At 38.3% G+C, this 72,089-nt stretch overlaps 1 protein-coding gene across 1 annotated transcript; it reads left to right on the forward strand.

Moving 5' to 3' along the window:
- Window positions 1-10,976: 10,976 nt before the first annotated feature.
- On the forward strand, window positions 10,977-40,722 carry CD28 (CD28 molecule). The gene is made up of 4 exons (XM_039224351.1): window positions 10,977-11,133; window positions 32,418-32,774; window positions 33,022-33,146; window positions 39,856-40,722. Exons 1-4 carry the CDS (start codon window positions 10,977-10,979, stop codon window positions 39,982-39,984), a joined length of 768 nt encoding a protein of 255 aa, XP_039080282.1. The 3' UTR covers window positions 39,985-40,722.
- Window positions 40,723-72,089: the final 31,367 nt, after the last annotated feature.

The following is a 72,089-nucleotide window of genomic DNA, read 5'->3' on the forward strand; positions in this document are numbered from 1 at the left end:
CTGAGGCAAGACTTACTCATCAACCCCATGTTTGTGCAGAAACGCATACATATTTTTATTTGGCTTGTGGATCAATTCAGAGGTTGAGTTTCTGAGAAATAAAAAGAGAAGGATTGATCAAGGGAGACTAGAGAGAGAGAGGAGGGAACATGCCCACGATCTTGGGTACAAAGACTGCATTTCTCTAAACATTTCCTAAGTAGACAGCTGGAAAAAAGCAGACATGATCTTGCAACTCTGACCTCTGGGAACAAGCCCATTCAGTCAGCCTGAGCCTTCCCCATTTCCTCGGGCTGTAGATGTGGTGTCCTCAGAGGCGACACTGCAAGAGTGCACGATGCAAACTGTTAGCCAGTCTGCCACCTCCCCCTGCTTAGCCACCCAACAGGTGCTATTTTTAGGAGGTCTAATTTCTCGGCAGGGACATAACACCAATAGCAAGCCCTGAGAAGTCAGCTTGGTTTCCCAAAAGTCTGAGGTGGCACCGAGAGATAATAAATCCTTTTATGTCCCTCTGCTGAAACTAAAATATTTCTACTTCTAAAAAAAAAAAAAATATTTCTACTTCTGCATCCTGAGGAAAGGGAGACAAAAGGGAAAAGGAGATGTTTGTTCACTTTTTCAGAGATTTCAGAATCGAGTTTAAAGCTTACTAGGCCATTCATTTGCTCCCATCCTCCACTCTTCACCACACAAACTGAATGACGGTTTCTGAACATGCCTCTCCCGTTGATTTGTGGTCTAGTGGAACCTCTTTCTCAAGGGATAGTTTAATGAGATGATGGTTTAATGGCAAGGAGCAAGGAATCAGAGAACTCAGCTCTCCAAGATCAGTCTCAGAGTGGCAACAGTGTGGCAGTGTGGTTCAGTTCTTTTCTGCTACTTAGTAGTCTTCTCATCTGTAAAATGAACCAATAACCACGGCTCCTCCCCAGGGCTTCTATGGGATAATGTGTGTGAATTGAAAGATGCCTGGTCAATGTTCATTAATCTGGAACTTCTTTAACTTCTGTTGTCCTAGTCAAATGTGACAATCTCAAAGAAGTGTCCTCCTTTTTAATTAATGTTAGGTATTAGATTATGACTTAGGCCTACTTCCTATCACCTCTTTCCTTTACCACGTATGAATTATCCCATCTTACATCTTCAGTCTTTCTTTCTGCAGTATCTTCCTTGCTTGAGCATGAAAACATGCCTACTTCTCTGTATCTTCCATCTTAAACTGACCTTCCTCCTGACCTAACAGCTCCCTTTGGCTCCTGCTGCCTCCTGTCCCCATAATTGGGACCTGTCTGCCTGCAGAGAGCAGTGTTCTGGTCTGGCCCCAGTAGTAGCTTAGTGGTAAAGACTCTGCTCCTATACATGGGGCCTGTGGTTTTCTAGCAATGCCCCAAGTGCTGGGTAAGACTGCCTAATTCTGAGGGACCTGTTGTGGCTGCCTGTCTTAGCCATATTTTCTGCTAGTACCCTCTTAGTGATATTTGCATCTCTGCCAGCCTGACCCCTTTGTCTTTTTCAGTCTTACTTGATTTAGAACTGGATTAGCAAGTAGAAGGGAATAATTTGTTAGCCTCCTCCAACCCCAATGATGGAAAAACGCCAAGATTTAAGGGACAGGTGGGGGAAGAGTAGCCTGCAATCTGATCTGTGTTCACGGCTTTACTATAATCCCAGTCAGGAAGCCACAGAGAGCCGTTTCTATCCTCCCCCTGGCCCTTCCCATGCTCCTACTGAAATCCTGGTCACCACCATGATTCAGGCGGTGGATATCAATCAACTGGGACTTATGTAAGAAATTAAGCTTATCCGAAAGTCTGGATCTAGCATACTGATACTCCTAAATCTGCGTCAGCAGCCCAGACCTGCACGCTGACCTATACTGTTCTCAGGGCAAAGAGCAAAATTCTTACTGTGACATGACAGCTGAGTGCCTGTCACCTCCCTTGCCTTCCCACAGTGTTCTCTCTGCGCCAGCCACCCTGAGCTTCTTGTGGTTCCTTAACTAAGCCATGAGCTTTTAGAGTTTTGCCTGGAAGGAAGTTTCCAATTTTCCCTATTGCTGATTGGGCCAATTTTGCTTATACTTCAAACTGTAGTATCCCTGCCCAGACAAGTTTCTCTAAGCAAGTTAGGGGCTTCTTCCTCAGTGTTTCTTCCAGGCTTGAGTCTCCCCTGGACCCTCAGCATGTAGAACAAGGCCTTCTCAATTGCGGGCCCCAAACATGGGTTTATTGGGTGAACTAGTGCCTTTTCAAGGTCCGTATAGATTTCCTAGTGCGGTTTGTTCTGTTTTGAAGCCCAATAAATAATTCCCATTTCTCTACAAAAGTCCTACTTGGCATAGCAAAGCTAGACAAACTTCACACAATGAACAGCAGCTTGAGAAATCAGAATAGTTTAGGTTCTTGACATGGATGAGATTTCCCTGTGTTTCCAATATTGATTCTGGCCCATGAATGAAGAGAATGATGAGCTGGCTTTTAGTCACTTCAAATCTGAACAGCCTAATATATCTACATCTACATCTATATCTACATCTGTATATCTATATTTATATTCTATATCTATACATATATTCTGTATCTATCTATATTTAATCACCTATCTTATAACAGAAAGTAAGCAAGTTTGGTCTGAATTTTCCTCAAGATCATGTATAAAAGACATACACACTGAAGTGTTAATGGATGTTTCTTTTTTTAAAAAATTTATTTATTTATTTTGAGAGAGAGAGAGAGAAAGCCTGAATTGGGGAGAGGCAGAGAGGAAGAATCCCAAGCAAGTTCTGCACTGCCAGTGCAGAGCCTGATGTGGGCTTGAACTCCTGAACTGTGAGATCATGACCCGAATTGAAGTCAGACGCTTAACCTACTGAGCCACCCAGGTGCCCTGGATGGATTCCTAAATACTAGATTTGTCTGGACTTTGCCTCAGACCATAGCCTTGCTCTCAGTAATTCTATATATTACTCAGTGCTACCAAGAGAAGTGTAGTCACTATCTATCACCATATAACATTCTTGCTCCTTTACTGTTGGGCTTCTTGGACCATCTCAGTTATAGTTTTTTCCCGTTTCTTTTTTTTCTTCCATCATTTCTAGGAGAAAACATAAAATCTTCATTTTTATCATCAGTCCATACGGAAGGCTAGTAAATGTGTGTGTGTGTGTGTGTGTGTGTGTGTGTGTGTAAGATGTGGGCGTGTAGTGACTTAGAAGGGAAAATCTTGCTTTTTCTAAAACTTAAAGGAAAAAATAGAACTTAAAAACTTGGAGTTCTTTTAGCTTAGTTCTATATCTGGCACAGAGGAAATACTTAACAAAGTTTTGATAATTGTTCTTTTAATTTTTAATATTATTATTGGTATAATAGGATCCAGTACTTGAAAGCAGGTTGTTTTTACACCAAAGCACGTGTAGGGAATAAACTCTCCTAGCCTACATTCTCCATAGGAAGTAGAGATTGTATATAGTCTCTGGAGTTGATCCAAGCTACTTTTGGGACAAACAGGATCATGTATTTGGAACAGAGGTCAACAGCTGTTACTCCTCTGTGGCATTCCGGAGATGTGGACAGATGTATTCAGATTGACCTTCCCCGTGCAGTGAGTGTGGGAACCAGTGGGAAGGAGTGGGGGAAGGGAGATACCGCAGCAGGGAGGGTGGGAAGGTTCCCTTGGGGCCCAGTAATATGAGAGACCACTGAAATAGTGATGAAGTGAATAGTTCTATTTCCTGGAGGTTCTGTGCTAAAAACATGTTAGGGGATGAAGGCCCTTAAATTTTTTCTAAAATGAGGAAAACCAGGCATGACAGTTTTCCCAAGGCCAGGACAAGATTGCACTTCCTGGAGAGGTCAGAGGTTTCCTCCTTACCATTCTACTGATTGCACAGTAGGGAATACAAGAGGGTCAAATCAGGTTTAATACAAGATGTGGAGTAAAATACATTCCTTACCTTGCTCTCCCAACCCCAGTCATATTTAATTAACATTCCTGTTACCAGAAAATATCCAAATATCCCAGTGGCTTCAAAAAATTAAAAATTCAGCCTGACTCAGGGTCCTTGGTACCTTTGTGTAGTGCCAGAAATAAGGCAGGCAGCTGGTCTTCTATAAGACTGAAAGAATGTGGCTCCATTTAGCCATTATATTTGATAAGGAAACTTAACTGTCTTAAATGTGTACTTTGATTTATGGCAATAATAACAATTATATTTTGAATTTATCTGGTGATTTCTTGGCCATTTTTCCTAGTCTCAGTATAAACAATTTATTTGAAGTCTGTTTTCTCAAAACACCCTATGTAGCTATGTAATTTTAAGAAATTAAAAGGCATCTGGATTTTAAAAAAATAGATTTTCTGAATAATAAGATTTGAGAACAGCACAGTAGACTTCCCTCATAATAATACCTTTGGGTCCTAAAACTTATACATTACATGGTCATAGTGGGTTAGCCAGAATCTGATGGGTAGTAGTCTTTCCCAATCTTTCATGATGGTGATCGATATTTCCTGTACTTGCCACCTTCTTCTGCTTTTGTCTCCAGATTACCAAGTGAATGAACCTGTTTTCATGAAAACTGCTTTTTCTAAAGCTGAGATTAGCAGTGCCTATACTCACCATGTATCTTTGCTGATGGACACAGATTCCTGGGCTCACCAGGATGCATTCCTTTACTGATGATGTCAAAAATATACACATACTGTTTCTTCCTCTTGACTAGGTCAGCAGAAAAGTAACGAGAACCACATACTCCTGACTGCAGAAAGACTGCAAGTCACAGAGAATTCTCACTAGATCTTTTTTTTTTGTTTGTTTGTTTTTTAGGTACTACATGCAATGTTATATTAGTTTCAGGTGTACAACATACTGATTCAACAATTTTATGTATTACCGAGTGCTACCAGGATAAGTACAGTCACCATCTGTCACCATATAACATCATCATAGTACTATTGACTATATTCTTTATGCTGTGCCTTTCATCTCCGTGACTTATTTATTTTATAACTGGAAGTTTGTACATCTTAGTCTCCTTTATCTGTTCATTCATCGCCACTCACCTCCCCTTGGACAATTACCAGTTTGTTCTTCCTGTTTAAGAGTCTATTTTTTTGTTTGTTTCTTTGCTTCTTTATGAAGTTGGTGCTAAAGGTCAGATGAGCCTATAAAAAGATACACTTCTCTCTAAAAATCTTGCTCCTAAACACTGCACTATCAATTACATATTCAAGCTGTTGTTGACCAGAATTATGTTTGCTTCTACCATGATGTATGAATCTAGACCAAATGGAACTCAAATCCCTGGTTTACTCCTTACTGTGTGATTGTGAGTAAATTACTTAAATTCTCTAAATTTCTGCTTCCTTATCTATAAAATGGAGATATTAATAGTACCCACCTACTAGGGTTGTTGTGGAGATTAAATGAGATAATGTATGTGTAATGCTTAGGTGCTAGCAGGAAGCCTCCAGGAAATGTGAGCTCCAGCTTTTTTTTTTTCTTTAAATGTTTACTTATTTTCGAGACAGACAGACAGAGTGCAAACTGGGGAGAGGCAGAGAGAGAGAGAGGGAGACACAGAATCTGAAGCAGGCTCCAGGCTCTGAGCTGTCAGCACAGAGCCTGATGGGGGGGAGGGGAGCGGAAGGGGGGACTTGAGCTCATGGACCATCAGACCATGACCTGAACCAAAGTCAGATGCTCAACTGACTGAGCCACCCAGGCACCCCTGTTAGCTCCAGCTTTTACCACTTGGAGTGGTAGACCTGCCTCTCTAGGTGTGCAAAAGGTTTTTAGGTAATTGTTTTCAGCTACTTTTCTAGCATATTTTTCATGTGATCCTTGATAAAACCTCCTAGGTTGTTCTTGCAAAAAGATCTTTTTGCAATAACTCTACTCAGTGGGATTAGTCAACAAATATGGCAGTTTTTTTTTTTAATTTTCCTTTTTTTAGGCATAATTTTTTTCAAGCTTTGGTCCTGCTGGCTTGTGCTCATATGCATTAACTTTCTTAATATCATTGTTGTCTATTTTTTAAAATAAGTTTTTTATATCAACAGCTGAGGTGATACTACACAGATCAGAGAGAAAAATCTCAGGCTACATTATTTCCCTACAATCACCATGTGAGCATTTGAACTTCTGTAAGTCAGAGCTTTGGGGAGAATTAGAAACTAAAATGAAAGGCAAGTTTCTTGCTGGAATTTAGATCAAAGAAGATATTATCCTGGTAGCTTGCTCTATATGAGTTAGAGATAGTCACAGGGCTTCTCATCATTTGACTGGGTTGACAACTATAATTCTTTATACTTTTCAGTAATACTTTGTAGTTTATGGTATATGTTATTATTAAAGCATTATGCATCAAGGAGGGATACTATGCTAATTTCTTTTTTAAAATATTATTATTTTTTAATGTTTTTATTTTGAGAGAGACACAGAGAGAGAGAGAGATAGAGAGAGAGAGAGAGAGAGAGAGAGAGAGAATGCACAGGGAAGGGGCAGAGAGAAAGGGAGGCAAAGGATCTGAAGCTCTGGCTCTGCACTGAGAGCATAGAGCCTGTTGTAGGGCTCGGGCTCATGAACTGTGAGATCATGATCTAAGCCCAAGTTGTGAACTGAGCTGAAGTCAGACACTTAACTTACTGAGCCACCCAAGTGCCCCTACTATGCTAATTTCCAAAACAGAGTTCTGGTAGCACTCATGCTGTGAATAGAGATTCATAAAATGTGATTTCTATCCTGATGGTGAGAAGAGCTACACACTATGTGAGATATAAACAACTTATTGAGTTAGGTATTTTCATCTCCATTTTACACATGAGGAATTCAGGCTGTGAATTTCTAGGATCATGCAGCTACAAAGTAGTCCAACTGAGATTTGATCCCTAAACTCACAGGATTTCAAATCTTGTGTTTTTAGCCACTGGAATTCAAGATGTGTGATTTTCTCCCCATACCCACCATTTCTCTAACACTAGCTGGATGTCCTACAATTCAATTCAGTTCTGACACTGTTTAGTTAGTGTCAGATCCTACAAATTAAGGACTCAGTCCCAGGAGACTGCTTTCACTTCAGATGTCAGTTCCAAGTCTCAAGTTGTCCATTTGTACTCCTGTCTGGCTTACTATAAACTGGGTTTCTACGACTCCTTACTTAGGGTCAATAATTTGCTAGAACAGCTCACAGAACTCAGGAAAACACTTAATTACCAGTTTATTATGTAATAAAGGATATGACAGAGTTTGCAAATGAATAGCCAGATTAAGAGTATATATATATATAGGGCAAGGCCTGCATTCTAAGTGCTGGAGCTTCTGTCCCTGTGGATTTGGGGTGCACCACCCTCCTCGATTGTGATATGTTTACCAGTTCAGAAGCTCCCTGAATCCTAAATTTCAGGGTTATTTACAAAGGCTTCAACATGTAGGCATAACCAATCATTAACTCAATCTCTGTTCTTCCCTGCCCAGAGGATAGGGAAGAAAATCCTAAGCTTCTGATCATAGCTTGACCTTTCTGGTGAACAGCCCTCATCCTAAAGCTCTCCAGGAACCCACCAAAAGTTGCCTCCTTAGACGTAAGATGCTCCTATCACCTAGGAAATTCCAAAGGATTTAGGAGCTGGGTGTCAGAAACTAGGGTCAAGGACCTAAATATTAAAACAGAAGATGCTCCTAGCAACTTCGCTGATTAGGAAATTCCAAGAGTTTTAGGAGCTATTGCCAGGAGCCAAGGACAAAGACCAAAATATTTATTATATCACAATCTTACAGGCTCTGAGATTCTTTTCTTCCCCTCAGGCTCTTACCCCTAGTCTTAGTTCCTATTATGTTTCAAATGGCCTATAGAATTTGGTCACTTGTGTTATTTTTTTTCTAACAAGCCACGTAGTCAGGACTTTAGTATACTTGTTGATTGAGTAAGGTCATTTGTTTCATCACAATGCATATGTCCTTGCATTTCAAGAGCATGCATGGATTTAAGGAATCTGGAGTTTCTCCAGAAAGGTACATGTGCTGTTTTACAAAACACAGTTGGATTTATATCTCCTCAGTGCCATCTTGGGCCACTAGCTCCTTTCCTTTCCATACTCCCGTCACACAGACTCTGATAAGACATCTTGTTAAATATGCCTTGCAACAGAAGGGTAATACACATTCCCTATTCTTTTGTGCTGAAGGAATTTACAATACTGGAGAGGGTTGAAACCAGGGAGTCAGTAAAGCGCTATGGTTAAGGAATAGCAGTTCAAATTTGAAAGATTTAGGTTCGAATCCTGGCTGCACTGCTTCCTGACACTTCCTAACTCTCTCTCAGGATCAGTCTTGTCATCTGTGTAATGGGGATAATAATATCCTCTTCCGTACAGTTTGTGTGAGTATTGAATGAGTTCAGGCATGTAAAGTGCTTGGTACATTAGCACTTGCTATTATTATAGGAAATGCAATAGTGTCTCAGTACTGTACTCATGTACTGAAATTGGGTCCCTTATTTGACCTTTATCATTTCTACTTCTTAGTATATGTAAATGCTATTGAATTTCAAGAGGAAATGTGAAAGAATTCTAATTAAATGATTTACTTTTTTAGTGGGATATATGTAAAAAAAAAAAAGTCAAAGTTTGTGTTTCTTTTTATTCTGAGGAATGAAAACCAAATAAGTTTGGTCAAGTAAAAAAACCAAGTACATTTAATTATTATTTAGCAAGTTATGTTATCTATCTTCTCTGGGCTTTAGTCTCCTCTGCAAAATAAAGGCATTAGACCAGATAATTGCACTATTTCTTTCCACCTAATTTAATTCTATTAAGCACTACTGTAGATATAATATTAACTAGATGGTATACCATCATCCTTAGTATACTTGAAGAGAGTTATTGACTCACATCTTAGCCCCTGCTACAATCATTGGAAAGTTTGCGTGGTCTTTGTTTCTATTCTACATATTTTTAACCCCAGTAATGAGTTTCAGAGCCTCAAATTCTAGATCTGGGTAGTCCGGTGGCTCCAGAATAGATATTACCTTTTAGAGAAGGGCACCTTGCCTTCTATAAGCTGCTCCTGGAAAAGCATCAGGCCCTAGGTAAGATATAGAGGGTCAGATCCAGGAATACTGGGTCAAATTCTGGACATAAAGTCATGTCTAGAAAATCTAGGGACATGACTTTATCATTTTTAGTTCAGAAGTGTAAGTGAACCATTGGCAAGAACAAATTGCTCCAAAGTGCAGAGAAATATATCAGCACAAAAGGGTCACCAAGGTCTGTTTATGAAAAAATTGAAATGAGGACAAAGAGGGTCTGTCTGGAGACAAAATACTTTTGATCTGTCATTTACCAGATAAGAAGAAAGAGACATGAAAACTTCTTCCACTTGTAGCTAGATCATCAAAGATGTTCACAGTAGCCTTTTAAAATAGCAAAAAATTGGTAAGAACATTAAGGAATTTCTTTGAACATTTATTTTTGAGAGACGGAGAGAGACAGAGTGTGTGCAGGGGAGGGGTAAGAGAGAGAGACACAGAATCTGAAGCAGGCTCCAGGCTCTGAGCTGTCAGCACAGAGCCTGATGCAGGGCTTGAACCCAAGAACCATGAAATCATGACCTGAGCCAAAGTTGGATGCTTAACTGACTGAGCCACCTGGGTGCCTGAAATATTAAGGGATTTTTAAATAATTTATGATATAAATATAGGATGGGATATTATATATCAATTAAAAATGATGTTTATAAAGAATGCTTAAATGCCATGGGAAAATGTTTAAGGTATAACATAATAGTATACATCTGTTGAAAAATGTAAATAAAATATAATACTAAATATGTATTAAAATAATATATTCTCTTAAATATATAAAAGAAAAACCTGTGAAAAGCAATGGACCAGAATATTAACAGTGTTTATATCAGAGTGGTAAGATTATGGATGAGTTTTGTTTCAATAATTATTTTTAACAATTATACAAGGTAAAATGTATGTTTTAATAAATTTTATATATGAACTATATCCTAGTTTAACAGTCAGAATAAAAAACAGGACAGGTGATCTTCAAAAAAATAACACTCCAAATTAGGGTAGTCATATAAAGCTTAGATTATCAGGAAAGTAGAAGAAAAATTACTAGACAGGTCTTAAGAAAGCCAGTGAGTACAAGATCTCAGCCCAGACGGCCAAGTTAGGAGAGCAGTGCTGGCTCCACTAGTGGGCTGACCCTACATGCAGACAGCCTGGCCAGCAGAAGAGGGCTGTGGAGGCATGGTGGCTGGCCTCGGGCACCCTGCTAGGGAGCCTGTGTTCATGCCTTTCTTAACCTTGAATGATTCCTTGAGGAACCTAGGGAGATACAAAGGGGCTTCTGGTTATACTACTGTCCCCTAAGGATATGTGAAACATTTTGACTCTCCCTTTGCTCAGGGAAGCCCCTCCACATATTCACTGAGCTGGCACTTGCATGTGGGTGTGTTCCTCAAAGTTCCTGGAATTGAGTTGAGGGAGGCTTGGTATAAACTAAGCCATGTGTGCTGAACGTTCCATAGAGCTACATACGTATAACATAAAAGTTCAGTTCCTAATATTTATAACTCCTCCCAACACTGATAGGGATGTTTCTCAAATCCTATAATTCTTGTTGTTGTCTTTTGGACACAATCTCTACTCATGCTATAATAATCTTTCCACTGCAGTTGGCTCTCTTCCTCTTTTGAGAATACTTTGTCTGCCCTTAAATTCTTGTTGGGTTTCAAGCACCTATTCCACAGCTCTGATACCTGTGTACAGAAAATAATTCTCATCAGCCCATCATAGAGTAACTGACATTCTTTTTCAATGACAAGAAAAGCTTGTCTTTAAAAGAAGAGGAAAAGTCTAAAGTCATCAAAACAATGTAATATCCTGTGTGAAATGTTGCAGTCATGATGCCTTGTGGTTTGAGTCCCTTGATCATGTGCCCTGAGTTGGTGGTGGCTGTGGATGACGGAGACACTCAGACTCTGGCAGGTGCATCTTCAGCTGCCCTCACACTTTGGGCTTCTCAGGGAGGAGGGGCTGGAGCCCTGGCCCACTGTTAGCACAATGATCCTCAGGCTGCTTCTGGCTCTCAGCTTCTTCCCCTCAATTCAAGTAACAGGTAAAGAGTTTTCTCATTTGTTTCCTCTTCTCAGTTTTTCTTTTGAAGCTTTTGACTGGCTTGGCTCATCCTAAATTTCAGACAACTTGTGAAATGTGGACATTTGCTCTAACACGGCAACCTGTTATTTAGGAACTCATTGATTCTCAGTCTACAGTATGATATTTTAAGAAATATTCTTTGGGATTAAGTAAGATTTACTTAGTTGTAGTTAACAGTGTTCCAGGAAGCTATAAAAATTATGCTTTAAAAAAGTTAAGACAATTGCTCTAAGCGAGTTTGTTCTGAAAGCTCTGGATTTAGACTGCTAGGGTTCATATCACACATCCATTTCTTACTAGCTGAGCTTAGTATGTAAACTTTCTGAGGCTCAGTTTTCATATCTATAAAATGGGAATGCTAATAACCTCATCTCAAGGTCATTGTGGGATAAAATGAAATAATCTGTCTGAAAAGCTTAGCACTGTCAGTGCTTGGCTTGCAAGATGAATGTTAGTCGTAGTTCCTATGTCTACTAGAATTAAGTGTGCCAGAATGAATTCTGGAGTCATCACAGAAGGTGACACAATTTAAATACTAACAAAAAATTAGTTTCTTTTACAATTAGTTGAAATCCGTTATCTTAGATTAAGATCTTTAAATTCCCAAAGATGTTGATGAGGATGATACACTTAGTGCTATTATAATGCAACTCCTTTTCAGATGAAGAGATCAAAGCGTAGGGATGTTAATTTGTCTGAGGATATACAGATATGAGTTTTTGGAGTCAGGGTCTGAACCACCTTAATATGACTTCAGCTCTTGACGATTACACTATTCTGCCTAATGTGATGTGGTTTATGATTTCATAGCTCCAGATATATCCAGGGTTAAATCATCTTTGGAAAAATCACAATTCCAAACAGAAAGAGATTGTTGCTTTGGTGGGCTGGAGATAGGCATTTGTTCAACTTGTTCCTAAAACTTGAAAAATGTCCCACTTGGCTCAGGATTTGTACTGATTAGTGAGCACATCTAAATAGTATAATTATTTTTCCTTTAAGATATGTTGAATGGCCAGTATCTTTAATTTTCTTTCTCATTTATTTTGGTGGTACAGAGACCGCATTATTTGCTATTGTTTTAACATCATGTGCATATGCTCCAAAGGGTATAATTTCCCAACCTGCACAAGTGAAATAGTTACATAGACACCCATCTATTTCATTGCCTTTTGTGCTGGTGAGCACATTTACAAACTGTGTGTATTCGTAAAATGTGCCAATACAATGAAAGACATAAGCCGGTAATGAGCTAGGTTATGCCCCAGTATCTGGTGCCGAGCATTTAAAGCTACCAAATATATTTTAAAAGAATTTTAAAAATGTATTTTAAAAATGGTCTTTAAACTCTATTTTTAAGGGATCTTTAAAATTTCTCAATTTATTACACAGTAAAGGATAGACAGAAAGAAAAGACAAACCGCATTCTCAGAGAAACTATTTAAGAATTTGTATACAAAATACTTTCCTGATGTGCTTTGTGGACAACCATCTGTCATCAACTCATTGAATCTCTTTTGAAGATATTTTTTATAAGACACAAAGTTTTATATTTTTCCTTTAGAACATTTATTGAAAGAGGAGTAGCTAAAAATGCCATTAAGGATACACACATATGGGACCTCTGTTTTCTACTTTGAGATACATCTGAATTTCAAATGCCAACTCACCCCCATAATAATTTTTAAGATTTGATACTGAGTGGCAATCTAATGAAGCAGGGGTAGAGATGCTTTGAAATGCTTCTTTTTGTAAGAAAACTTATGAGAAAAAAACTACAACATAAAAAAATGCAAGACTCATTCTAATCGTTGGTGCAAAACTTACCATATACTTTTTGTCTTTCTGTATTTTCCCTCCATAAAGAAATTATAGATAAGGTGATTCTCTGGTCACACTGGAATTGTCCTCCCTAGGATTGAGAGAGACTACTGGTATGTCTGTGTTGAGGGGTGTGTGTGTGTATGTGTGTGTGTGTGTGTGTGTGTGTGTATGAAAAACAGCTTCCTTTTCCGCTAATTAAAAAATTTGAACTCACTGGCTCAGAGCATAGCCTAACATGCTTATTCTATGAAGATTAAACCTAACCTGATTCTTCATGATTTAATGATACTGTAGAAAGATCTTTAGAGCTAATTTTAAAAAGTATAATTTAGGAAGCATGAGGAAACCTCAACGTAGACAAATCCTTTAGTAAAGCTACATGTTTTCTACCAGATTTGAGTAAGTGTGCAGTTGAGATCTACAAATTGAGAGGATTTTGTTGGACTTTCAAATAGGAGTCCAGCTTAGAACTGCAGTTCCTTGAAAGGGATCCACATCTTTTTTTTTTTTTTTACACAAATAGTTTATTGTCAAATTAGTTTCCACATAACACCCAGTGCTCTTCCCCACAAGTGCCCTCCTCCATGCCCATCCCCACTCCCCCCCCCACATCCATCAGTCCTCAGTTTTTGTCAGCATTCAAGAGTCTCTCATGGTTTGCCTCTCTCCCTTTCCCCCACCATTTCCGCCCTTCTTCTCGCCCTTGTTCCTCCGTCAAGTTCCTCCTAATCCTCCTATACGTGCAAACATATGATATTTGTCCTTCTCGCCTGACTTATTTCGCTCAGCATAACACCCTCAAGGTCCATCCATGTTGCTACACATGGCCAGATTTCATTGTTTCTCATTGCCATGTAGTATTCCATGGTATAGATAAACCACATCTTCTTGATCCATTCATCTGTTGATGGACACTTAGGCTCTTTCCATGTTTTAGCTATTGTGGAGAGTGCTGCTATGAACATTGGGGTACATGTGCTCCTATGCCTCAGCATTTCTGTATGAAAGGGATCCACATCTTGACAGAGGTAGGAAGAGTGTGCATATCTAGATGGCATTGTTCATAGACTTTTCAGCCAATATTGGTTATCTTTCAGCAAGGCTAATCATCCAATATGAAGATAAAAATCAAGACACCATTTATTTTTATGTGTGAGGATTTCTTTTCATTTCTCACCGAACCTCAGCAAATAAACTCTCCAAATGTCCGGTTTGAACATGATGGATTTCTCTAATGCTTTTGCGTTTCCCTTGGCACTTCTTTTTCTGAGAGAGGCATAGAGGCATGAAGCAAGGTAATTAAAGACCTCATTTTTAGTTCAGAAAATGACCCCTCTGAGGTCGTTGTCCACAAAAAGAAGTAGGTCCTGTTGACCTCTCACAGGAATATGTTGCTGTGAGGCTGGGCTTAGGAAAGATAAGATCGAGAGATGAGCATCGAAATTGCAATATAATCAGCAGACTGCTGTATCTACATGACATCCACCGTGCTGTAGCCTGTTTTACTGACTGTTAAAGAATTGACTGGGTGTTTTGTCATCTCATGTAAATTTGATGGGCATTTCAAATATACAGACATTGCTTAAGAATTTGTTTTACTTTACTCCCACGTGTACAATAGGATTGTTATTTTTTAAAATTATTTTTTAAAGGCAACCATGCAGACAGGACTTTTATAGCAAGAATCATAAAATCAATATCAATATATCAATACCAAGGAATAGAATGAGTCATTTTCACAGACTGACTAGAAAAGAAATGAACCTGTGATGGTAACTCTGAAGCTCTCACATTAAAACCTTTTTTATGGGTGGGAGGTGGGGATCTTGCTATCTCTTCTTTAGACATAGACTGTTTTCCCTTTTAATGTCTTCATTTTATTTTTCTGAGCGGAGGAATGCCACATGGTTACCATTCAGCTTTTAAAACATGAGGATATGTTCCTCCCACTAGTTCCTGTATGCAGTGTGCTGACAATTACAAAATGAAAAAATTCATGCCACCAATATCCTAGAAGAAAATTTTATTTGTGACTTATCATCTCTAAAACAATAGCCCTTTATTAACTAGTATAGGCATTGATAAGGAAACACGATTGCAAACTTTCTTGTCTGCAAATCAGAAGGCAGGCAATCTTTCAAAGCACAGTTATTTTACAGCAGGTCACTGAAAAGGATAAAATCTTTCATTTTTGCCTTTCATCTTGGTTAAATTTTTGCTTGCCTTTTTCTTCAAGAATTTTGTTACTTATGGAACTTAATAGACACTGGTACTTCTCTCCTCAGTAGATGGTTTAACTGAACTTCTGGAAAAAATAACATCTGGGTGGTTTTGTGACCGACTGAAGGGGTCTCTGGTTTTTGAAGCTGTGTTAGGGAATCTATATCTCTTTTATGGTAACTTCTTGACCCTTTTGGTCTTAACACGGTGTTGTCATCAAAAAAAAGGTACCCAGAGCTTTCAATCTGAGAATCATTGTGTAAGAATGGGTCCCTGAAGCTGGAGAGAAGGCATCCCAGGCCCCAGGAAGAAGTGATTGCAAAATAGGTGTCAAACTTCTTGCTTGCTACTCTCATTTTCATGATTCTGAACATTAGAAGAGAGGAACACTGGATGGGGTCAAGGACTACTTGGTCACTTATTATAGGACATGAAAAAGAGAGTTTAGACTTCTTCGGCCTTAGTATTTCAATACTCATGTCATAGGCATCTTGATTTAGTCTGTGTGTTACCATGCAGGTTATGTGTTTATGTTTTCATTACTGGATGAAAACCTGCACTGTGGTGGAGGTTACTTACTTACTTAACTTTGAGCTGCAACATTATCGGTGTACTGCCATTACCGTCATCTTGTGCATTTGTCATCATCTTCATTATCTGTGGGACTTCGGCTGGCAAGGTAACTGGGTTAATGGTTCCTGATGGTGTCATAAATGTCACCCACTCATACTCCACTCTGACCTCTGATCTAATCAGTACTTCTGCAGTATCGAAGTCAACTTTGTGGCTCACAATTCATCACGTAATGTATTGATTATAGCAGGAACTCCTGTTCATCACCCACTCATTCACACAAGAATCTGAATTTTTGACATGTCTTGCATTTTAACAATGACATAGATTCTCTTGTTAGGAACTGAGGTGGGTGGGTTTTTTTTTTTTTTTTTTTTTTTTTACTTGCTGAGAAGGTAGAGGTTGTATTCTTTACTACTTAAGAACACTTAACAGATGCTGAAGTGTCAGAACATCACTGTGGCTATATCTGCAGCTTTCATGTGTCGTGACGACTTTCTTTAATATTGAACACTACTAATAAAGAGGGTACATAATTTAAGACCAGCTTTAGGAATGCTGGGTCCAGGAGGGTTGCATTTTTGATCCACAGATTCTGTCTCATAGAAACTGGGAGAGAATGGCCACATATGAGAAGAATGTTTCCTTTCACCTTGGAGCTCCTGGGAGCACTAAAAACAGGCTATTACTAAGTTCCTGTTCTGTAAAGTGCCTGCTTCTTCTTGTGCTTTAGCGAGACAGGTCTTCATTCACGTACTCATTTGATAGGTATTTACTAGCATCTTATGTGTGCTATTCTAGATTCTGTGACTGATATAAAAATCCAGTTTGAGTTTCAATGAAGTACAAATGAGAATTGTGAAATCTTTCTAGAAATTTTTTCCTTCAATTTAGCATCATTGAGGATGATTCTCTGTTCACAGTAATTTATTTTATATAAGCAGAAGCATCCATAGAAGTGGTGATTCAACCACAGATGTTTAGAGATGGGTGAGAACTCAGACATCTCTCAAGCTATAGAAAAGCAAGTTGTGTTGATGGTTCCTAGAAGACACTAGTAGAAAGGTGACTTTGCAATGTGTTTTGGCATTTTTGGATGATCTTAGGCTGGATCCGTCTTACTTATCCAGTCTATCTTCTTTTATTCCCTAATATAGGATCCTCAAACCCAATATTGTAGCTTTCTTCATAGTCACACCCACCTGAACTCTGTGTTTATGCCCTTTCTGATGCTGCAACCCTCCTAGAAATTTCTCCCCCTTTCCACCCATCCAAGTCCTACTCATTTTTTACTTTAGGAATATAATGCAAAGTTCACCTCCTTTGAGGAGTCTCTTCTTGGACATTCATCCTGTGTTATGGACTTGTAAGAGGAGTCTCAATGGGAACGTAACTCAATCTAACAAATATTTAGTAAACCTCTGTTATATTTTAATCTCTGTTGGAGTCTGAAGTAATATACAAGAGGAAAAGCATTATAAGCACTTACTTAGCACACAAGAACTGCTTGTGTAAAATCAACCAAGTTCTCTCTGCTTTCACAGACATTATGATCCAGTTGAGAAGACTATACATGACAGATAACTAACTTGGGGCTACTTCCTCATGCTGTTTCATGCCTCAATGACTTTGCATACATTATTCTTGTAATATGAAATGTCCCCTACACTTCTCACTTGAAGAAATCTTCTCTGAGACCCTAAATGGCAAAGTGAGGGACTTCTTTCCTTCTCAGGTTTCCTAAAATTGTTATTATGCATTGATACATCTCTATCTGTTTTTTCTTCTTCCTTAGACTGTGAGCTCTTTGCAGGCAGAATCATGTCTTATTCATCCAGATAACTTCACAACACAGTATAAGTTGTAACTTATTTCAGCACAGTGCTGGAAGCATTATAAGTGTTCAACAAATACGTGAAGAAGGAAATGAATGAGTCACTACTAAAATGGAGAAACATAACATAAATATTCTAGTAAGATTAATGCATTTATAGAGAGGTGGAAATTGAAGTGGACACTAAAAAATAAATAGGATTTGAATGAATGATGTTAATAATAATTGCTAGCAAATACTTATTTAGCACTTAAAATGTGCCAGACACTGCTCTACCTGGCTTTTCTTGTGTTAAATTACTTATTCTTTCCTGAAATCCTTTGAAACAGTTATTACGATTATCTTATCTATAAGAAGGGGAAATGGAAACCGAAGCATGGAGCAAATAGAGCAACTTGCCTGTGCTCACACAGTTAGTGAGTAAATCTAGACACTCTTGCTCCAGGGTTCATATTCTTACCAATTTCATGTTACTTCAGGAGGGAGAAGCAATACAAATAAATAAATTAAGCCAGGAATACTGTTCTGTGTTCTTGGAACAGATGGCCAGTCTGAAGGTGTGGAAGCTTGGAAAATTAGGGTAGAATCAGATCAAACCAAGGACTGAATTCTGAAAGCACAAGTTCAGGCTTCATTTTCAAGGCATTGTGAAGCAGCTGGAAAGTTTTTGGAAGCAAGATGGTCTAGAATGCATAGAGATTAATGGCAAGTAGATGATGTTATAACACTCTGCACTTTGGCAGGAGAAGGGGTAATAGATTAGAATTTGGGTAGCAAAGGTAGGAACAGAAAGAAGTGATTATTTTGAGAAATGCCTGAAAAGTAAAAATTCCAGAATTTAATGCCTCCCTCTTGAGGGAGGGATCAAGAGTGATGCCAAGGTTTTTGACTTAACAGGGGAATGGTGGTATCACTACCTGAGATCAAGATGTTGCTATGCAACTGAGTTTTGGAGCCAAATAGTGTTTAGTTTTAGACAAGCTGAGTTTGAGGTAAGGGCTTGATATGGCAGAAAAATATCCAGTACAAACCTGAAGCTATGGGAGCTGGGTAAGAAGAAGATATCTAAGAATCCTCATCTTTGAAGTAAAGCTGATGTCATAGGCCAGTAAAAAGGAGAGAGTATAACTACAGAAAAGCAGAGTTGAATGGGGAGAATAGCCCTGGTTGGGAGTCAGCTGACGAAGATGATGAGCTAGGGAAGGAGACATAGAATGTGTAAGAGGAGCATAAGGCTCGATAGAATACCACTAAAGCCAAAGAAGGAAAGAATTTCAAAAAGAGATAGTGCTTAATAACATTAATTATATAAGGGGAGAAGTGAATAGTGGCTTGGGAAAGAATTGGTTTTGGCTCAAAGGAGGCCAGTTGGAAATTTGGAGCTTAGAATGGTGGGGGAGGAAGGTAACACTTCAAAAGGCCAAGAAAAAGTGGAGGGAACAAAGTAGAGAGAATGGAAAGAGGAAATTGCTAGATTAAACTAGAGATAATTGGGAGCTTATATCACCTATAATGTCTTTTTCACACATGGTAGGTATGTAATAAATGTTTGCTGACTTAATGACTTCATTACATTTGACATGTGGAAGGAGCCAAATGCTGTTCTTGAGGGAGGGAGTGAATAAGTGAGTGTACAGTGTTGAAGGGGTGGAAGGGAAAAAGACTATTAGGAAATAAAAGAGGAAGAGGGAGAAAAATACAAGAGAATGGAAGCAGTTTTCTCTAGGAGATAGGGAGGGAGATTTGGGGCCTAGAGGATGGGAATATTAGAGAGAGGAGGATAAATGTCTAAGAAGAATGGAGGAGAAGAGATTCATAGGGGCAGAGATATGTATGTTAGGAGAACGCTAGGGCAGATGAGTGATTCCATGCTGGCATACCTGACATTAAAAAACTTAAGTGTGTGTGTGTGTGTGTGTGTGTGTATAAAATTCTTTAAGAACAGATATTAACAGATATTAGTGTTAAAACTGTATCAACCAGAACTACTATATAATACATACCTAATTTTGAAGGCTTAGTCCATTTGTATTTTAAATTTGCTTGAGCCTTCAAAAATGAATAACATGACTAGACTCGACCTCAGCTCATGGCTGAGATAAGAGGGTAGGTCACAAGGTTCAGATCAACCTTGCCCAATGGGCAGGGCTCCAACTTCTAGTCAGGGAATTTAATCTCAATATTTCCATGTGTTTTGCAGAACAAGGATGTAGCTGCTTGCTCTTGGCTTTGGGGAGGACATATCTGTTATTCTATTCCCCACCCCCACTTTTTTTCCAAACTTAAAAGCTAAAGCCATTGATTCTCAAGGTAGGTGATGTGATTAGGGGCTTTAGTCTGTTGAACTGTGACGAAACTTTTCTAGACCCTTGTTTCCTTGTGTGATACGTGAAGGGGTTGGATTTGAAGACATCTTACATCTATTTCTGGTTTTAAAATGCTTCTTACATGGAATGGGAAATGTTGGCTTTTATCTGTTCTAATGAGGCAACTCAGCCACCCGCCCCTTTGTGGATGTTCTTATGATTTGAGAGAGAAAATACAAAGAATTGCAGAGCAGACATCCCTGAAGTTTCTTGGAGAGACTGCAAACCAGGACATTAGGTACAAAGATGCTTAAAAATTATGGCAGGACTTAGTCTTTGCCCCCTCTCTTCCATCTTCTTATGTAATGTTAAGGTTTAACATAGTAATTGTTTTTTTGGGGTGCCTGGGTGTCTTAGTTGGTTAAGTGTCCAACTTCGGCTCAGGTCATGATCTCACAGTTCATGGCTTCGAACCCTGCATTGAGCTTTGTGCTGGAAGCCTATTCAGAGCCTGCAGCCTGCTGCAGATTCTGTGTCTCCTTCTCTCTCTGCCCCTCCCTGATCGTGCTTTATCTCACTCTATCTCTCAAAAATAAATAAATGTAAAAAAAAAAAAAAAAACCACAGTAATTGTTTTCAAACTTCCAGGTCATGACAGTTGCCTAGAAGTTTGTGTATGCGCCAAGGTGGCCGTGAGGAGGCCCTTTGGAGATGTAAAGTTGAATTATCATCATACTGTTTATGTAGAAAGCTATAAAGTCCTGGTTACCTACCATTTGGACTAAAGGCAACCATTTAGGGTAATAAAATTGGATATTTGGGAGTGGTTTGGTGGCTTTTGTACATATTAAGGTGCCCTTCCTAGTTGGCCTCTTAGATTTTCCTTCTAGCATTAGGATTGAGAGGACAATTGAGGACTTTTGAATTGTAGGGGTGGGTCACATCACACCCATTTATGTCACTTTGTGCTTAGGAAATTTTAGTTCTGGAGTGCTCACACTCTGCGTTGCTGGGCAGTGTCCGAATGGTAGGGACGGATGATAGTTCAGGCAATAGCTTTCAGCAGCCTTACTCTTAATTGTCATCCTCATACAGATGACATCATGATGTACATATTTATCTCTGACTTTCTTAAACTCTGGTCTGGCATATCTAATTCCTGGACCTTTTCTTCAGGATGCCTTACTCACCTCTCAAACCCAGTGTATTCAAATCTGAACCCAACAGGTTTTTTTCCAAACAAATTTCCTCTCTTCACTTACCAAATTTTGTTAACAATGCCTCTGCTTTCACCCTCACCCTGCCCACAAACTCTGTCATTTCTGATTCTTGTTCACCATCAGTGAGCAGAACCAATCACCAGCTCCTAGTCTGTCCGTTCCATCCCAGCCCCCTCCACAGCTCTGGCCTTATGAGCTCACATTAAAGCTATTGCAATAGACTTCTGATTGGTCTCTGCCTCTGTTCCAGCCTCCTCCAGCTAGTGCGCTCTGCACTGCTGTGCTAACTTTCTCCAAGGGACACTTACCACAGCATTCTCAACTCACCTGTTTCAACACCTCCTATTGCCTTTCTAGTACAATCCAGGTGTCTTTTCTTGGCATTAAAACCTCTCTATGATTGGTATCAGCCACCTTTATCTATTTCCCCTTTATGTAAAGGGAATGCTCTGCTGGTCAACAATAAACCTTTATCCTAAAAGTCATTCCCTTGATCTTAGTCTGTCTAAATTTGCCCCAGACTTCATTGCCCAACTAAAGGTCAGTCTGTCTGGAAAAAAAAAAAAAAAAAAAAAAAAAGCCTCCAGAATCATCTGGTCTGGAAATACGGCCTCTTTCATGCGATTGTCCATGATAGTGCTCCTTTGCCATATGTGGCTTGGGAGTGTAGCTAATTGTGCATTTGCCTTAGAATTTCAACTGGAAGAAAGAGGCTGAGTCTTTTACATCTCCCAAGAACCTAGTGCATTTTGTTCTGTTACTTATTTGCTGAATAAATGCATGACTTTGTCATGGCAGAAGGCAGAATACTAAAGAACAATTTTCTGACATGTTGAAATTTCTTTTCAGAAAGTACTCATTGATCATTTTGATAATTTTTCTCTCTTCAGAATTAATGACGAGGTGCTCAGATGGGACTTTTTGCTACTGAACTATTTGGCCTCTGAGTTACTTTCTGACTGCATGGAGCATAATAGTTTTTTAAAAGGAAAGAACAAATGTCCTCTACACTGGAGTGTCTGGCCTGTATCCAGGAGGGTGAGACGTGGAGCTTAGATTGGTGCTGGTTAACAGCAGCTTGTTGCATAAATTTATTAATTAGCTTTCTATTTCTATTTTTATTATGACCTGGAATCATTTCTACTTGTCTGAACTAAGGAATATTGATTTTGTATACAAGTCATTCTTTCGATGCAAATAAACATGCTTGACAGAACTGATAGTTGTACATACACATTTTGGGCAGGGCTGGTCCCATGGCCTGTTTCTCTAAACAAAGTCATTGCATCTGTCATGGTGGCCTCCTCTATGTGACTCTCTTTCCTTCTGGTTCTGGTAGGCTTACCCTGCCCATACTCTTTTAGACCTAAGGGTGGTCATAATTCTGCTGCCATGAGCCACAGTTTCTAGCACTTGCCTTGTGGTTCCACACTTTTGACAACAGTCCTTTTATAAATAAGCCTTCCTCCTATTGCCCAATTTTGATTGTGCCATTTGTTTTCCACAGGGACCTTGAGACTATATATGTATATATACATACATACATATATATGGCTTCAAAAATTTAACATGCTTTTTCAAAGCCCTTTTTTTTTGGAGGAGCTTTCCTTAAATCTTTATTCCTTCTGAAAATGGGAAGAGTTTCAAGACAACCGTCATTAGTAAACCAGATGAACAACTACAAAGTTATTTTGAAAATGTAATGTGTGCTATTACTTTTTTTTTCCATTTTAACATGAATTTCAGAGAGTCTGGAGCCATTGAAGGTGTGCTAGTAATTCCTAGCTTTGTTTTTAAATCAAAGAAGATGGCAAAAGTCTGATGAGTGTTTTGTACTCCTCTTGCTCACATTTGTATGAGGCTGAGCCACCAGCTAGAGTTACCAGAGCCACAGACAGAGAAAAGAGCCACTTTCCTCCCAGAAAGCACAGTTTGTCTTACAGGTTCCTGAGCAAACATGGGATTGGCCTATAAACAAGCCTGCCCCTAATGAAGCCTAAAATGGAGCAAGTGGTCAGACAGCCACGTGTTAAAGGGTATCCTAGGCCTGAACAGGAAATATACTCAGAGGAAAGTTACAGTAACTCCACCAGCTCTGTGGTCAGGAGGGAGGTACCGCGCCCCAAGGAAACCCGCGTCACCTTCACACTGTGTTCGCAAACACCACCAGGCAAGACAGTTGAAAATAGAAAGCTTTCATTTTCTTGGGTTCTTGCCTGACATGTTAAATTCTGTTCAGTCAGAATTTTAAAAAAGGAAACGACGTGATTAGGATCTTATGATCTGATTTTTAAGCTGCAAAAGAAACTCTGATTGTGATATACAGAGATAGAACCCAATAAAGTTCTTGAGAGGTTCTGAAAGAAAATCCAATTGCCTGAGAAAGAATGAAATCTGGCCATGTGTAGCAACATGGACGGAACTCGAGGGTGTTATGCTGAGTGAAATAAGTCAGGCAGAGAAGGACAGATACCATATGTATTCACTCATATGTGGAACAGGAGAAACTTAACAGAGGACCATGGAGGAGGAGAAGGGGAAAAAATAGTTAAGGAGAGGGAGGGAGGCAAACCATGAGAGACTCTTAAATACTGAGAACAAACTGAGGGTTGGCTGATGGGGGTGGGGGAGAGGGGAAAAAGGGGCATGGAGGAGGGCACTTGTTGGGATGAGCACTGGGTGTTATATGGAAACCAACTTGACAATAAAGTATAAAAGAAAAAGTGAAGGTCTTAAAAAAAAAAGAAAAAAATCCCTTTGCTAATTAAAGATGTACTATATTTCTATTTACTGCTTCCTTAATGTCTCAATGCGAATTCCAGTCTTGAGTGCTGTCTACTCCACTCTCTGGTTCACTAGCCCTAGGTGCCATTCTGTTTCTTTGTGGCTCTATAAGAAAAGGAAAGATGGCATATCATAAATTAAACATGATACATATATGTAATTCACAAACATCTTGACATTAAGAGTTTGCCCAGTGAGGTTTGGACTGAAAAGTGACTATGTACTGACTAATGTTCAAGTTAAAAGTGTTTTGTACACACTTGGGAAAGCCAAAATAGAAAAGCTGAAAAAGTGTTGTTGGTTTTGGATCTGAAATAATTTATAAGACGCATTTTATGTGAGCATATTGTCCATAGGCCTTATCTGGGACCCATATATGACTTTCAGGAAGTCTCTGAAATCGTAAGCAAAGTGTTTTGTGCATGTGCATTGCAGGCAAAGAAAGTTTGAAAACACACTTATTCTAGGGGTGCCTGGGTGGCTCAGTCAGTTAAGTGCCTGTCTTCAGCTCAGGTCATGATTTCATGGTCTGTGAGTTCAGTCTGTGGGTTCTAGCACGACAAAGGTCTCTGTGCTGACAGCTGAGTCTGAAGCCTGCTTTGGATTCTGTGTCTCCCTCTATCTCTGCCCCTCCCCCACTCACGTTTTGTCTCTCTCTGTCTCTGAAAAATGAAAAACCTTTAAAAAAAAAAAACAAACACACTTTTTCTAAATATGACCATGAAATCAAGTGAATCTCCTGAATGCCCAAAGTTGGTTTTCTATTCATTCATGATTTAAAGCACTATTTCTAGAAACATAAATCAATAAATTATCTTAGCTCCTCCACTATTTGTGTGACCTGGTTTAAAAAGTCATTTACTTTTTTCACTTTCAATTGTCTCTTCTATAAAATAAGAGATTGGTTTAGATCAATCACCTCCAATATTCCTTCCAGCGGAGCACTTTTTGCATGATGGTACTCCAGCAAAATGGTGGAGAAATTTGCATTTAACTTGGTTTTGTCCTGATCTCACTCCATTTACTCCCCTATTCAATCATGTTTTGCTCCCTAACTCTCACTTCTAGTACCATCCAACTATCCAGTCCTACTTGGAGAAGATGTAGGATCAGTCACCGAAATTGTGTTGAAATTTTGATGCAACCCAACAGAGAGAAAAGAACAGTACCTTAGAAGTCATGAAGCATGAGCCACATCCTTAAGGCCACTTGCCCTAAAACTTGGGCAACTTATTTGATATCTTTAACTTCAGTTTTCCTGTCTATAAAATGGGCACAAAAATGACTGGTCTATTTGTTCAGAGGTTTATATGGAGTTCATATAAGATAAAATAGGAAAAAGCATTTTGTAGTCCTATGACTGTAGGCCACAGTTACTAATTTAAGTCAATATGTTTCCTACATTGCATTTCAAAATTCATCTTCTTTTGAAATCCAAGCATTAACTGAGCTGGTGAGAAGGGTCCTTCCAGGGACAAGATTCCTTCTCTGGTGTTTGGAACCACACCTTAGGGATGGTTATCCACTCCACCTTTGCAGAGAGTTGATGGCTATTAAAATAATAATTGACCCATTTACAACAGGCAAAAAAGGAAAGTCTTTGTTTGTTTGTTTTTGTAACCAGCTCTCATGGAAGCACACGTAACTACCAATTTTCCAAAAGTCAACTGTATCACAAGAGTCATAGATTATCTGTGGGAAATCTTTTAGTTCTCGCTGCCTTGCTTATAAGGAGCAGATAAGTACCTTTTTGCGTCCAATCTTATTCTTCATGTTGCCTGTTGTTAAGGAAGAGTTGTGAGGGAGAGAGGTTTGAGGTTACAGCTTCCTGTCCCCACACCTTTAGCTGATTTAGCTGCTAGGAAAGGCTTTGAAAGCAAAGCACTAAATTCATCATCAAAACAACTTGTCAATTCAGTTAGAGAAATGTCAGTCAAGCGAATCTTTTGAAACCAGAAGCAAATACAATTGTTGGATCGACAGTGTTTCTCTTTTAATGTAGTAGGTTTGACCTAGGTGGACCTTGCCTAACTACTCACAAGAAGGAAACCAAATATCCACAGGGAAAGGCTAGGTCTGTTAAACCAAATTAACCCGAGAAGGATGCTTTTCAATCCTAGCATGAACTAAAACGCACAAAGGAATCAAATAAATGTTAGTGGGGAAGCTAAATATTTCTCTAGTTTTTTTTTTGTGTGTGTGTGAGTCTAGGTGTGTTTTTAAATTTTACAATGTGTTCTTAAATTATTTGAAGTGCTGTGGATTCCCTGAAACTCAGAGAACCAAAATACATATCAAAGTCAAATATCATTTGTTGTTTCCATTATTGTTTGCTATGACTTATCCATGTTATTACCCTACTCCACTAGAGTAAGGGGTGTGCATTTTTACAATGCTCCATTTTAAGAAAAAATAAGAGGAATCAGAATTACTGTGTCTACTCTAAATTATAATGATCACATATATTCAATGTCACTTAGAGAAATTGGTTATCTTTTTCTACCACCAAAAGTGAATTTTTTTCATTTAGTGTCTTTTCAAAGCAGATGTAGATTTTGAGGTCCTATGACTTCTCCGAATGATTGACATGAATCAAGATGGGACCAAGGGCTATCAAGATATAAATGATGAAAACAAGAAATTCTATCAGCCAATCCTTAACTTGGGTTGAACCCTAAGCTAGGAAACCATAGCCACACGCTGGCACATATTTGGCAAACTACTTGATGCATAGCACTTGATTTTAAAATTATGTGTTGACATGGAAGACAGAGAAAAGTAAACATTGACAAATACATTAAATGTCTCTTTTTCATCAAATGGCCATGTAATCAATATTTTTCCAGCTCTTTCCCAACACAATATTAGTACAAGGAGTCTCACACAAAAGAATTTTTCCTTCCCTCTTGCAGTTGTTGAATGTGCTATCAACCAAGAGAATACTGAACATGAAACAACCAGCTGAGACACTGGGATCCTGGATTGCTCTTCCCTGAGTAATTTCTCAATTTGTAGTGCTGAGGTAGAGTAACTTCAGGAGAATTCCCATCAACAGTCTTAAACATGCTGAGTTTTGATTTTGGAGGCCCCATGATAAACAGAAGGAAAACACTATCACTATATTATGCTTTGTGAAGGAAAATCAGCTTCAGGAGAGAATGACTACCACTTGTCCCTTGTGAAAATAGAAAAACACTGAACAGAGTTCTAGGCAGTCAACTGTTCCCTGAAACCTTGGAGGTAACTCACATTTTCTTTGCAGTGATCTCTTAGGCTGAAAGAATGTCTTTTCATAGACCAGATGTCTAAACTTTACCTCAGTTTCTGAGCATAATGAGTGAAGAAGAAATACACACAAAGGAAAAACAGTATTACTTACTGGTTGGTCTGTATGGCCTGAGGACAATCATTTTTAACTCCTCCTTCTCCCTCACTCACCACATCTAAGCCAATGCTGAGTTCTGCCAATTGTAACCTGTAAATATTTCTTGAGTTCATCCACTTCTTTGTAATTGTAGTTCAGGCCCTTATTACCTCTTGCCTAGACTACTATGATTGTATCATAACTGGTCTCCATGTTTTCTTACCTGTGCTCTTCAAATTTACCTTCCATCTTTTTATATAATGAAATCACCTTTCTGCTTAAAATGCTTCAGTAGGTCTTCATCAACTGCAAGAGACAGCCCAACCTATGAACCCTGCTTGTTTTGCCAATCTTGTCTCTTATAAGTCATGGTCCAGCAAAATTGAGGCAGCTGTAATTCCCTACATCTGTCATACTCTTTCTCATCTCCTTATCTCCTCTGCCTAGACTCTTCTTTTTCTCTCTTTGTCTTATATTCCCTGCAGTCCACTACCTCATGTCCCATGCCCCACCACACACTCTCCTACTCCACCCCACCCCCTGACACAAAAGGCTCATCTTAGCTAGGATTTTACTGAATAAACTTGTTGAATAAATGTATGCATACATCAACACTCAGGTCAGCAATCACTTTCAGAAATCCCGAGCTGGTTCTCCAGTTATGCCCAGAAACACTGTGCAGATCACTGTGCCACTATTTTAAAAGTAGCCATTTGTTTATGATTCTTTCTTTCCCACTAGACTATAATTTGTCCAAGGATAGAAACTGAGCCCTGTTCATCTTTGGGAAATAAATTTTTCTCTTCTGTGTGCATCTTGGGAAGGCGTCGTATTCTGAGTTCTATAAGACATATTAAGCAAACTACTGGAGTATAGATGCTAGAGCTTCTCTTGCTCCTCCCCTCTCCCTTCCTCTCCTACCTCACTGTGGGTGCTGAAAGAAGGAAGCCAAAGTGGGTAAATTTTCAGAGTTTCTCTACAGATTTTCTTGCCTTACCTGCTTATGCTCCCTTTCATTACCTCGGCAAAGAGGTCCTGTTGTCATCTTTTCTTTATATCAGCTCTTGAAGGCAAAGCAGGAAGAGTTTGACTATCTCTTCAAACAGAATCCAAATAATTAGTAGGAGAAACAATCCCTGGAGGGCTCAGTAAGCAGAAATACCAATACCTATCCTGTACTCCTTGAAAATAAGGGGAGATGCTGGCATTTCTTGCTGGGTTTGGTTCTTCTCATCAGAAATGGCTCAATGATTCTAGGTAAACAAAGAATAAAATCGAGCAAAATAAAACAGAAACAAAAAACACGTTGCATTACTCTATCATGGCAGGTTGAACTTTCTGATTCCTTACATGTGCTTTTCAGTGCTTTTAGGGAGTGTTTGAATGAATACTAAATGAAGCTAAAGTTGTTGAGACACAAATTTTGAATAAGGATTTAATGAGATTGTAATCAGACCTAGCTGCTGATAACAATGATACAGTCGGATTACCATCTTTCACTTACTATTTAATGAGATCCTATTATTAAAGAACTCTGAAGATCCTATTGTAAAGAACTCTGAAGATACAAAGAAGCATAAAAGTTTGTCCTTGCTCAAAGAAGACACGGAAACTAGACATCTAGAGGAAATACGCACAAAGCAAAAGCTTGAAGTGTATGAAACAAGAGGTGCTCAAAATGTAGAACCTGACCAAATGATACAGATAGTAATCGTTCTGAGACCTGAGAAGGGAGATATTCTAGGCCATGAAATTAGTTAACAAAGTATGAAGAGAGTAATGCTCATACGGTATATTGCTGAGATGTTGACTTAAATAGTCTGGCTAATTGGGAGGCTTGGGTTTGAGGAAATGAGGTTGGAAAAGCCTGTGGAGGCCTATGAATTGAGGATAAGAAGGAATTTTCAACTCTAAGATTCTATAACTAGACTGCAAATTAGAATCTCCTGAGAAACTAAAAATACTGATGTCTGGGTCCTTTGCACTGAGATTCTGATTGAACTGCCAGGGAATCAAGGGCTTTTAAAATTTTAGGTGATTCTAATATGCTGTCGGCTTGAGAAATCTGTTACATGATAGTGATTTTCAACCCTAACTAAATATTAGAATCAAAGGGGGAAATTTTTATGACAATACTAAAGATGACCCCACGGAATGGGAAAAATATTTGCAAATCATATATTTGATAAGGAACTTGCATCAAAAATGTGTAAAGAACTCTGAAGATTCAACAATAAAAAGGCAACCTAGTTAAGTAGGCAAATGATCTGAATAAACATATCTGTAAATAGGACATGCAAATGTAAATAAGCACATAAAAATGCTCATCATCATTAGTCATTTAAGGAATGCATATCAAACCACAATAAGATACTATTTCATATCTACTAGAATATGGCTATAACTATAATAAAAAAAGATGAACAATAACAAATGTGAGCAAGAATGTGGAGAAATCAGAACCCTCATACACTGCTGGTAGAGATGTAAAATACTGCAGTTGCTTTGGAAAATAGTTTGTCAGTTCCTCAAAAAGTTAAGCAGAGTTAAACCAGGTGACCTAGCATTTCCACTCCTGGTATACACCCAAGAGAACTGAAAACATGTCAACGTCAACACAAAAATGTGCACACAGACATTCATAGCGGCATTGTTCATAATAACAAAGAAGTGAAAGCAAATGATGAATAAAAAAACAAAATGTGGTATGTCCATTCAACAGGATATTATTTGTCCATGAAAAGACATAAAGTTCTGATACATTTTACAGCATAGATGAATCTTGAAAACATTATACTTATGAAAGAAGCCAGACAAAAAAGGCCAAAAAAGCCATATATGGTATGATCCCATTTATAAGAAATGCTCACAATAAGCACATCCACAGAGACAGAAAAGTTTAGTGGTTGCCAAAGGCTAAAGGGAGGAGAAATGGGGAGTGGTTACTAATGAACATGAGATTTCTTTTTGGGGGTAAGAAAAATACAATATTCTGGAATCAGATAGTGGCAATCCATTCACAATTTGTAAATATAATTAAAAAAAACCCCACTACCAGAGGGAAAGGGGGGGGTGGGCAAAATGGGTGAAAGGGAGTGGGAGATAGGCTTCCACCTGTGGAATGAGTAAGTCATGGGAATAAATGGTACAGCACAGGGAATACAGCCAATGATATAATATGGTTGGGTGGTGACAGATACAGCTACACTTGCAGTGAGCATAGCATAACCTATAAACTTGTTGAAATCACTATGTTGTACAACTGAAACTTATGTAACATTGTGTGTCAACTGTAAACAAAGAAAACAAAATGAAACACAACCACTGAATTGTGTACTTTATGAGGGTGAACTTTAAAAAATAAAAAGGAGTGGATTTATGGTACATGAATTGTATCTCAAGAAGTTGTTTTAAAAAATGAAAAGAGATGATACCCTTTCCTGTCCAGCATAGACTAATTCAATCAGAATTTCTGGAAGTTGGACCTGAACATAGGTATTTTTTTTTTTTAAGTTCTTGGTGTACAACCAGTGTTGAGAACTATGTAGGTGATGGAAAGCTATTAGTGAATGAGTTCTATGCATCTTCCTTTTTCCCAAAGCAAAAACAAAACACCTGAGCACTTGAATTCAAATCCAGGCTAAATTGTAGGTTTTATTTTGGTAGATTTTTATTCTATTTGCCTCTTAAGTATGGATGTGTGGGATGTTGCTTCAAATAACCTTTAAATTTTTTTAAAGTGTTTATTTATTTTTGAGAGAGAGAGAGAGACAGAGACAGAGAGAGACAGAGACAGAGACAGAGAGAGAGAGAGAGAGCATGAATGGGAGAGGGGCAGAGAGAGAGGGAGACACAGAATCCAAAGCACGCTTCAGGCTCTGGGATATCAGCGCAGAACCTGACATAGACCTTGAACTCATGGACCATGAGATCATGTCCTGAGCCAAAGTCAGACGCTGAACCGACTGATCCACTCAAGTGGATCAACCTTTTTGTTTTTTGTTTTTTTAAAGAAAATGGAAATAGGTAGACAATTATTAGCATACCCCAAAATAATGGCAAAAAAATTTTTTTTGGTTTGTATTACATTTTGAACCAGAGAAACAAGTAATTCATTGCTTTAGAAAAATTCATTGTTTTAGAGTAATGGAGAATTTAGAGAAATTTGCAAAGTTGATTCTTAATGCTTAAGTGGTTTATTTCTCGGGTGATTGTAGTTTACACAGGTTTTTTAGTCCTAGCTTTGCTCATCATCTGTTTAGTGATTTAGACAAATCATCTACAATTTTTAGGTCTCAAACAGTCATTAAAAAAGGAAAAGAAATATATTGTTGTGTGCCAGGCAATGGGGATATAGTGGGAAAAAAGATGGAATAGATAGCTCTTTTCTACATGTAGGTTGTAACACTTAGCTTCAGATTCTTTGCTTTAAAAGTGAAAAGATTGAACTAGATGGCCTCTAGATCCTTTGATCATTTACTGGAATAGCATAAAGGTAGAAAAATGGCATAGAGGGGGAAATCTTGTATACCTCTTCTATCTTCTGTGATTTAAGGGAACAAATATGTGAAGTATTAAGAAGCCTTGAGAAGGCTTCTCTCAGAATTTGCTATGGAAGGTAAATTAAACTCTTTGGGTTATGTTTTCTCTTACTCTTCATCCTACTCTTGGAATGGCCAATAAAGTCAAATGGTTAAAAAACATTTTAATTACTTCACAAAAGCCTACATTACAACTTAGAAACAAGTCTATTTATGTATCTATGTCAGGTGTTAAAAGCCATTTCTAAGTATCCCACTCAAACATGATTAACATCTTTGGAATCTTAGTAAAGATTCAAAAATTCCAAATGCATCGCTGTGGTGCTCAATGCCAACAGAAGGCCACATTCTGCCCTCCAAGTGAAAACATGCTCCGTTGTCCCATTCTAAGAAGGATGGAAATAATATAAAAATGTAAACTTTTAAACTCAGTGTATTGTCTTCCACTTGTGTCTTTATCTGCCAAGAGAAAGCCTTGTCTGGAGATCTGTTTATTTTGTTAATAATATATCTTGATTTTAGGGAAAAAGAAAGTCCTCATTCCCTTGTTCTAAGCAAATGATTTTTTCTCCTTCAGAAAACAAGATTTTGGTGAAGCAGTTGCCCAGGCTTGTGGTGTACAACAATGAGGTCAACCTTAGCTGCAAGTATACTCACAACCTCTTCTCAAAGGAGTTCCGGGCATCTCTTTATAAAGGAGTAGATAGTGCTGTGGAAGTGTGTGTTGTGAATGGAAATTACTCCCATCAACCTCAGTTCTACTCAAGTACAGGATTCGACTGTGATGGGAAATTGGGCAATGAAACAGTGACATTCTACCTCCGGAATTTGTTTGTTAACCAAACGGATATTTACTTCTGCAAAATTGAGGTCATGTATCCACCTCCTTACATAGACAATGAGAAGAGCAATGGGACCATTATCCATGTGAAAGGTAACGTGCAACTCTACCAGTCCACCACTCTGCAGTAATGGGTTTCAACAGCAGTCTTGAAAACTAGGTCATGATCAGGGGGTGGGGGTGGGTTGGATAAATTCCAAAGAGGAAGACTACACATTCTAAGCTAACAATACTTTGCATATTTTGGTCCATCTCCCATTCTTCCATAATGTTCAGAAGGAAGGAAATGTACTCAGGTACCATTCCCATGTCATTTAACCCACTCAATTCTATTTTTCAGAGAAACATCTTTGTCCAGCTCAGCTGTCTCCTGAATCTTCTAAGCCATTTTGGGCACTGCTGGTGGTTGGTGGAGTCCTAGGTTTCTATAGCTTGCTAGTAACAGTGGCTCTTGGTGCTTGCTGGGTAAGAGAAGCAACACTGCTTTTGTGTAACTTTTCCACTACATGTGTAATCTGAACATGCTCAAGAACTGTGCCTGTGTGGTTTATTTTCTGTTTTACATGTGATTGTTATTATTACTGCTATTATTTCCCTGCTAGGTTTGAGTAGGTTCTCTTTTAGCCTGTTCAACTGTATCAGAGATGAAAATCTAATGTGAATTCTAGTTTTCAGAAGGCCCTAATTAGGTGGCCAGGCAGAATAAAAAGCTAAATGGATGTATTGCAGGGCGGGGGTTGGAGGTCTTAGGGCCAGATACTTTTCTTCTCCCCATTTTGCAATATCATTATGACATGTAAAATAGCTTTAATATATACACACATATATAAATTTAAACAACTTGGGAATCTAAGCAATGAAACCAATGAACAATTTTGGTTCAGGGTCAAAAATTGTGAGAAATTTGGCTACTGAAATTATGCATTCAAACCTAGCAAAGAAACTAGGTCTGTTTATCTGAGTCATATTTTTATCTCCTCTGAAGCAGTTGAATATTGTGAGGCCAAGTATGGTTGCTGTCATTATGAAACTATAATGGGAGTTAGACTTTTCTGAGCTCTCAGCACTGAATTAGGGTTTACCAACTGTGCAAATGTTCATGAACAAACTTGGCATATTTTCTTTACCTTTTTCAAAGCCGGAGTTTTGAAAACATCTTGATGACCATGTCTACTGTTAAGTTGGGACTTCCTTACCAGGTGTCTTTCCCCTTCCTCAGAAACTCCCTGTTCTCATGTACACAGTGTGGGACAGAGTATCTCCTGCTTTGATACCATGTCATCTTTGAGTTTTTTTCTATAAGTTAGATGCATGTGTGAGTCATTTTTTCAATAAGAAATGTTACTCCTCAAGGACAAAGGACTATTTCTCTTGATATTCACCATGCATCTGGTATTAAGCATATTTAATGCTTAATGGGTGCTTGTCAATTTGATGAATTGATAACCCCCATAAAAGTCTTTAAGGCATACTCCATACATTTAACTAATCCACACAGGGGTCAATGGAAACTATGACAGGTGAAACCATCCTATTCACTCTAGCATTTCTATAGTAGTGATACTACTATCACTAGCATTGTTATAGTGCTGGGTGTGGTGGTGGTGGGTGAAAGTGAGGAGGGCAGCCCTGGGCTCACAGTCATGCCAGAGATAAATACAGCCTGAGATCCTTTTAAACTCTGTTGGCCTATTACCAAAGTTTGCCTCTCCATCATGCCCATTCCCCACATGCATTTTTGAAGATTCTATGGGAACGTGGACATTTGTTAAGCTGTCCATTGCATAATCTATACCTTCTGCAGGGTAGGAAACAAAGTAGCTGCTTTTTCCTGGAAATCCTTTATACTAGATCTCAGCTTGATGTTTACCTGTCTTGCCTTCTCTAAGTTGCCCAACCCTGAGAGCTTTTATGTAGAGAAATATTGCCTAAAGTCTTCCTCTGATGTCAGTTGAGTCCCTCATCTTTCTGGATCTTGGTGTCTTCATATAAGGTACTTTCCCACTTTGAACCTCTGTGGTGTTTGCCAATGGTTTATAATGTAGAATCTTAGTCCTTATTTTTGTCCCTTGGGAATTTCAACTTCTTAATCTAAAATATAGGTGCAGTGGCTTTTTGGGTACATCTCCAAGACAGGTGTTCCCTTGTAATATGCTCACCTGGGTCAATGTAATTTACTGGCTTCACAGGAAGTAGTTTTGAGAATTACTTTTTCAGTGGCCAGAAGGGTGCTGCTCATCATTTAAAACATTGTAAATATGCTTAGAATATCAGTTACTATAATCAGACACTAATTTCAGCCTCAGTGACTGGAATTGCCCAGAGGAACAAAACCTGCTTCTCTTTTTCAGTGAACTTAAAGAGTTTACTTTCAAACTGGAAACATCATGGGCTTTTCTTTGGTAGCACTACTTGCTTAGTCTTGGTAAAACTTATTTTGGTTTTATTCTATTTCTTAGGCTCGCTGTGAATTAGGAAGAGCCAATGTTTGGCATAATATTATCTTCTGTGGTCTCTTGTCAGTTAGGTTGTCCAATAAGAACTCTTTATTTGCATCTCAACATAGGTATCTGTACTCTCTGACTAAAAGGGTGTGAAGTATATATATTTGTAGAATAGCACAGCGTTTTTACCCCTGGTTCATCTTTCTTGCTGCTGTTACAATCTAAGCAACTACCACCTTGCTAAGCTAGACAGCCAGGCTATTAGGGATCCCTAGAGTTTAGCCTTTTCCTGGGTCCTATTCTGGGTTCCTATTTTTGGCTGATCTACATTGTGCCTTGGTGTAGCTGCTGTTTTCTGGAACTTCCTGAGTGCTTGTGATGTGCTACCGTAGGCAGTTGTAGGATGAGTGGGTTTCTGGGAGCAGCTGCACATTCTATCTCTGTTCTTGACCTGTTGCTGACATTTAAATAAATAAAGAGCTACACTCTGCCAGGCTGCTGCAGAACAGCACCTGTTACTGTCACTCAACCCTCCATTCACTCAGCTGAGTGGTAAACCTATTATTTTTCTTAGTCTAAAGGAGACCTTTTTAAAAACATGGTCTTCTCCACTATCAATCACAATGTAAGGAATGTAAGATAGTGTGTGGATAGGTAGTATCTGCCTTTAAATTCGGCGTGTTCTTGAAGACTGTGTCTTTAAGTGAATTGTCTTCTGTCTTGCTGTTGCTTTCAGGAAATAAGGAGGTAAGGGTGGGAGTGGAGGAAGGACAAGGGAAGATAAGTTGTGAAATCACACATCTTTAGCAGACAGAGTGAAATGGGTGAAGGGGCAGAAAAGATGACCCAGTCACATAGACACATAAGGCAAATACTCTCCACACTATAGGCATATCCTAGAGGCAGCTGGACACTGTGGGTTCTACATGGTGTTCCCAGCAATGCATGTGTCATTTCCATACCACTTTTATATTTATGGCTAAGTGGACTAAATTTACTATCTAATAACAGCATGAGAGTAAGCATGGGAGCTGATTGAGCAGAACTTTTATAGTCTTTGTGCAACCTGGAGAGCCTCAGACTCAAGACATCTTCATTATAGGGGCCTCTCTACCAGTTATAGTTGTGTCTGGAGGCAAAGCCTGACATTTGGGAGTCTGGCAAGGGAAGTCCTCAGAGCAGTAGTAAGTACTAAAATTCTTGCCAGGGTATCATTAGCAGCCTTCCACATTTATTTGGGGGCAGATGTTTATTTGCCCTTACTCCTGATGTGCCACAACCCTGTGCCAAGAGAACTCTAGTCTTTCATTTATAGAAAGGATGTAGAGCAAAATGTTTGAAGAGCAACTTTCCTCACCCACTTGGTTTCCATGGCTACGTCTCTTGAATGAATCTCCCAATTATGTCTGTTTAATGCTATCCTCTTCTTAGTTTCATCTGGAAAATCCATCCATCATTCAAATCCCCAAAGGCCAAAGCTGAATTTGTAATCTTCTCGTACAAATCTACTTCTTCTACTGTCTTATATTATATCTATGGATGGAGCAGCATCCTTCCAGGCTCCCAGGCTCAAATCATCAGTTATCTTTGGGTATGAGCAAAAAGGAAGGGTCAAGCAATCCAATAATATTCATTCTAAATTTGGTCACATATTTTGTACCCATTGCTTCATTTTCATTCCATTCCTTGTCATGATCAGGATTTATCAGTCTTGGCATTATTGAAATTTGGGGCTGGATAATTCTTTGTTGTCGGGAGCTGCCCTGTGCATCAGAGGGTATTTAGCAGCATTTCTGGCCTCTACCCACTAGATGCCATAGCATTCTTCCCAGTGTGACAATCTAAAATATCTTGAGACATTGAGAAATGTCTCCTGGAACAGGGGACAAGGGAGCTGGTGGTGTCAAGAATGAGGCTTAGGTGGTCTGGTTTGGGCAACTGTATATATGGTAGTGTCACTCGCTGAAATCAGAAACACTGAGAGAGGACCGGACTTTGGGGGAGGCTCTTGAGTTTCCTTTTGGACATGTGGAGTTTTAAGTGCCTTTGAAATCTAGTTCAGAGATATAAATTTGGGTGAATAGGTGGTAGCTGAAGCTGAGAATGGGGATGAGATTGCTTAGAGATAGAGGGGAAGGAGTGAGTAGAAAAGTCTATGAGGAACTCTAACATTGAGTGGCTACTTAGAGAAGGACGAACTTGCAAGGGACGCAGGCAAAGAGTAGCCAGATAGGTAGGAGGAAAACCAGGATGGTACCATCTCACAGAAGGCAAAATGGAAGAGTGTTTCAAAAAGGAGCGAATAATCATTAGTGTAGAATGTGGCTGAGAATTCAGATGATGAGAACTGAAAACATGTTAGCTGTATTTGGTAATATGGGGTCAGCATTTTTCCAGCCTTTCTTTAACACTTGGTCATGCCCATTTGACAAGGAAAGTATGAATGGCTCAGGGAGGAGTGCATGGAAATAAGGCCAGGGCAGAGATCACTTGCTTACTTATTTATTCAAGTGTTCATTCCATTCACATGCAACATATCTACTTATGCATCAGGCCTAGGTGCCAAGAAATAGACATTTTTTTTTCATAATAGAGAATTCTGAATTCAGAAATCTGGGTAGCTTTCTATTTCTAGAATTTTTATGGGACTTTTATCAAATATGTAAATTTTACCATCACTGTGGTTCAGAAAAGATGCTCCTAACCCCCAGTCAAAACTTTGCTAAGATTTATGACAAGTATACTCTTTTTTTTTTTTTACAAATAGTTTATTGTCAAATTAGTTTCCACATAACACTCAGTGCTCATCCCCAAAGTGCCCTCCTCCATGCCCATCGCCCCCTCCCCCCCACATCCATCAGTCCTCAGTTTTTGTCAGCATTCAAGAGTCTCTCATGGTTTGCCTCTCTCCATTTCCCCCACCATTTCCCCCCTTCTTCTCCCCCTTGTTCCTCCGTCAATTTCCTCCTAAGCCTCCTATACGTGCAAACATATGATATTTTTCCTTCTCTGCCTGACTTATTTCGCTCAGCATAACACCCTCAAGGTCCATCCATGTTGCTACACATGGCCAGATTTCATTGTTTCTCATTGCCATGTAGTATTCCATGGTATAGATAAACCACATCTTCTTGATCCATTTGTCCACTGATGGACACTTAGGCTCTTTCCATGTTTTAGCTATTGTGGAGAGTGCTGCTATGAACACTGGGGTACATGTGCTCCTATGCATCAGCATGTCTGTATCCCTTGGGTAAATTCCTAGCAGTGCTATTGCTGGGTCCTAGGGGAGTTCTATTGTTAGTTTCCTGAGGAACCTCCACACTGTTTTCCAGAGGGGCTGTACCAGTTTACATTCCCACCAACAGTGTAGGAGGGTGCCCGTTTCCCCACATCCTCGCCAGCATCTAGAGTTCTCTGATTTGCTCATTTTAGCCACTCTGACCGGTGTGAGGTGGTATCTCAGTGTGGTTTTGATTTGTATTTCCCTGATGAGGAGGGACGCTGAGCATCGTTTCATGGGTCTGTTGGCCATCTGGATGTCCTCTTTGGAGAAGTGTCTGTTCATGTCTTCTGCCCATTTCTTCACTGGATTGTTTGTTTTTCGGGCGTGGAGTTTGGTGAGTTCCTTATAGATTCTGGATATTAACCCTTTATCTGATATGTCATTTGCAACTATCTTTTCCCATTCCATTGGTTGCCTATTAATTTTCTGGGTTGTTTCCTTGGCTATGCAGAAGCTTTTAATCTTGATGAGGTCCCAACAGTTTATTTTTGCTCTCGATTCCCTTGCTTTTGGGGATGTGTCAAGTAAGAAGTTGCTGCGGTGGAGGTCAAGGAGGTTGTTTCCTGCTTTCTCCTCTAGGGTGTTGATAGTTTCCTGTCTCACGTTCAGGTCCTTTATCCATTTTGAGTTGATTTTTGTGCATGGTGTGAGAAAATGATCTAGTTTCATTCTTCTGCATGTTGCTGTCCAGTTCTCCCAACACCATCTGTTAAAAAGGCTGTCTTTTTTCCATTGGATATTCTTTCCTGCTTTATGACAAGTATACTCTTGCTCTGGGTTTAGGATTGCCCCTACTTTCTTCCCTTACCCCTGGTAGAAATTCATTCAGAAGGAGCTAAGTCTGAGGAACAGAGCTGAAGGACAGTATTGTCTTTACAGAAATGTAAAGACATAAGAGAACAGGGCATAAGAGAACAGGAATATAACTAGTTGTCTAGAACTATAACTCTCTACTAATTTGTACTCCACTGGTATGAATTTATAATTATTTCAGACTCTAGAGGGGGTGAAAGTCCTCTTGGATTAATTATGGAAAAACAGCTTGTTAAGCAAATGACTAAATGTAAGAAGATTGCAGTGGAGATGTTTAACCTTTTCGCAGGAGGAAGGGCCTTAAGGAGTATTTACATGTCAATAATATGTTAATTAGAAATGCTTTTGGAATTCAAATCAAATGACTGTATTGAGAGTAACATGGGTACATTTATCTAAAATACTGTTTGATTCAGATTTTGCAAGCTAATTTAGAAGAGTCCAAAGTAATTAGGTTTGGTTAGTCACTATCCAGGTCCAAGGTGCTCAATGAAGTCAGGTGAAATCAGATGTATTCAGCTTCGTTTGACAGTCTATGTTGGAATAGTTATCTCCAAGTCTTAGAACTCCTCCCATTACATTGCTCTCTCTTCCCTGGCCCCCTTCACAGTGATGCTTCTCTTTTCTGCAGATGAAGAGTAAGAGGAATAGGATCCTTCAGAGTGACTACATGAACATGACCCCCCGGAGGCCGGGGCCCACCCGAAAGCACTACCAACCCTACGCTCCAGCCCGCCACTTTGCAGCATACCGTTCCTGACATGGACGCCTATCCAGATGCAAGCCGGCTGGCAGCTCTTCGCCTGCTCAACACAACTGCTCTGGATAGGAAAAAACTGCCTCGTCTTCAGCCGGCCACCAGCTCCTATTAGGGGCTCCTATTAGGCCAACGATGCCAATTTTTCTTGAATGACTAGACCAAATAACATTATTTTGAGACTCTGAAATGAAGAATATTATTGTGGCAGGCTCTATCTTGTAGTGTCATGACCCAGATTTCAACTTACCATGTATTTATTGACTTGATTAAGAGGTTACGTAGAAAACAAAAAGCCAGTGGATTCTGTTAGCCTTGAAATCTGTTTTGCATTTCACTCCCTTTTCATGTCACTCATCTGAACACTGTGGTCAAGTGGAGTGTGATATGGAAGGACTTTTTAGATGGAGAAGAAAGGTTACAAAACCATTCTTTTTGGTTAAAGGGGGGTTTAGGGTGGGGGTAGGTTGGGGTGGGGGAGGAGGAGGGAGACTTACATATTTTTAAGTCTCTCATTCATGAAATGAGCCACTAGTTCCTATTTAATACTTTTGGTTTAGAAATACATAGACTTTTTTTTTTTTTGGTGAATTCTGGTCATATTTAGTCATTTGGACCAGTGGAATTCCTTCAAAGCAATTTGAAGCAAACGGTCTTGCTCTTCTTACTCCCTGTGATGGGAATTCAATGTAGTATTGACAATATGATTTGTAAAGAATAAAGTAGTCCTCCCAAACCACAGAAGAATGTGTCAGGAAATGAAGCTACTTGATGTCATAATTATTTGAATACTATGAAGGGTTATTTATTTAGCAGATCATTCTAGCCAAATCATAGAGGGGACTTCTCTGTTCCATATATTTCAGGTTTGCTGGGTTGGTCTCTTTGTTATCTGTGTGGAAATCTGAAGTGGGACCCTGAAAGCACATTCAGAGCAGTGATGACATTGTGAAAAAGGGGTGTTAGTGCTTATTAGGATTTATGGAGGATGAGTCCCAAGAAGCTTCTTCTGAAGGAGGAGAATAGAAGGGAATGATGGGACTCTTGCCAATGTGCTCAGGGGGTGGCTGGCATCTGGTGGAAGATTTCTAGAAGACAGCAGGCAGAAGGAGATGTGGCAAGGGCTCATTTACAGCGACTTTAAGTGCTTTAGGGCTCAGAGCTCCAGAACACCGTGGGTTCAGCTGTGTGTTTACCCTGGAGGTCCAATGATGTGGAAAAATATTTTGGAGTATGTCTTTTGAGACCACATCAAAGTTCTCAAGATACTCTGCAAAGCCTGACCCTGTAAAGCCTGACCTTGTAATGACCACAGACACTTTTCTGCTCCAGTTTGGGCCAAATGGAATATGCATGGGGACCTTGAAGAAGAGCTTTTACTGCTGCCTTTACAATTTGTTCAGTGCTTCGATTTATTCAGATGTTAGAGGAGCCTAGGTTGTAGAAGCAGATGAAATAGATCTATTTCAAGTCCCATTACTAGTTGGCCTCAGGCAAGTCACTGACTTTTTAAGACTCTGGCTTTTCAACTATAAAAAGGAGATAATGATCATAAATGTCTGTCCCTATACTATAATCTCCATCAGGGCATGGCCCAAGCTTGTCCTTTTTTCATGCTTGTCCCCAATGCTTAGTACCATACCTGACAAATAATGTTAGCTATTAATTATTATTGCCATATAAATTATGTATAAAGATTAAACTGGAAAATGCCCTGAGAAGGGAGAGAATATTGTAACATAAATTTAAACCCACTACCCAGGGACAAGGTGCTATAAAATTTGAGAATTTCAACTTCTGCCATCTTCCTGTTTTGGAATATTTTAGCTTGTAATGAAATGTACAGCATTCTGCCTCCCACTTTTATGTATAGAAAAAAGTTTCCTTTAATTTTTTTTTGTGATGTAGGGAAGGGTAGGAATTCTATGGTTCCAGACAGAAAATATTGTACTTCAGTTGACTTTGAAATGGGCTTCCATTCCATGAATATAATTAATCCAAAGAAGGTCAAACTTATTAGTACTTGGGTGACAAAAAGTCCTGAATTTATAGTGGCATATGTGCTGCATCGCCAGCTTCTTGGCACACAGAGTTCTTTAATCCAAGTTAGTGGATTGGATTTGGAAATGATAGAACTAGAGAATTTTTATTAAGGGCAATGTCAAAAAATAAATTTAAAAAATGGAAAGATTTGATCTTTGGCAAAAAATGGTTTTATTTTCTGATGGGAAAAATAGGTCTACTAAAGATGAATCACACTTTAGATTTCTTTTACTTACTCTGAACAGAGCCAAAGTAGAAATGTTAACAGGGAAGTCCATTTTCATTATTAGTATGAGCCAAGAAATGGTTTAAGAGCAGTGGTTGGAGCAATGCTTTTACAGTTTCACATATGGTAATTATGAAGAAAACAATCATTTGCTGCTATTATTGTAAGAGTCTCATAGTTAATAGTATTTCTATAATTTTTATTGTGAACTCACTTATTTTGGGCTAAGCATGCCAATTTAAAAGAGACCAAGTGTACATTATGTTCTGTGTATTCAGTGGCAAAATTACTGAACTATCGTGTACCTGTTTTTAAATTTATGCTTTAGTATTTGTCTTTCAAAGCAGGTATGCTTCACTTTAGGCCATGAATCTGGAGAAAACTTGCTATTTAAACATGGTATGGGGTAAATCTTTTTAAGTAAATCTCCAGTTTAGCTTTTTTTTGTTTTAAATCCAAACTTTCAGATATTTGTTTTATTTCAAGCAAGGTAAAGTCCTGGTTTGTCTACCTGGCTTTTGTCACAATTTCTCATCACACCAATGGTTTATATCTCTGAGATGTCAGGCATGCATTCTGTGTGATGTGAATACTCAATGAGAGACGTCAAACTTTAGCCTTGACCCCGTCAGTCTCTGAGGTTAACTAACTGATCCACTAGTTCTCATGGCTAATTTAATGGGGATGTTGATGGTTAAATGGATGTTAGATCCTTCATTCCATCTTTTTGCTCTGCTGGAGCAGAGAACCACCTAGGGACTGACCCCAAAGTTTTAAATTCAAATACATGCTGGAGGTTAGAGATGGTGGCAGTGATGGACCCAGAACTAGGGTTATCATTGCTGTAGACCTGTTATTGACCCAAGTCAAGGACAATGGCAAGGACTTTTTCAAGTCCTGGGCTGAGTGACTTCTTGGATCTGTGAGCACATTTGAGGCTTAGGAAATCTCTCTCAGACGTATATGGATACTTTCCAATATACTTCTCAAATATCTCAGGCACGTTTCCATCTCAGGGCTTTTACACATACTGTTTCCTTTGTCTGGAATGTTCTCTTCCAGGTATCTACCTGGCTTGCTTCCTCATTTCCTTCAAGCCTTTGCTCAAATGTCACCTTCTACCCTAGTTAATAACCCTGCTTACCCCAGAAAACCCTATATACTTTCCTTGTTTGCCTTGTTACCATAACATTTCACCATCTCCTATGTAAGATTAAAACAAATTATTTATTTATTGTTTGTTTCCCCAAATTCGAATTTAAGTTTCATGAGGGATGGAACTTTGTCTGCTTTGTTTATTACCATATCCCCAGTGCCTAGAATAGTACCTTGGATGAAATATATAGTTATTGATTACATGAATGAATTTCATATACTTTTCAATTAATGGTCAGCTTAAATGTACTAATCATACTGAGAAGGAGAGAGTCAGCTCTGTTTTCTACTTTCCTATTAATAAGTTCAAAAATCTATTTTATCAGTGAAAACAGAAAGTAAAACATATATAATACACAGCTAACCTTGGTGAAGGAAAACCTGATGGATAGAAATTTTTGCTCAGTGAGGAAAATCAGTACTGTTAGAATCATCTTAAAAAGTCATGCTAAATAAGCCACAGTCAAGAGTAAGTTGATTTTCCATTGAAGTCCCCAAATTTACAATTAATAGAGTATCGACTATGTTTTAAACATGCCTTTAGACTAAGAGTTCTAAAAATGTTTCCTTTGTAGTTAAAATCTCATCTTACTATGTACAATATGCTTTTCTCTTTTTTTGACCCTGACAAATTCTATAAATGCCTTGCCTGGCTATGATTCAAAAAGGGCTCACAGATGAGAATGCCGGGGATAGATAATTTCAGCTTCTTTATCTGTCATGCTCATAACTGAACACTCTAACGTCTTATAAGACTTTAAAAATAAAAGCCCAACAACAAACAAAATTGTGGCACTTTTAGTAAGTTGGAAATTCAAATCAGATATATTAATAACCACACACACACATACACAGCTATCCTCTTGTAGATAGGGGAAGGCCCTTGAAAAAGAGACACAGAGCCAATCTGATAATTTACATAGCAGCTCCTGTTTATTTCATTGCAAACTGTTCTTTGAAGGTGGCCTGAAGTCAGATAGGTGTACCACGAGTTCTTCTCCGAAGTGTCTCTTCTTTGTTGGAATGGAGCTCATTAAATTTAATAAAGGTAAACTTAAAAAAGATGAGCTTACATGCATCCTTCTACTCCAAAAAAGACTGAACTTAGCTAATCATTCATAAATTCAATTGGACAAACCAATTCAATCAGAAAGGGATAAGACTGGTAAAAAATCAGCCATTAAATGAATCTGCTTAGTAAGTGCTTCTTTATCGGGCTAATAAAAATAGTATAACCTAGTTATGTAAAAAGGTTCTAGTACCTTGAAATCCAAGTTCAAAGTGAAGTAAAATGCAAACTTCATAACTTCACCTAACATATCTCTCACTATGTTCTAACTACATGACTACGTGAATGATGTAATTGCTCACAGCCCTGAATTACCTTTTTTCTAGCCTTATAAAACATATGGATTTTTTTTTAAAGCAGTACCCTTTCTCCTCTCTCATCTTGCCTGTAACAGAGATAATGGATGAGTGAGAAGAATCAAAGAAACTTCTGGATACATCACAATGGAGGCCAAACCACCAAACGAGCAGCAGTAAGTGGGATGGTCTGGGAATCATACCAGACCCTTGTTTGGTAACTTATTTGTGTCTCCTAAATTGAGGCACTGCCTCACTCTTGACTTTTCGTCAGTGGTACTCGGAAGTATGATTCTTAAGGAACAAATCTACATGGGTGGCTCTCTCAGCTTTCTCTGCTGGCATTGCTTTCCCTTTGAAGATTCATAGGCTCTCAGCACTTAGAAACTCAGACCACTGTCCAGAGCAGACCGTAGTACACTTTCTCGGTATTTCTTTTATTCTTCATTGGGGGTGTGGACACTTGGGCTCCCTACCTGAAAAATGCTTGGGATGAAATTTGGGTGACCCAAGAATATTTTGTCTTTTCTAAGCTGATCTCATTATGGAGGCCACTCGAAAGGCCAGAATGTATGCTTTCCAAGCCCAGTTTCGTATCCTATTTGCCTGCTTAAATTGTGAAAGGTTTTGGAGTGCCAGGAATTCAAGGGGACGAAAAGTCACAGAAGGGTGAATTTATCCTAGAGTAGGGGTGAACTGGATTCTCCTTACACTGCATCTTGATAGTGCTGTCTTGGTGACAGATTTAAACACTCCTCTGGCTCCAAAGAACAAGTTGTGAGAGCTGGGTGGAAATGTCAGTTGAGACAGAAGAGCAGCAAACAGCTTTGTTTTCCTATAGTTGTGGTTTTACTTGGTGATGATGACACATGAAGATGAAAATGTGCAGCATGAACTCCAGTTGTTATCTGAATGAGCATCTCTGCCAACACTGAAGGATATGTGTGGGTGTCACCTGCAAGCAAAGAGAGAGAGAGAAAGAAAAAGAGGCCCTGTTTCGGAAAGAAGAGCCAATTAATCAAAGATCAACAAGTGGTGATGTTTATTTCATGAGCTTTATCTTTGATTTCCTGCCCCTTGTTAATCTTCAAGTCTCAATTTTGTCTCTGGACTAAATATGTAAGTGTCTGGTGATTGAGGAAGGAAGAGGTGGAAAAGGTGGGCTTGAATGGGCATCATGGCTGTTACTATAGTCATTTGGTCATTTTTTTCGTCTCTTGGGCACATACTCGACATTTGATATGTTAGCTTCTAAATGGCATGCTAGCTTCTAACTTTTAAGAACCTGTGGAATATTATACAAGGATAGACTAACTTGAGATGGCTGCTGGGGACGCTTTTTTCACTCCCAACCCTGTGCAACTCTTGTTTCACTTCCTTTATGCTTCTTTCTCATTCCTTCTTATTCATTCGTTCAATAACTATTTAATGAGCACCTGCCCAGCTCTGAGAAGTGGGTAGGTACTGAGCGCCAGTGTGGCAGCGAGCAACATGGACATTATTATGTCCACACTTACCAAGTGTAAAAGGTAGACTTTATATAGCCCTTCTCCTTCGTCTTTAAATACCCTCCTCTGGAGATCCACTTAGTCTTAATTATGGGTTCAGAACTTCATAGAGGTATTTGATAGCCTCTGTTCTGTCGGTTTGCCTGAAATTTATTTCTTTGAGATATTTTTATGTAACATTTTCTAGCACCTTTAAGGTCTTAGATGAGGTATTAACAAACTTTTGCTGGAAAGGGCCAGATAGTAAATATTTTAGGCTTTGTAATGGTCTCTTGCAGCTATTCAACTCTGCCACTGTAGTGCAAAAGCAGCCATAGACAATATGTAAAGAAATAAGCATGTCTGCATTCCAATAAACCTCTATTTGTAGACATTGATATCTGAATTTCATGTAACTTTCATATGTTACACAATATGAGTATTCCTTTGATTTTTTCCCCCCAACCATTTATACATGTAAAATCCATTCTTAGCTCATGGCTGTTCAAAGGCAGGCTGTGGGCTGGATTTGGCCTTCAGGTTGCAGTTTGCTGACTTAGTTACAATCACAATTTTAGTTACAATCATGTCTGAGTTCCATCCACCATCTGCATTTTTAGGACTGGAAGCAATCAGTTTGGATATATAAAAGGCTTCTTGGGAGTGGTGAATGTTAAGCATCTGTTTTGAAAGAAGGACATGGATCATTCAAAAGGAAGGAAGAAGAAACTCTGAGGGAAAGCCATTTTAGGTAGAAGAGATGGGAAATTAAAAGTAAAGATGAGGAGAAGCTGTTTGAATGATGACGGAGTCCCCTGCACATTATTGCTAAAAGCTTAAAAATCTTGGGAATTGTAGTTAGTCTTCTCTCAAGTCCAGTTTGCCTTTTCTTCTCTTTTCTAAGTATCAAATCATTTTAATCTCCAAAGAAACAAAGCAAATTTTGAGTCACAGCAGGTTGGGGGGCAAAAAATATGGCCTTGTTTAATATAATGAACAGGACCACTTTCACGATGAACTCTTCCAACACATAGAACAATCTAATCCAATGTAGCATAGGTGCAGCAGAGATCAGAAGCAGCTGTCTCAGAATTGGCCTCCTACTTTCTTCCCATCATCCATGATTTCAGTCTTCACTTGGCTGCCATTTTATAGGTGACCAAGAGTAACCACCCCCTGGAATCCAAACTTTCACAGGGAACTGGCAAAATCAGTTTTACTCAGATAAGGACAATCACCTGGCCCTTACCATTCCCTCATCTCCATTCATGGCTCTTGTCTACAGCTGCTGGTTACACCCGAGATACAAATAGTCTCTGGAAGCAATCCAGCATATGTGGGCACCCCAAGCCATACACACATTCACACCATCTGGACAATTTAAAAATAGAGCCAAATGTAGCATTTAGCCTGATCCGTCCAGCCAACATCAGGAAATTGCCTCTAAAAGGTCAGATGATTAAGATCATTGTGCCAATAGTCTAGGATGTCAGTAATGAGTAAAGAGTCTGGCAAATGAATTTATCTTGATTTTGTATATGGAATTTGAGTTCTGGGTCTACATGAGCCTCAGGAATCCAAGATTTTTCTTTTTCATCATGTAGAGCCACTGTGTATATATATGTGTTGTATTCCCTGCACAGGGCCCCTAGCCAAGGGGAGTGGAGGGGGTTGAAATCCCGTAGGATCCTTTTAGGCTATTTACCTGCAAGAGCTATGTCCACCTGGAGAGAGTGCGCCTTTCTCTACTGCCCACACGTATGGACTGCTGAGGTCCTGACAGAATGCTGGCCTTTTTGCTACTTAGTGACTGAGCTCTTTACAGAATAAATTAAATCTTCATTCTCAAAACAGGAATTATCTGGGATAAGCAAGCGTTAAAAATCAACCAAAAAAAAAAAAGGAATTGTTCTTAATACCATAAAAATTTCTCTCTTGGGTCCCTTTTTTAGTCTTTTCTACACAGTTTAATTCAGTTAGTTGGTTTTCCCTGAAATACTTCTTGGTGGGAGGAGGGTGGTTTATGAGTAATGTGAGAAGAAACTTCCTGGCTCAGATCTCAGAGGAAAAATCCTGGGGCCTGGAGAACACCAGGTTTGGAGTTAGTTCCTGGGCTGTCCTTGGAACTTTTCTGTTAATGGCAAAAGGTACTCTTAATGTGTAGTTCTCAGTACATGAGGGGCTTGGATTAAATAGCCTCAAGTCCAATACCTATAATAGGTATGGCATAATCATACTCTTGATTATAAATCTTCCAAAATAATCATCCCCAAATAAATATCATTGTTTTGGGTTTTTGCCCATCACCACTTTCCTGTTTTATAGATATAAATATTTTATGTTTGATATTTTTCAATAAGGATTATTTGAATAAACATATAATTTCCTATAACTCCTAAGTTCAATAATTTATCATCAAGGTTTCTGTCACTTTCTCTTAACAAAATAATGAATTTTTGGGTGGCCTGGGTGGCTCAGTCGGTTAAGCGTCAGACTTCAGCTCAGGTCATGATCTCACAGTTCGTGGGTTCGAGCCCATGTCGGGCTCTGTGCTGACAGCTAGCTCAGAGTCTGGAGCCTGCTTCTGATTCTGTGTCTCCCTCTCTCTCTGACCCTCCCCTGCTCATACTGTCTCTCTCTCTCTCAAAAAAATAAATAAAACATTAAAATATTTTAAAAAATGAATTTTATTTACACATTTAGGTCAGAAATCTTGGAAAAAATTTTGGAACTTGTGGATTTTTTGTGTGAATTTAATCTGAAAAGCACCTTCACATTATAACACAAGAAACTATTACTACATTTTTAGAGTTTGTCATTTTCCAAATAATAAACTTGATGACATAAACTTTACATTATTTAGTCTTCCATGGTGAACTATTATCTTGAATCTGATAGCACAGCACATCTTTTTTTGTTGTTAATGTTTTTTTATTTTATTTTATTATTTTATTTTGTTTTATTTTTTATTTTATTTTATTTTATTTTATTTTATTTTATTTTATTTTATTTTATTTTATTTTAAGAGAGTGAGAGAGCAAGTAAGAGCATGCCTGTGCTGGGGACGGTCAGAGGGAGAGAGGGAGAGGGAGAGAGAGAGAAAATCCCAAGCAGGCTCCGCACTATCAGCACAGAGTCCAATGTGGAGCTCAAACTCACGAACCATGAAATCATGACCTGAGCCAAAATCAAGAGTCAGATGCTTAACCAAATGAGCCATCCAGGTACCCCACTCAGCACAGCTTAATTGAATGAATAATTGGATGGATGAATGAACATCTCTCATTTGATAAATATGTGCAAGATGTTTTGGTCTTTGACAGATTAGATGAACTAGCTACTATGAAAAGACGGGAAAATTGAGGACTACTGATAAAGATTTACCATTTAATAAATTGTCAAAGTGTGTTCTATTAATATATGCATTTTCAGACATTGTTTAGAAATTCAGAAGCAAAATCCATTTCCCCTTCATGAGCAACAAACAGAACTCTAATTGCGTTCAGGTATCTACCCCCATTGTGCTTCTGGGGCATTCCAGAGAGTGGATAATGATTGACTTAAGCCGGAATAGTGGTCCTATCTTCTCATTAGTGACTGTTTTAAGCGTGGACACGGGAAACATTCTGACCAAGAGCCAAGGCAGTGTGTTCTAAGGGGCCTCTGGGAAATTTTTTCCTGGCTTTTTAAAAGAGGCCTGTGGAAATAAACAGTCTCTTTTGTGCTACAGAGTGTTGTGTCTGTAAGCGGCATCTGGAACAGTCATTTTAGGACTGTGAGGAGTGTTAGCCTGAAAAGAACATGCTGAGATACACAGAGCAGGAAGAAAGGAGGAACCTGCGTTCTGATGACATCATTGAGCTCCAGAATGAACCAACACTGAAGCTGTTCTTCCTTCAACGTCTTGTCATTTGAAACAATAAAGAGCTTTTTTATTTAAGGCATTTGAGTTGGCTTCCTGTTGCATGAAGCTTAAAGCATTTAACTAGTAACTCCTTTATGCTTATTGATGTTCATAAACACTCAAGATTATATTACTTGGAATACGCAGAACTCGACTCACTAGTATCTTGTCTTGTTGACATGCTCAATAATTAGTTTCCAGTAACCATGAATAACTAAATGTTATACTAAATGTATACTCACGGCAGTATTCATACCTGCTGACATGTGAAACTTGGGAAACTTGCTGCCTTGAACACACTGCCTGTTGGGGTGTTGTAGACTACAGAATAGCAGAAGATACAAGAACCTCACAAGAGATCAGCAAGATTTAGCTAATAAGAGGGAGCATCTCATAGAAGGAGTCTGGGGAATTTATAGTTATATTTTGAAATAATATATATATGTGAAACACAGGAACATTGGTTTACTTCCTAAAAGTGTAGAACATTACACACCAGCAAAATCTTTCAAGATTTTTTAAAAAATTATAGTTTATTGTCTAGTTGGTTTCCATATAATACCCAGTGCTCATCCCAACAAGTGCCTCCTCCGTGCCCATCACCCCCCTTCCCCTCTCCCCCACCCCTATCAGCCCTCAGTTTGTTCTCAGTATTTAAGAGTCTCTTATGGTTTGCCTCCCTCCTCTTTCAAGATTTTTTTTAGCTGAGTAGTCTCTTTTTACCCCTGTGTTTGTTCATTTGTCTCTCTTTCCTTCCTTCCTTCCTTCCCTGTTCATGACTTTATAGTCAATAGTTGTTTTCTGTTACAAAAACATGTCAAAGACTGAAGTTTTTGACTCTTAATTTTTTTTAACATTTTCATTTTTGAGAGACAGAGACAGAGCATGAGTGAGAGAGGGGCGGAGAGAGACAGAGACACAGAATCCAAAGCAGGCTCCAGGCTCCAGGCTCCAGAGCCCAATGTGGGGCTCGAACTCATGGACTGCTAGGTCATGACCTGGGCTGAAGTCGGATGCTTCACTGACTGAGCCACCCAGGTGTCCCTACACTGTTTCTTCTTTTTCTTTTTTAAATATAATTTATTGTCAAGTTAGCTAACATAGAGTGTATACAGTATGCTCTTGGCTTTGGGAGTAGATTCCTGTGATTCATCACTTACATACAACACCCAGTGCTCATCCTAACAAGTGCCCTCCTCAATGCCCATCGCCCATTTTCCCTTCCTCCTCTCCCGCCCCCATAAACCCTTAGTTTGTTCTCTTTATTTATTTATTCAATATTTTAAAAATGTTTATTTATTTTTGAGAGACGGAGACAGAGCATGAACAGGGGAGGGGCAGAGAAAGAGAGAGAGAGAGACAGAATTGGAAGCAGGCTCCAGGCTCAGGGCTGTCAGCACAGAGCCTGATGTGGGGCTCAAACCCATGAACCAGGAGATCATGACCTGAGCTGAAGTCAGACGCTCAACCAACTCAGCCACCCAGGTGCCCCTGTTCTCTTTATTTAAGAGTCTTTTATGTTTTGTCTCCCTCTCTGTTTGAAACTATTTTCAATGCTTCTTAAATTCCAGGGACCAATAGGGGAAAGAGGTCATAGTAGGTATAAAACAATAAATATTTAAAATATATATTAAATTTAAAAATTCAAAATATACTTTATTAAAAATATAAATTAAAAATTACATTGCTAATTTAGACCAGCAGCTTAAAATTAAAAAAACCAAAAAACCAAAAACCTTTCCCATTTTCTTGTACTGAAATCTTATCAAAAGGTCAAAGTAGGTTTGTTTACTGGGCTTAACCTTCATTATTTCAGTCTCTCTTAGTTTCTGGCAGTGGCTACTCAGGTAACACTCGTCTTCCTTGGGATGACACATGAACTTCTAGAGTGGCTTTGGGATTTTCTGGAGGAAGCCTTATGTCACATGAAGAGATTGCAAACTGAACACACATATGTTCGGTATAGCGATAGAGACTGAGAAGGACAGAGAAGTTTAACACATAGTCCTGATCTCAGAAATTTACTATCTGGTTGGGTAAATAACTGGTCATAAACTCAGCTCCAATTAAGAGATACACAATTCAAATTCAGCGGTGAAAGATCATGGTGGACTGGAATTTCAGATCTGGCTCTGGACTGGAATGAATGTTACTGTATACATATCTTTTCAAACTTGTGTGAAGTGGAGTTGCTTTGAGGGGGAGTATTTGCACTTTTAATTTTTAGAAATATTGTCAATTTGCTTTGCATAGAGGTCATACTGATATATTCTCCCTTCAGTCATGTACGAAAGAGCCTCGTATCCTATTTATTACCAATAACACAATGTTATCAACACTTTTGATCTTTGCCAATTTGGTAGCTTAAAATGATATCTCATCATTGAGTTAATTTGCATTTCTTTTTTGGTGAATCAGATTCATTATCTTTTCATATGGTTAAGAGTCATTTATATCTCATTTTTTGTGAACTGTCTACTCACATTTTTTGTCCATTTTTTTCAGCTGTACTATTGCCTTTAATGTAGGAACTCTTTAAGGAAACTAGCTTTTTGCTTGTAACTCCTTCATTTTAGTGATGAGCAGATGTAAGCTCCTAATCAATACCTACGAAATACTCATTCTGTGCCTGCACTGAACTTGGCACCGAAGTTAGATATAGCCCCTGTCCTCAGGAAGCTTACAGGCTATGGGAGACACAGTACCAGTCCCATGTTTTTTTGGTCTATTATAAACTAGGCAGAGGGAGTTATTGGAACTCAAGGGTGTGGTACCACCTAACCCATGGGAGGAGTTGGAGAGACTCAGGAAAGTATTCGTGGAACACCAGCTGAATCTTAAAGGACAAGGGAGACTTCTCTGACAGAGAAGAGATTTACATTTCAGGTAGAGAGACCAACTTGTGCAAAAAAACAAGCATGGGACCTTTCAGGAGTTCAGCATATCATTTCAGAGTGGCTGGAGAGCAGGTTAGTATGGGAGAATGTAAGAGATGAAACTAGCAGTGTGGCTGACATTATATTAGGACAGACCCATGACAAGAAATTTGGAGTTTATCCCAAGGGCACTGGAAAGCTAATAAGATATATTTTTTAAATCTTCACTTTAAGTTATTATAATTTATAATTAATAACCTTACATTATGGAAAGCCACAAAATGAAAACTAAAAGTCTTCCTCTTCCTTATCCCCTCTGCTATGGTACTAGTCTTCATTTTTTTACAGTTTCTCTTTATTTTCATAACTCTAAATATGTGTATATTCATATTTCTTGATTTATTAAACTTAAGAGTACTTACATACTTTCCATGGTGAAAGATGAAAAATCTAACTCATTTACACTAACTCCCACCCTCCCAACTTTTTGGAAGAGTTTTAAGCGTACGAAGGGCCCAATTAGATTTGCATTTTGGAAAGATAATTTTGCTAGCATGTGAAGGGTGGTTTGGTAGCTGTGGTAGTGAGTCAAACAAGAATGTGGAGTGGAGGGATGGGTTAGTGGAAGATGCTTGGAAAGGTTAACATGGTGGCTGACTAGGAGTTATTGGGGGGAGGAAGAGAGTTGCTCTCTGGGTGTTGACTGGTGCTATAGCAGGTGGTATTTACACTCTAAGACAAGGTTGTAGGAAGAGACAGTGTTTTTAGCAGGGAAGGAAGATAATGAATTTCACTTTGGATATGTGAGTTTGACATGCTTCTGGGAATCTAGGTAGAGATACTTCTGAGGCAGCTGGCCATTGAATTGTGGCACTCAGGAGTCAGACTTGGGCTAGGAGATAGATTTTGATTCAGGCATCAGCCTACAGTTTATTCATTTTCTCATTTGTTCCTTCAATATATATTTGTTTCATGCCTTCTGTGAGCTACATGTTGGGTATAAAATGATGACAGCAGACAAATTTTCTCCTCATGGAGCTTTCAAAAAGGTGGGAGATAGACAATAACACATAAACTTACAAAAATATGCACAATTACAGATTGAGGTAGATGCTATGAAGAAAAGAATAGGGTTTATGAGATAGAATAACAGCAAAAAAAAAAATAGACTGGATGGACAGGGGGAGAAATTATGCACAGGTAAGGAAGGCATCTCTATACCTAGACCTGGAGGGTTCCAAGCATTAAGGAGATCTTTAACAGAGGACCCTCTTTAAGTTAAAGCCATAGGCAGGCCAAGCTCTAATTTTCATGGAGCTCAAGATAAAATACTAACTAATGGAGGCCCCACTAAATACCTAAACATCATGAATCAAGGCAACAAAGTGTTAACAAATATGTTCTATTCCCTGAGACAAATTTCATGATGATAAAATAGAAAAATATGTGTAAAGACTAAGAGCAAACTATGGACTACAGCTGAATTCAGTTATTATCACACATGGCTGGTCTTCTGTTAATGGGCTAAAATGTCTGGATGAACAATAAAATTATAAAGATACATATCATGCTCTGTTTCTTGAACTGGGTGCTGATTATTCTTTGCTCTGAAAATTCACTGAGCTGTACATGTATGAATTGTGTACTTTCTGTATTGTTATACTGTAGCAAAGAGTTTTAAAGATTTATCATATACTTATTCCATAATTCTATTTTTCTTATTTTTATTTCATCTCAAATAATACGTGTTATAATCAAGATTTTAAACACAATTTGTGTATCATTGACTGTAACGATGATGAGACAACTTATCTATGTTCATTGTAATTCTTTGTCTCAATTGAGATGATGTCTTGATCTCTAATGGTCAGAAAATAGTCTACAGAGAAATTAGTTATAGGATTACTTATAGGTGAATCTTCTTCATATCCATTTCTTTATACTTTGTTAAAATGTCACTTTTGTTGTATTTTTCACGTGCAGTTTCTTTTCATTTAGAAAAATAATTTACTCTAAAGTAAAAAAATAATTTCAATTTATTTTAAAAAGAAAATATCTATGTTTAGATCTATTTATTCTTAGATAACAAGTGGTAGTCTACAACAAATAACTGTAGCCAGAACAAGTAGAGAAGTAATTTCATCTTCTAAAGAGGCCATAATTTGTTTTTATTTGAGGATCTTCTGTTACTTCACTTCATTCTTCTAATGGATTCTGTGTCTTGTCTAAGCTAAGTTTAATTGCTTTAACAGTATTTAGTTGGCATTCCCCTCATGTATTCAAAGGCAGTTGTAAGGTCAAATTTGCTATCTGTTCCATGAGGGCTTCTGTCTTTTGATGGATCCATAAAATACAGTGTATAGTCTTTGAATTTTTTCAAAGAAAGTTCTCTCTCAGCATATTTGAAGTCATATCTCGTATAGTGCCAAATACAACCAATGAATCATATGTGACTTCTGTATTTTGGACCAAAATTCTGGCTTATCTACTTTTTCTTTCCAACCATGTTAGTGTCATTCTCATAGACTCTTTTTGACAATTGAAAAAATTTATGAAAATAAAATTGCTTTAGGGTCTCCTAGGTGGCGCAGTCAGTTAGGCATCTAACTCTTGATTTTAGCTCAGGTCATGATCCCAGGGTTGTGGGCTTGAGCTCCCCATCAGGATCTGCACTGTCAGCATGTATTCTCTCTCTTTTCCCCTGACCTTCTCCTGCTAGCCTGTGTGAACAAACGTACGCGCGCACACACATGCACACTCCCTCTCTCTAAAAATAAAATAGAATAGAATAAAAGTTATTTCTTTTGAAGATTTAAATGAATGGTATTAATATTTTTATAAATATTACACACTTTGCAATTCTACCATGTAATGCCCATTTAGTTGCCCTTGTAAATGTGGTAGATACTAAGATATGTGGTCCAGATCCCCTGCAGAATCAATGCCTCATTTCTGAGCTGCTAGGGTGCTTGCTTCAGATGGTGTCCTCTCTAGGAACAGCTCTCTGCTTTACCCAGAGTTATGCCTTCTCCCCTGGAACAGACTTTGTTTAATGGTGGGTTAGTTTGGAGGTTGCCACGATTGGGACAATTCAGTAAGACCAACCATCCCTGTTCCAGAACTTCTAGTAGAATTAATTGACTGAGGCCTTTGTTTTAACTGTAACTGCATCACAGTTCAATTTCTTCCGGTGCCCAATCCATATTTCACATGAAGGTTCACTCTTGGTGTTGTGCATTTCATGGGTTTTGGCAAATATATAATGATGTGTGTTCATTATAATATACAGAATGGTTTAACTGTGCTACAAAAATTTGCTGCATATTACTATCATTCTTTCTTCCCCAAGGTCTTGGTTATTTGACTATTTTTGAGCTAAGGATAATGTTACTTCATACATTTCAGTGTAAAGAAGGAAAAGGATTACATTTACTCTAGAAGGGAAGAAAATTTTAAGTCTGACAGCATGGTCATCAGTGTTCACTAGGAAAGATAGGGATGAAATCACCTCTTTGGATTTAGCAACTGGGGCCTTGGTAAGACTAGTTTCAGTGAAACAGCGGGGCTGGAAGTGAAGTTCTAGCAGGAAAAATTGTGATCAGATAGTGAAAAATGGGAGGTCAAGAGAGTAGAATTTCTGGCAAGAAGTTTCCTTCTGAAGAGATGCTTCTTGACATCTGAACTCCTTTATTGGTCTGGGCACTCCTTGATGGTATCTCCAAAGTTCAGCACACTATGTAGTAACTGGTCCATGACAGTCTCTCAACTGTTTGTTGATGAGAAAGCAAGAGGAAAGGAAAGTTTTGTTGTTGTTGTAAGAAGGCAAAAATTTAAGGGGCACCTACGTGGCTCAGTCAGTTGAGTGTCTGACTTCAGCTTAGGTCATGATTTTGTAGTCAGTGAGTTTGAGCCCAGCATCAGGCTCTGTGCTGACAGTTTAGAGCCTGAAGCCTACTTTGGATTCTGTCTCCCTCTCTCTCTGCCCTTCCCCTCCTCATGCTCTGTTCTGTTTCTCAAAAATGAATAAATGTTAAAAAAATTTTTGTTTTAAAAAGAAGGCAAAAACTTAAGCTGCTTAAGTAAAGAGGGCACTTAGTAGAAAGGAAGAAATGAGAACTGAAGGAGTAAGAGAAAGTCATAGATGATGAAAAATCCTTAATGAGGTGGGGTGGTAGTGCTGGGAAAGGAGATCTTCAGATGGGTAGTGCACTGAATCTTGGCCTGGAGAATGATCCTGGTTGCCTTTCACACATAGGTATGTGTACAGCAGGCTGTGCACATTCATTATTTTCAGAGTGTGGGGGAAAGGCCATTTCAACCATCTATTCCTGATCTTTTTGCTGCACTATGCACTAAATAGAAAGAAATGGACTTAGTGGGATTTGTTTTCTGCAAAGCAAGCTCTTCAATTCTTCTCTTGGTGCAAAATGCACAGGATGACTTGATGTCAGAAAGGCAAAGACAAATCATCAGAGCTTGCACTATATTCCTTTTATTTGTGGACAGAGCTATTCCCTACATGGGATCAGTTGGCTCACTGAGGGTTGTTGCCTACACCTACAAATAGCACCCAAAGATACCCCTGTTTACATTCTGTTATCTAATGATATGTAACAAACCATCCCAAGCTTAATGGCACAAAACAACAATAATATAGTAATAATTATTATTATATTATTAGATCTTATGGTTTGAAAGTCAACTGGTTCCGCTTGGTGATCTTCACTTTGGTATCTGGAGCTTCTTGAAAACTTGAAAGCTTCCAGGCTTTCCAAAGCTTTCCAAGGCTTTCCATCTAGAGAGCTTCTCATGATGGTGTCTGGCTAGGAATTCAGGGGGTACTATTAGCTGGAGGCTGTTGGCCTACATGGAACCTTTCTATATGGCTATTATTCCTAATAGTATGACAGCCAGGGGCCAAGGGCAAGGATCCCTTGAGAGATTCAGCAGAAACAGTTTGCTTTAGAAGTTATAACAACCCATTTTCAAGGGGAGGAGAATTAAACTCTCTCTTAAGGTGGAAGAAGGGGCAAAGAATTTTAAAATAGCCATCTCTCAAATCCCAAATCAACAACAATGCAGTGAAACAAAGCATGACAAAGTAGAAAGGGTATAACATTTGGAAACAGGAGACTTGACTTAGTAAATAATTTGTTATATACGATCACTTTAATATTCTATATTCTTTTTTTAAATGTAGTTTTAAAAACTTTTTTGAGGGAGAGAGAGAGCAGGGGAGGGGCAGAGGAAGAGGGAGAGAGAGAATCTGAGCCCTGAGCCCACTTAGGGCTCAGTCCCACAACCATGACATTATGACCTGAGCCGAAATCAAGAGTTGGATGCTCAATCGATTGAGCCACCCAGGCACCCCAACATTCTATATTCTTTTAAGCTTGGAAATGAAGATGTCAGAAGATAATGTCAGTGTTTTCTGGGAGTCCTTCATCTGCATTCATAATCTCTGTAGCCTGTATTACCTCTGAATTCCTTCTAAATATCATGTATTTATGCGTAGCTTTCATGTGTTGGCATTCAAGAAGCTAATAGTTGGGGTGCCTGGGTGGCTCGGTAAGCTGAGCTACAAACTCTTGATTCTTGATTTTGGCTCAGATCATGATTCCAGGGTCCTGGGATCCAGCCTCACATTGGGATTCTACACTCAGTGTAGAGCCTCTGCCTCTTTCCTTCACTTACACACAATCTCTCCCTCTCTCCAAAAAAAAAAAAAAAAAAAAAGGTAATGGTTGGATTTTCAATAGTAATGTATGGCCAATGTTTAGAGAATGCTTAAAAGTACCAAGCACTTTAGCATGTGCATTATATACATGGTTTTATCCAATCTTCGCAACTTTTCTATGTGATTGGCTTTATTATTATTTAGTTCATTTTAGATGCATGAAACTAAGGCTTTGAGAATTTAACTGGGTTGTCAAAGATTCAGACTCAGGGAATTTATTTCCAGAGCCACATTCTTAATCATTTTGCTTTACGTGGTCTCTTTCAACTTGTTGCAAGTCTTTAGTGTCCGTAACTTGTGGTGATCTGCAATTGTTCTTAGATGTGAATCCGAAACTTTTCCCCATAAAGTTCATCTGTGGAGGCAAGTCGCTTACCTAGAGAACGAACTATGCTAAGAATTGCTTGGATATTGCAGGTTCCAAAGTGCTTAGCACTGCCAGTCCCTTTGCATTTTTACTAGCAACTAGATAGTCAAATTCTTTCAACCTTCTTTGAACAAGACTCTGGGGATTGGGGGTACAGCATGCATGTGTATGTAGGAGGGCTAATGAGCACATTCTGACCTGACTGAGCCTGAATTTTTTTCTTTTCCTATGTATCTGAATCCACAGCATCCTCTATCAGTCATTAATATAGCCCTTGCTACCATCCAGCCTCAGTCTCTTTCTCCTTCGGCAGTTGGCAACAATAATAAGGACAGACTCTGTAACTCTTGAAAGACTTTCCGAAGATGGAGTGGGTTGATGAGTCAGGCAAGGAGTTTCTCATGTCTGAAGTTAAGACAGCTGGATGATCATTTGTCAAGTATGTAGGAATTAAATAAGTAAGTAAATAAATAAGACCATAGCTATTATTTGTTTAGTGCTAGGCAGAATGTTAAGCATCTTAAATATATAACCTCCTATCTTTATGATGACCCTGAACACTGTCTATTTTCAGCATTTTTCTGTTGAGGGAATGGAGACCCAGGGTGGTTAACTAACTTGTCTAAGGCCCTTTGACAAGAAATGGCAAAGCCAACTATTTCACCCAGCTTCAAAGCTTCCTCTCTTTTCACTAGTGCTTATGTCAATTTCACTATGGGCCATGTGCTTAAACCATCCTGACCTTAAGATCTCTTCTAATTCAGAGATTCTACAAGTCTGTGAACTTTTGTGTCAAAGTGTGGTAGCAAAGGGAGATGAAATAATACTGTATGAGGTTTCCTTCCCACTTGTTTTTCTTTTCTTCATATTTTGGTGGTGGGGGGGAATAGTCCAGAAATTAAACTGATTAATACATCTTCATAACTCTTTTAACAAACAAGTGAATACAGTGGTTTTCACACTCAAATCAAACCCAAGGTGTTTTCTGATGGTTGATAGGTCTTTGCAGAATGTAGTCATTTATAAATTAGGTGGAGTTTGTGCCTCGCTGCCCTCGCTGAGTGGAGAGAATGAGCCATGATGGTCTGTGGGAGTGTGGGGGTCATGTTGGGGGAGGTGTGGGCAATATTTTGAAAGACAACTATCACAGTCAGAGATATGTTACACCTGAGTGGCCTCTGGGTGTTTGGGAAGGATTACAAGTACACATATAATACAAAAGGAAAAAAAGAGGGGTAGGGTCTGGCCCAAGAACTTATGATCTGACTCATAGAGGCATAAAAACATTTGAAAGAAGGGAAAGATGTATGCTTTAGGCAGATATGAATGCACACATATAGGATAGCAAATGTGTGCTTTGAGAGTTTACTGGAACTTTTTCATGCCCCCAAAAAGGAACTGAGTGCCACTTAAGCTATGTTAAGGCCTAATATGTGCTAGATGAAAAAACTTACTATGCATTCTGTCTTTATATTAGCATGCAAACCAATACCTGTTGAACCCCCTGTCATAGAGTTTAGGCACCTAAACTACAATACAACTTGAAACTACCATGTAACTTGAAAAACTAAGATGTTGGGTCTTGGAAATCTATATTAGTAAAAGGACCTATAATTAAGACTTCATATCATAGTATTATTTCACAAGAAAGAATAATTAAATATAAATTATGATGATTGATTATTTACCTTTATGAAAACTTGCCGTGTAGGTCAGGAAGGGGTAAGTCTCATTATAGTATAATTCATGTTTTTGTTGCTTTGGATTCCTTTTAATACTTTATTCCCTTGCATTCCTATATGCTATACAATATTACATAGAACGGACTTATTCATGTAGTCTTTGCTCCAACAAAACATTGTTTTGGAAAATATGTTATTCTCTGCGTATTAACAGATATTCAATGTAAAAAAATTAGAAAGTGTTCTAAGAATTAGGTAACAAAAGTACAAGTGTGGAAATGGAAAAGAATAGGCAAAAGATAAGTTATGCTTGTTAAAGATAGGATTTTGCAAAAAGAAAACAGATAGATGGTCAAAAAATTTGGGGAAACACCACAGATGATATTTCCTTCAGAGAGTCACCATGTACATTAGCATATTAAAGGTTTTGAGAAGTCTTGTAATTAAAAAACTGATTTACCTTCTTGAAAAATTGAAGTATAGTTGACACACACTGTTACATTAGTTTCAGGTGTATAACATAGTGATTTGACGATTCTCTATGTTGTGCTAATGCTCACCGAAAACTGATTTACTTTTTAGACAAATGTGTCCCAACTAATTTTGATCCTTTTGTTTATTTTTTAATATACAATATCTATCAATAACTCATGGAGCTAGTGTTCTGCATCACATTTTGGGATGCTAGTTTAGGACTCTCCTTGTTTCTACCTTCGGCCTCTACAGAAGTTTGCTAATATTTGTTTTATTTGGTTTGCAGTTGAGAATTAAAATAATAGTACTAATACTAAAGATGTATAGCACAATTCAGCTTATAAAATGCTGAATGTCACATATACTTTCTCTATCAGTCTTCATGGCAACACTCTGAGGTAGACATATTGTTCCAATTTTCTAGGTGAAGAAAGCGAGGCATGGAGAGTTTAAGTGGCTGTTATGGTAGTACATGTACAAGAGAAAGGAGTTGAACCTTAGCCTTCTGCATCTAAATGCAAACCCATACCGACCATACTATTATGAATTTTTAAAATGAATCTGTATACTTGATTGAGCATATGTCACTGGATGGGACGGAGAGGAAAGGGAAGTGTGCAACTGCATAATCATCAGTGAAGGTCCTAGTCTTTCTCTGGATAACCAGCACTCCCTGCTGGAGCAGATGCGTGGCTGTGGAGAGCTTTCCTGTTCTCTTTAGGCCAGTATCTCACTCCAGGAGACTGATCTAAAATAAGACCAAAGTCATTTAAGGAGAGATGAGTATCCTAGGCTACTCTGGTACTCTTTCGTTCAGACCAAAAGGTGCAGAATCCATCCATCTTCAATATCTCCAATGGATGCTGGAAAAAATAGTTTATTTTGTTTCTTGAGATGGATTCCATAATGACTCCATGTTTACCATGATTTGAATTACTCAGTTAAAAAAATTTTAGACTAAACACTTTCCTCATGGGGAAGAAAGGACACAAAAAGCACCACTACTGAAGTGCAGTATTTTATCCCTGAATTTGGTAATTGGATCGTGGATAAAACAAGGGCATTAAAAATTTTAATTCCCAGGAGGATTTATCAATAGTCACAGCCAAACGTTTTAAACGAGAATTCTTAATGGCATGTGAAATTTAAAATTTCACAATACTGTTCTCAAAATCATGGGTTTAATCTCTAATACATATGCATGTGCCTCTGTGGGTGTGCATGTGAGAATATGTTTGTACAGCCACATGAAGCCCAATACAGTTATATCACAAGATCTTCATGAGAAACCTAATTTTAAGGTCAGTTATTGAAATCAAGGGTGGGAGATATTTTCATTGTATGAATCAAGAAACAATCTTAAAAAGGGAAAAAAAGGCTTACAACTAATGGAGGAAAGAAATTCAGGTCACAATGTGCTCAGAAGCCATACTTTTCTCTTGACTCAAGTAAGGAGATCTCTAAAAATATAATCCTGATAGATGTAGAAAACATTTTTATAGAGATCTTTTGTAGGAGACCATTTGTGGATAATATTCCAGAGCATAGTTCTCTGCCAGAGCTTTACTGAATTTTCAACATTTGCACGGATATGTGTAATAATGTATAGGAGCATAATGAGCTACACCATAGAGTCATAGTTAAGGAAGCAAGTGGTTGAATTAGAAAGTATATGTTAAAATAGAAGTTCTAGAAGGCAAATAAATTAGGAATGTGTTGTAAACGTGTTGCTATTAGATTTGGTACAAGAATGGGATATGGATCAAAATAGTCCACTGACACGACTATGATCAGAGGATCAAGACAGAAGACTATAGTTGGGACTAGAATCCTGTGGATTTCATTAATACTATTTCCTTTAGGATTTCATTCAGCAAATCAATCAATGTGATACATCACATTAATAGAAAAAAGTATAAGAACCATATGCTCCTCTTAATAGATGCAGAGAAAGCATTTGACAAATATATCATCCTTCCTTAATAAAATCCCTCAACAAAATAGGGATAGAAGGAACATACCTCAGCATCATAAAGGCCATATACAAAAGACCCACAGCTAATGTCATCCTCAATGGGGAAAAACTGAGAAACTTTCTCCTATGGTCAGGAACAAGACAAGGATGTCCACTCTTACCATTGTTATTTAACACAGTACTGGAAGTCTTAGCCTCAGCAATCAGACAACAAAAATAAATAAAAGGCATCCAAATTGGCAAGGAAGACTTCAAGCCTCACTATTCACAGATGATCGGATACTCTGTATAGAAAACCTGAAAGACTACACCAAAAAATTGCTAGAATTAATACATGAATTCAGCAAAGTTATAGAATATAATATCAACATACAGAAATTGGTGGCATTTCTACACCCCACAGCAGAAAAAGAAATCAAAGAATTGATCCCATTTGTAATTGCACCCAAAACAATTAAATACCTTGGAATAAACCTAACCAAAGAGGTAAATGATCTGTAGTCTGAAAACTATAGAATACTTATCAAAGAAGTTGAAAAAGAGCATTCCATGCTCATGGATTGGAGGAACAAATAGTGTTAAAATGTATATATTATCCAAAGCAATCAACAAATTTAATTCAATCCCCATCAAAATACTACTGGCATTTTTCACAGATCTAGTACAAACAATCCTAAAACTTGTATGGAACCACAAAAGACCATAAATGTACAAAACAAACCTGAAAAAGAAAACCAAAACTGGAGACATAACAATTCTGGATTTCCAGCAATATTGGAAAGCTGTAGTGATCAAGACAGTATGGTACTGGCACAAAAACAGACACAGATCAATGGAACAGAATAGAAAACCCAGAAATGCACCCACAAATACGTGGTCAACTAATTTTCCACAAAGCAGGAAAGAACCATCCAATGGAAAAAAAGACAGTCTCTTCAACAAATGGTGCTGGGAAAACAGGAGAGCTACAGCTGAAATGAATGAAACTGGACTACTTTCTTACACTATACACATACATACATACATACATTCCTAGAAACAAATGATCTTCCAAGACTGAAACATAAAGAAATAGAGAGAACCAGAACAGACCAATTACTAATAAGGAGATTGAATCAGTAATCAAAACCGTCTTACCAGCGAAAGTTTAGGAACAGACAACTTCATTGGTAAATTCTACCAAACAGTCAAAGATGGTTTAATATCTATCCTTATTAAGATTTTCCAAAGAATTGAAAAGGAGGCAAGGCTTCCAAACCCATTTTTCAAGGCCAGAATTGCCTTAATACCATAACCAGCCAAAATATCACAAGAAAAGAAAGTTACAGTCCAATATCTCTGATGAAAATAGATGTGAAAATATTCCACAAAATATTAGCAAACTGAATTTAACAATTTGCTAAAACAATTCAGGAATAACCAAGAATGATCATGTTATTAAAAGGATCATAAACCATGTTTATTCCATGGATACAGATGGTCTAACATTTGCAAATCAATCTATACAATGAACGATAAAAATCATATGAATATTATCACCTTAGTAGATACATAAAAAGCATATGACAAAGTTCAACATCCATTTATGAAAAATACTGTCACCAAAGTGGATATAGAGAGAACGTAGCTCAACATAATAAAGGTCATATATGACAAACTCACAGCTGACATCTGACTCAATGGTAGAAAGTGGAAAGCTTTGCCTCTAAAACCAAGAACACGATAAGGATGCCCTCTCTTGCCATTTTTATTCAACACAGTATTGGGAGGCTAGCCATGGAAAGAAAAAGAAATAAAAGGCATCCAAATAAAAAAAAAAAAAAGAGTAAAACTGTCACTATTTGTAGATGACATGATCTGGTATATAGAAAACCCTAAAGGCTCCACCAGAAAGCTATTAGATGAATTCACTAAAGTTGCAGGATACAACGCATCATACAGAAATCTGTTGCATGTCTATACACTCATAATTAACTATCAGAAATAGAAATTAGGAAAATAACCCCATTTACAGTTACACCAAAAAGAATAAAACACCTGGGAAAATATCAATGGTTGCTAAAAGGGCTTCTGAGATGCTGGTAATATTCTCTCTTTTGATCTAGGTGTAAGTTACACAAGTGCATTCATTATGTGATAATTCATTGAATTATTAGTTCACTTGTGATATGGAACTTTCCTGTAGGTACATAATTAATAAATAAATAATTTAACATTAATAGAGATACCTATAAAATTTTGAATTAACATGTAAACAAATGAATTACACGAGTACCAGATTAAGTTACCAATATCAGACAAACTCTGACATTTTAGCATTTTAACACAATAAACATTTATTTATCACTTGTACAAAGTCTGATGGAAGTTGTGAAGTCTTACCTTCATATGGAATCTACCAAGATTCTAAGTTCACTGCAGTAGAGAAGAGAGCAATAGAAGGGGACACTGTCTTTTAATTGCTTCAGCCCCAAAAGTGACACATGCCATTTCCATTCTCAGAAATATAAACTGGCTTCAAGTGAACTGCAAGGGAAGCTGGGAAGTATAGGATAATTGGTGAATACTAACTGTGCCACCACTAGCTAACAGAAGTTGCCTTGCAAATACTTTGGTGTTTTTTGTTAACTACAAGTTTAACTTATGCCTCACATGTATGTATGTGAGGTTGCTAAGCATAAAGCAACTGTGGAAAGCATTGATACAAATCGTACTCAGGAAAACAAGGAGGTAGTTTTCTACCAGGTCACATTAAAAAAATTGTATTCAGATGATACAAAAATTGTGTCATCTTTTAAGAGGGGCACTGGCAAGCTGGTATATGTCCAGAGATGGGTAACTACAAAAATGTATTAGCCTTGATAGACTAGGATACATTGCAGTAATGAATAAACCTTCATCTTAACTGTTTACTACAATAAAAGCTTATTTCCTACTTGTGTCGTGGTCTGGTAGGTGTCTGACAGGTAGCTTTCTACCTCAGGGTTTCCAGCTTCTTCCATCTCTGGCATCCATGTCTCCTAGATTTCCCTCCACTGGATCCTCAGTAGCTCTGCATTAAGTAGGCCAACAAGTGAAAGGGCAAGGAGGATCTCACTGGACATTTGGCTTCACATGGAAGTGACACGCATCATGTTGCCCTCATTTTACTGGCCAGAACCTTATGTCAAGGGAAGTTAGGAAGTGGGATTTTCCTGTATGCCCAAGGAAAGGAAATGGGAGCATATAGTCAGCTTTGCCACGGGATCCAAAGGTATGTGGAAAACAGTTGAAGGAATTAGAGATAATTAAACTGGAAAAATAATAGCTATCCTCAAATATATGAAAAGAGGGACATGATAGTTTCCTTAAATATTTAAAATACTACTGTGTGGAAGAAGGAATATACACATTCAGGGTAGCTTCCGAGGGCAGAACTCAGAGTAAAGAGTGATGTAATTAAAACAAATTTTAATCTATTTGGTATAAGAAAGAACTTACTATCAATAAAACTTTGTTCCAGAACAGATGTTTTGTGAGTGTTGATAAATGATAATTTCTTAAGTGCTTACTATATGCTAAATTCTTTTTATTTTGAGGTATAATTGATACATAATATTGTGTAAGTTTAGAGTATATATGTGCTGATTTGATACATTTTATATATTGCAAAATTACTTCCACCATAGGTTAGCTAACACCTCCATCATATCATGTAATTACTATTTCTTTTTTATGGTGAAACATCAAAATTTTTTCCTCTTAGCAGCTTTCCAGTATATAATACAATATTAACCATAGTCATTATGCTATACATTAGATTCCCATAACTTATTTACCATATACTAGGACACTTATAATCTTTGGCCAACATCTCCCCTATGTACTAAGATTTTAACAACCACTCGAGGTATCACTATTATAAATATCTTTACTTTAAAGGTAAGGAAACCGAGTCTCAGAGAGATAAAGCAACTTGCCCAATAACACACAGATGGTAAGGGGCAGACAGAGCCAGGATTTGAATTCTGGTCTTTCTGAACCCAAAGCCTGTGTACTTAAACCCTATGCCACACTGCCTGCATGAAATTTTGTATCAGGTAGTGTGGATAGCAGTTCAACAGGAATATTTCAAAGAAGATTTTGTCATTGTGTCTGAATTAGACAGACATGGAAGGTATTTCATAACAAATGTATAAAAAAAACTTTTGGGAACACTGACAGTCTCTGTGAAGTGTAACTAATGCTTTTGTGTGGAAGGGAGTTGAAGAAGCAGAAGAAACATACAGGGAGATAGATTTAAACAAAACCCATTTGCTGCTCCAACTTGAACTTTGCCATAAGGATGGTTGTTGCCCTAAGTGCTGAATAGCATTAGGAGGTATGGGAGTAAATAATAACCATGGCGTTATTTCCTATGCCTGAGGGCTGGGCCAGTGTCAAAGTAAATCTTGATATAGCCACTGCCAGGAAAGTTGTGCTTTCACTGGATGCTCAACATCTCCCCCTGCAGGGCTTGGAAATACAGATCCTCTCTCTTGCGTAGGCTATAGTAATTTGTTTAGTTCACATTCAGCCCTACATAGAAGTAGGCTCTGACAGCCTTAGTAATTTTGTCAAGTAGCCATAGAAATGCTGTGGTGCTCCAGAAATTCATAGCCCACAAAGGGAGAATGAATTCTGAAGGCATTGGAAATGCATCATAACTTCCTGTCTCTGGCTTGTATTAGTAAAAATAGATGTGTAAAACAAATACAACTGGACCCAAGCATCCAATCCAAGTAAGAGACTCAACTGGACAGAATACAGTACTACTAGTTCTTCAACTTATGATAAGCAAGTTTTTAATTTTGATTCAAGTGCCGTTTCAGGAATTGCTGCATGCCAAGGATTGTGTGCAAGAAGATGTACACTCACTAGTTTGCAAAAATTTATACCCTGTCTAAAGTGGTTCAGAGGTCACCACAGACCACAGCAGTACAATATGTCATTTAAATGTAAACAATACAGTTACCTACAAGGAGGAGAAAGAATAAATATATTTAAACCACACAGCTGAACAGATTATCACATTTGGGCAAGAAAATGGCTGTAAGATTTCCAGTTGCTAAAGTTATAACAGAAGCACAGCGCTATATACATTTTGTTTTCTGACAGTAGGAAGCAAATAAATCCATCAGCATATAGATTTTTTCCCTTCTGAAACTGCATGAAATCACAAATAAATGGCATGGGGTCTTGTATGAAACATAAAGATTTACGGAGCGAATGGAATCTTAACTTCAGTAGCATAAGGATACTCAAACAAACCCTCAAATTATTCTTGAATCTATAAAGACGGATGGAATAATTTTAAGAAGTAACAATAAAGTCAATTTTGCAGCAGACTGTTGATAAGGAGCAAACATTGTTTTTTCAGAGTTTAAGTTCATAAAGAGATAGATTGTGAAGCTCTATACCAGAGATGCTTAAGCTTTAATGAATCACCTTCGGAGCTTGATAAAAAGGTGGATTCATAGGTCCTTATCACTAAGGAGCTTTGGATTCAGTAGGTTTGGGGGCAGGACCCAGAAATCTGCATTTTTAACCTCACTCCACTAAGTGTTTGAGGTGGAGGTTGTCCCTGGATCCGATTTTGAGACACACAGATGGGATGACATAAGTGAATTTGGGGCAGGTGCTGGATCAAGAGATGTTTACAGTTTGTGGGAAATTAACTGGAGGCACTTCACTTTCAGCCTATGAGGAGCTGAAAGCTCATTTGGAAGGAGAAAGTGTCAAGGTCTAATGTGGACCAGGCACAATGTGAGATGTTTTGCATACACTGACTCATTTAAAAAAATGAGGAGCCACAGGCAGTATTTCTCTGAACAACATATTAGATTAGATATCTATTTAAAGTCTCTGCCATTAATTGCTTAGAGCAAAAAGTCTACCATGTCATACTAGTTACAGAATTATGTGTGCTTGGTGTTATGTCCAGAGTCTCAAAAATAGTAAGTGTATCCTCAAATGGTTCCAATTTTTCTATTGCTCACAGCTATGAAACACAGAAGTTTATAGGCTGTGTCTCCATGAAAAGAATTCACACTTTGAAGTTTTTTGTACATCTGAACAATCTAAACACACCAGTGGTCATCATGAACTGGAGGGGTACATGGGTGATGGTGATGGCAAGGGAGTTGGGGACAAGATCAGAGAGTTCCTTCAACATTTCCCAGCACTGCCACCATGGGCAGTATCCAGGTTTTGGAAACAGAAACAAAACAAAGAGACAAAGCTCTACCTTGCTCTTTGGGTCTAAGAGTGGTTAACTTTTGGGGCGTGGTGTTGATACACATCCCTATTTGTGATGGAGTACAGGTTAGAGAGCATGTGTAGAAGAGGGAAAGATCCATGGACTCCTGCTCAGTCTAATCCGTGTCCCAGCAATGGTGGTACAACAGGAAACCTTTGAAGGTCCCTATAAGAGATTTCCCCATCATGTTTCATATTTGAAAAACTGTTTATTATACCAGAGAATAGGACATTGACCTTGGGACAAAGATAGAAAATAAGGAAAAGTCCAGTCATCTGGATTCAGACCACTCAAAGATGAGACAATGGCAATGTATATACAATACTACCTCCATACCAAGCTGAAAAGTTATCAGACATTTGTTTTGTCTTTATAATATGAAACAATTAATCGAACCACTTTCTCTTCCCTTCCATTAAATGGCTGATTATACATCTATTTCAGCTCAATATTCTGATTTTCATTATTTATTGTTTAACATTTAGCTCTGATAATACTATCACTTTTAAGTGCTAAGAATGTTTAAACAAACTAAAATGTATCCATTATGTTTTATTTAAGGGATGTCTCTCTGCTTGTCTTTTAGCCTCCTAAAAGCAAGACAGCCAACTTATTAGCTCATCTATTTTGGCACAATAAAACAATGAATGGCTTTAAAAACTTGGAAAATGTAAGACTTCAGAGAAATCATAACAATATCCAGCTTATAATGCTGTTTATGTACTTTCTATGGGATGTACAGGTCATCCTGTGGAAGGATTTCCTCATTCTGCATCCCCCAAGGTCTCTCTGATTTCCCTCTTCCTCTGGCACTGTTTGTGTTTAAAAAATAATGGCCAGGAGAAAAATAACCAGCTTTCTGTTGCTATGTGGACACACATGCATTCTCATACAATTTGTTTCTTCTTCATCGTAAGGGAGGAGATGAAGAACTGAGTGTAGGCACATCATCAAAATTGCACAGTAAGTGGTCAGGAGTCTTCAAATGGCACTAAAAGAGGCTGAATTACTAGAGGAGGAAAGCACAGCTGGAAGCTAGCTATTGCATCATCTGGCCTTCCTCTGCTGAACAAAGAAAATTATTGTGTAAAGTATTTACAGATGCTCTTATTTCAAGTGCCACAATGCATTTGTTTCAATGGAGGTTTTCAATCTGCAACTTTGAAATTTTCCTTAGTATGGAAAACCCCATAACTATTCATTCATTATACCCTGGAGTATATTTGAGGGAAAATAGTTGAATCTTAAAGCTAAACTAGCAATTTGGATAACCTTGAAGGCTGATTTTTCTGGGATGTTTCCATTTTATATTACAACACAGAAGTTCTGCCTTTATTCCAAAATAGAAAACTTTAGAAAAGGCTTTCTGTAGCCATGAAACTAGTCATGCTGTGTAATTTTCAATCTGTATTGAACACTATGGTGTGAGTATTCAAACTGATATTCTTAGAACTGTGAATTTGTTCAGGAAGCCAAGATCAAGATGGGCTTCTAAATGCGATGGCCATTTATTAGGTTATTAGGTTGAAGCTTCCTTCAAAAATCCTATTTAAACTTTTTTAAATGCTTTCATTTATTTTTGAGAGAGAGGGAGAAAGACAGAGTGTGAGCAGGGGAGGGGCAGAAAGAGAGGGAGACACAGAATCTGAAGCAGGCTCCAGGCTCTCAACTGTCAGCACAGAGCCTGACATGGGCTTGAACCCATAGACAATGAGATCATGACCTGCGCCTAAGTCAGACGCTTAACCCACTGTACCACCCAGGCACCCCTCAAAAATCCCATTTTATATAGAACAGCAGAGACAGATGGCAAAAGTCTAAATATTTTCATGTTTAATCTAAAGATTAGTGGTAAATGCATTGCTGGTTATTTTATGACCATGAATCAATTGCTCAAGAAATATTTTCACATTTAATAAGGGAAAAGAGGAGGTTCCCTATGAGGCAGTTCAAATAATGGATGTGTCACTGTCACCCTATCTCTATCTATCACCCTTCTCTAGGAAAGTAGCTTGTGGAAAGGAGAGACATTCAAATTGTCTCAGCAGGCCAAGAACAGAATGAAAACATGGAAAAGGAGAAGGTTCACTTGACTAAAGTCATTGTATCTTTCTGATACAGAATCTTGGGGGAATTTCTCTGTATGTCTCCTGGTCTTTACTTGACAGACCAAAATAAACAGGAATAACAAAAAGAGTTTTTTCAGATATTTTTGTTTAGACTCGACTTCTCAATTTCTCACAATTGCTGACCAGTGATATTCCCCCCAGTTGATGATTCATCTCACCAACCCTCTCATGTGTCTTTAGGTTCATTTCTTATTAGAGTAAGTGCTGAATAAAGTATGTGTTGTAGTTGGGTTGAATTAATCAATCAACAATTATTTATTATCTTAGAAATGTCTTGTATTAGGTCCTACATTGGGATCATATGGAAGTGCAAGCTATGATCCTTTTCAATAAGGAGTCTAGATTTTTACACTCATCATTAGGGTCTTTCCAGCCAAGGACCAAAGGCTCTAGCCAAGTCAATTCATTTGT

This window comes from Hyaena hyaena, unplaced genomic scaffold, assembly GCF_003009895.1.
Source record: "Hyaena hyaena isolate Hyena2069 unplaced genomic scaffold, ASM300989v1 scaffold_1612, whole genome shotgun sequence".
Taxonomy (NCBI): domain Eukaryota; kingdom Metazoa; phylum Chordata; class Mammalia; order Carnivora; family Hyaenidae; genus Hyaena; species Hyaena hyaena.

Bases quoted from the DNA above. Each gene is read 5' to 3' on its own strand.
- CD28 (XM_039224351.1), top strand. From the start codon at position 10,977: ATGACGGAGACACTCAGACTCTGGCAGGTGCATCTTCAGCTGCCCTCA. The intron at 11,134-32,417 runs GTAAAGAGTTTT...TTTCTCCTTCAG, and splicing joins CCCCTCAATTCAAGTAACAG to AAAACAAGATTTTGGTGAAG. The intron at 33,147-39,855 runs GTAAGAGAAGCA...TCTTTTCTGCAG, and splicing joins TGGCTCTTGGTGCTTGCTGG to ATGAAGAGTAAGAGGAATAG.